At 39.0% G+C, this 58664-nt stretch overlaps 2 protein-coding genes across 2 annotated transcripts in view; both read left to right on the top strand.

The window, feature by feature from the left end:
* The window catches only part of LOC132145672 (AT-rich interactive domain-containing protein 1A-like), a 75813-nt gene extending 54699 nt beyond the window's left edge, over positions 1 to 21114 (top strand). Inside the window, exons 5-20 of the mRNA XM_059556854.1 lie at positions 1544 to 1784; positions 2256 to 2330; positions 3430 to 3594; positions 3697 to 4006; positions 4503 to 4642; positions 4777 to 4874; positions 5238 to 5447; positions 6881 to 7085; positions 15581 to 15713; positions 15807 to 15979; positions 16182 to 16323; positions 16517 to 16621; positions 16739 to 16838; positions 16930 to 17761; positions 17856 to 17986; positions 18268 to 21114. Of these exons, the coding sequence (XP_059412837.1) occupies positions 1544 to 1784; positions 2256 to 2330; positions 3430 to 3594; positions 3697 to 4006; positions 4503 to 4642; positions 4777 to 4874; positions 5238 to 5447; positions 6881 to 7085; positions 15581 to 15713; positions 15807 to 15979; positions 16182 to 16323; positions 16517 to 16621; positions 16739 to 16838; positions 16930 to 17761; positions 17856 to 17986; positions 18268 to 20169 (4962 nt within the window). The 3' untranslated portion in view covers positions 20170 to 21114. The remainder of the gene's footprint in view (positions 1 to 1543; positions 1785 to 2255; positions 2331 to 3429; positions 3595 to 3696; positions 4007 to 4502; positions 4643 to 4776; positions 4875 to 5237; positions 5448 to 6880; positions 7086 to 15580; positions 15714 to 15806; positions 15980 to 16181; positions 16324 to 16516; positions 16622 to 16738; positions 16839 to 16929; positions 17762 to 17855; positions 17987 to 18267) is intronic.
* An 8301-nt stretch (positions 21115 to 29415) lies between these two features.
* Positions 29416 to 42452, top strand: LOC132145673 (palmitoyltransferase ZDHHC18-B-like). Its single transcript, XM_059556855.1, has 9 exons — positions 29416 to 29816; positions 30647 to 30807; positions 34229 to 34384; positions 35565 to 35702; positions 36388 to 36439; positions 37129 to 37231; positions 37545 to 37657; positions 37784 to 37880; positions 41334 to 42452. Exons 1-9 carry the CDS (start codon positions 29602 to 29604, stop codon positions 41667 to 41669), a joined length of 1371 nt encoding a protein of 456 aa, XP_059412838.1. The 5' UTR covers positions 29416 to 29601; the 3' UTR covers positions 41670 to 42452.
* The last annotated feature ends 16212 nt before the right edge of the window (positions 42453 to 58664 follow it).

Consider the following 58664-nt stretch of genomic DNA (forward strand, 5'->3'; position numbering starts at 1 on the left):
AACCATCAATAATCAAAGACACGTGGTCACACAACATACCCATGTTTGCTTCATGAATATTGTTATATCTGTGTAGAAAGTAGGGCTGTCACTTTTAGTTCGAAAATCGATTGCACAATCGATCGGACCAACCAAAAAAGTTTCGAAAATGAAAATAGGGAATCGATTTTAACCAAATTTGTACACTATTCATTTTAAAATAATTAAACAATTAAAAAATATAGATGTAACAAAACTCACAAACAAGCAGAAACAGAAAATAAAGAATTCCAAAAGTGCAGTATGCCTTGCGAAAGCTAGACAGAAAATACCAGCAATTTTACGCGCCTATAAGACCCAGTGACGTCGAAAGCGACCTTTTATGCTGCGTTCACACCAAACGCGAATAGAGCGTCTGGCGCGAATGATTTCAATGTTAAGTCAATGTAAAGACGCGTTTACACACGTCTGGAGGTCTCGCGGCGCGGTCATCTAGTTACAGGAGATTCTGAGTTATGAAAAGGACCATTGCAAGCTGACAGCGACCGGCTTTTGTGGTGGAAAATTGTCAGTAATACCCCCACCTTGCGCAGCTGTACCTGAGTGTCCCTGGGACATCAGTGCGGTCGGAGCACGTCTTCTCAACAGCTGGACATATAGTGAATAAAAAACGCTCTGCTCTGGACCCCGAAAAATGTTGATCGACTTGTTTTCCTTTCCAATAAATTTGTAATTGCCATAGCCGATTGTCATTTCATGCTTTAAATTAGAACATTTTTATTAAAATTTTAGAAGAAAGGTCTTAGGTGATGTTTAGGTGATGGTCTCTTGAAGATTTCAGTTGAGATGCTAGATGTCTCGGTGGGGTTTTAGCAAGATGTGCTTTAACTGTAACTATTACAAGGTTTCTAAACCAGAAGCAAGATGCTTGTCCCAATAGAAGTACATGACGTGCTCATTCCTGGATATTATAATGTTGCTAGGGGGTTTATTTGTTGTTTTGAGAGGTTTCTGGCTAGCTGCTTGCTTGCTAAAGTTGAAAGAGCCTATTCTAAATTTTCTACAATATTTTGGTTTGTAGACATGTTGAGATTACTCCTTTAGTGTACGTTTGTTCAATAATTGCTCATTTTATCAGCCACATACTTTATTTATTTTTTAAATAGAGCACTTATGGGTAAAATATGAGATGCATAGAAAAAATAGTTTGAGAGATCACTTGCAAAATATTTGCCTTCCTTGTAGTAACTTTTTTCGTACACACTCAAGTATTGCAGTCCCAGAGAAACTTTTCTGAAATCGTAGAAATATAGATTGTTCCTCCCATCTCATATTTCCATCAGCAGCAAAATGTCTGAGAAGCGAGCGCAACAGTTCTAGAATATTTTATCTTCTCATCTCATGTGTCCCCTCAGAACTTCAGTAAAAACTAGGCGCACGTCTGTCAGTAAAGCGTGTGATTTGAGCGATCATTCAGGTCTGTAGTACAGTGTGGGACGAGCAGCAGTACTAGAGAGGCTTGGCACTGATAACAGGTTTCTGTCCGTCTGGTTGTCCTGTGCAGGATCTGTCGGGCTCCATCGATGACCTCCCCACAGGCGCAGAGGGTGCTCTCAGTCCGGGCGTCAGTACATCAGGAGTGTCCAGCAGTCAGGGCGAGCAGAGCAACCCGGCGCAGTCGCCCTTCTCACCCCACACCTCCCCTCACCTGCCGGGGATCCGCGGCCCGTCACCCTCACCTGTGGGCTCGCCCGCCAGTGGCCCGGCCTCACGCACGGGACCCCTCTCACCTGGAGCCATGCCTGGTGGGACTCGCATTTATGCAGTTTGTTTACTGTTACTTGCACTAACACTGCAGTTCAGTGTAGGTGTTTTCATAAGCGTCAGTTTGTTTGTTTTTTTTATTGTAATGCATCATCTGAAAGCTGATTAAATAAGCTTTCCATTAATGTTTGGTTTGTTAGGACAATATTTCCCTGAGATGCATCTGAATCTGAGGGTGAAAAAAAATCATAATATTGAAAAAATCACCTTTAAAGTTGTTCAAATGAAGTCTTTGGCAACACATATTAGAAATCAAGAAATTTACGAAATATCTTCATGGAACATGATCTTTACTTAATATCCTAATGATTTTTGGCGTAAAAGAAAAATCGATAATTTTGACCCATACAGTGTATTTTTGGCTATTGTTACAAATATACCTGAGCTACTTCTGACTGGTTTAGTGCTCTAGGGTCACATTAGTTTAACTGTCAAGTTTACCCCTCCTATAGGAACCCAGATGCCCCCCAGACCCTCCAGTGTCCAGTCGGATGGGATGTTACATTCCTCCATGGGTCAGGATAGAGGTGAGTCATGTGACTTATTGTTTTTTTTTAATGTTTATCTTTGCTGCATGATTAATTGAAGTAAAACTGAAGTCACAATATGGATTAGTGCTATTTTCTAATTGTGAAAGCTGTGTTTATTAAATGTTTGGTCTGAGTGAAGCACGGCACTGAGTTAAATTATGCGTGAGCAGCTCGTGATCCAGTCTTTGAAGGCGTTGTTAGGCATTACGTGAAGGGTTTCATTTTAAGCCTTTTTTTTCACACACACAAAAAAAAAATGTATTGAAGCAAGTTTGTTAAATGCTGTCCTTCTAAAAAATAGTTCCTGACAGCAACAGTCACTCACTCACACACATCTGCTTATCTCTCAGCATGAGAAAAACATCTGTTTTCAGTCTTTTAGCTTTAAAGCAGACCGATTCACGGCACGGCCCGAGTTTGCAAGCGTCATCACAGTGTAAACTGACAGACATACAGAATCATGCCTGAAACAGAAGACTAATAACTACAGTAATATTCCCTCCTCACTTCGGAAACTTGGGCTTCCACACAGACTCCTGGTGCACACACATCAACATATCTCCGCTTAAGAAGTGTTTATTAGACGGGGAAGGAGGGGGTCTCAAAATTAAAGATGAAAGATGCAGCATTACACCAACAGGGGTAACTCAGACTTCATTAAATAAATAAAAAAACTGTTAATTCTGCCGAAATATATTATAGTTATTGATTGTTTATGTTGCTAAAGGTGTTGCTCAGTGATGCACAGAAGCATTTGGTGAAGCGGTCATAGCACTGATCTATAATAGAGAACATGTATAGATCAGTGGGTTATAGGATTTTGTTAGGGGTGCACGATAAATATCTGCTGATATTTAATGCGCATCTTGTCAGTAAAGCCGGTTCTGTAGTCAGCAGTAAATCTCTACACGTCCGTGATTTCATGTGGAGCACATTCACTGACAAGCTGGTCAAAACATGGCCATCTTCATGTGTACTTTGGTGCGGCTCTGTGCTGTGCTCATGAGTCCAGCTTGGATAGGCAGCAGAACTCCTAGCATGAAAGCAGAACCTCGGGGGTGGTTTACTGTAGCGTGACTCTGTCTGCTCTCTACAGTCTACATGAGGAACCCCCAGATGCCTTACGGCTCTCCTCAACCCGGGTCAACTTTATCCCCACGGCAGTCATCTGGAAGCCAAATGCATAGTGGGATGGGTTCCTTCCCGCAGAACAACTCCATGGGCAACTTTGGTCCACAGGGTGGCCAGTACGGACCACAAGGTGAGAAGCTTAGATTTGACTGAACACTGATGCTTTTCAAGAACATCAAACACATTTTACACAAGCCTAGAGTGTGCATTAACCTTAAAATCTCTTGCACAGGTTACCCGAGGCCTCAGGGTTACGGAGGCATGCCGAACGCTAACTATCCAGGTGGTCCTGGCATGGGCGGGAACATGAACCCTATGGCAGGGCAGGGTGGAGGGGGGCCGTATGGAGGGATGCCTCCGGGACGCATGGGTCCAGGGCAGATGGGTACGAGGCCGTACGGCCCTGGCATGGGCCCCAACATGGGCGGCATGCCTCCTCAGGTGGCGTCAGGAATGTGTCCGCCGCCTGGGATGAACAGAAAGCCTCAGGATCCCGCTGCAGCGGCGGGGATGCACCATGTCCCATCCAACGCATTACACAGGTACAGGTGTGCCTGGACGGGGAACCCGTATTCAGAAAGACACAGGAAACAAGTAACGTTTGCTAAAGGCTAGACACGTATTGATTAATTTGTTTGGGCTATGATTCTGATTAACCTTAGGCTCAGAAACTATATAATTAAATAGAACTATATAATTAGGGCCTAAAATTAACACTTGCCACAAAGTTAAAATGGTTTTTAACAGTTGTTTTGATTTTAAGTGATTCTCACATTACCGGTCATTGACAGGCATGCTATAAAGTTAGTTTTAGGGCCTGTATTTAATGTTTAGCAAATGTGGAAATGAGGTAAATGCAATTTTATATTTCAACTCTGCTGGTAGAGTGGGACTTCTAGCAGTCCTGCGGAGCACAGCTGGATTCAGTCTGATCACACTGAGAGAGATGTAAATCAGATCAAGGCAGTGTGTTCAAAGCAAGTCATTCGTACCATTTAAGATTCAGTTTATCTTAATTCTCATTCATTTCTCTTCTAGACCGCCTGGATATCCCAACATCAACCAGGGAATGATGGGAGCCGGGTCGCCGTATGCCCCGCCAATGAACAGCATGCAGGGTATGATGAATCAAGCAGGACCGTACCCTATGGCCGGAAACATGTCCAACAACTCGGCCGGTAAGCAGTGTAACTCACTTGCTTTGCTTCCAGCATTGTAGTTTTTTTGCTAAGAGTTCAAACTGTAGACCTTTTTGAAGTGGATAAAATGCTTTTTGGCCCACAGTGACACAGTGTTTGCATTTGTCTCCTAGGCATGGCTCCCAGTCCAGAGTTTGGCATGGACAAGCACAACCAATCTCAGAAGTTGAATAACAAAGTGGATGGGACGCCTAAGACCGAATCGAAGAAGGTGAAGAGCTATTAATATTTGAATGGGTCGGGTCCGGGCTGTTGCAGACCGGAGGATGTGGGCGGTCAGCCCTGAGCCCTGTGAACGGCTCTTGACTGATCATCTGTATGGAGAGCTGTGATAGCTGGAGACTACAGGAGGAGAAACGCACATTCAGGGCTTTCTGGCTTTATACATCATCAATGAAAATGCTTTTCCGCTGAAATGCACATTGCACATATACAGTGCATTGATATACCCGCTAGTGTGTGCTTACCGTTTATAAAAATTGCATTGGGGAATTTTTCCCACATAACTAAACAACAGGAATCTAATACTTGGGTGCATTTTACCATTTTTTGCTCCTTTTTTTTGTCCCTGTAGAAGTCCAATTCCTCGACCACCACTAATGAGAAGATAACCCGTCTATATGAGCTGGGGCCAGAACCAGAGCGCAAGATGTGGGTGGATCGCTACCTTGCGTTTACGGAGGAGAAAGCCATGGGGATGAACAATCTCCCTGCGGTGGGCCGCAAGCCCCTGGACCTCTTCCGCCTCTACGTGTCCGTCAAAGAGATTGGCGGCCTCACTCAGGTGTGAAATGGAAGCTGACCCTTACAGAAAGGTTTTTTTTAGGAACTATTATATGTCATGAAAGGGTGTAAACAAGACTTTTAACTCAACACAATATGGAAAGCACAGACGGAATTGTGGAACACAGTCGTAAAAATGGAATTTACTGTATAAGCCGGAATGTCACGGAATTTGGGTATGGACTAGCGTCTGAAAATTACGCCCCCAAAAAGACCATTCATATATGAATCCTGCATGTTCTTCATATCTGCGAATGAATGGCGCAGGTTTCATTTACTATAAATACTGAAGTGTGCATGACGCTAGCTGTGTTTTTAGCATCTGCCGTCTCACTCAGTAAGTGTGTGCACATCATCATATATACACACAGAAACAAAACACTGCAACTGCAACCGGCCAAAATAAAAGACCGGCTCAATTTGAAGAAATTGTGACAGAAATATATTACTATCGTGTGAATCTTAATGTAATACTACTACTAATAAAATTATTATTAACTTTATTTTTAACGAATTATCACAATTTTTTCATGTTTTAATTTTATCAGTACACCTGTTGTGCAGTCCTTTGTTTGCACACAAAAAATAAATAAAAATTTCATTGCATTTCAAGAAAAATGTAAAGTTTTATGGCTTAATTTGAATAACAGAAAATTATAGATAAATAAAACGCATTTCATAGGGCCCTAAAATTCAATTTTTGTTAAACTTAATAAACTGCAGTAAAATTTTTGTTTATTTTAAAACTTTTTAAAAAGCTCTTTGGTTAATAAACTTTATTTTAACCATTAAATTGGAGTCCAGAAAAAAAATGGAAAAAGAGAATTTGGAAAAAAATACAATTGATTTCATTGGGCCTTAATTTAGAGGGTAACTTGATTCCTGTATAGTTTGACTAGATTGCAGATTAAAACAATTGCAGTAAAGCACCCAAATTTCGGCTACCGAAAATAGGATAAACTAAGGTTGGATTTGCCATATCTAATATAATTTTCAATCGATACTGAGATGGCTTTTTAAATCAAGAAAAATCTTTTAGTTGTTGTTTTCTGTCAATGTGTGTACGTCAATAAGCATTATTCATAGTGTACTTGACAGCCAGTAATCTGTGTATGCTATGTGCATTGTTACTTTAAGAGTAACAAAGTTAAAAAATGTTGTATTGTATATCTGAATAAGAAATTAAAACTAGAGCTGATCACTAGAATTATATTAGTATTAGATCTTATTTTTGCCATCCACACAGCCTTGCTTGTTATTATAATTGTAATAGGATTTGCACAATAAGAACAAGAACATAACAGTTTTATAGGGTCATTTATGATTTCTTGTTGACTTTTGTAGTCAGACTATATTAGTTTTAGCTGGATTTGTACAGTATGTGCTGGGTTTGAATCCACTCAGTCATTGTTTCGGTCTGTCTGCCGTTATCAGGTGAACAAGAATAAGAAGTGGAGGGAAATAGCCACTAACCTGAATGTGGGCACATCCAGTAGTGCTGCCAGCTCTCTGAAGAAACAGTACATCCAGTGTCTGTACGCCTTCGAGTGCAAGATCGAGCGAGGGGAAGACCCCCCGCCCGAAATCTTCAACAATGACCCTAAAAAGAACCAGGCCAAGGTCCAGCCTCCTTCACCAGGTCAGTGCAGACACCTCTTTTATATGAAACCAGTCCAACCTCATGTCCTTGCCGGGTTTGATGCAGAAAGACTTCTTTTCAGTGTTAGTGCTTCAGTCTTTATTGCACTTGGTAGCTCTGCCATTTTGTATTTGTGTATTTCCACACTCTGTCTTCACAGAAAAATGTTCTGACTAGTGCTTTCTTTCAGCATTTCTTATTCTGATGTACGTTTGGTGTGTTATGCAGAAATGAAGCAAGTTGCAATGAATTTTTAGGAAAGGTAAATGCGGTATTATTCTGAGCCAGTTTGCCAAATGCAGATACAATGTGTTCAAGATGTCCAGGAAACTGACATATAATCAGCCTTGAAAGACGTCAACTGCCTTGACATAAACCCTTTCCCATTGCTCCGATAACGCACCTTTAACAGCTAGATTAATGTGAATCTTTATAGTGTGCATGTCTTGTTTTAATGGAGTGTTTCTTTGATGTGGTTTAGTACAGCTGGTAATGATTGATGCTCATTCCTTGTGTCGTTTATAGTGATTTACGGTACTGCTAGCTACCACACTACTCTGTTCTGCTGGGATAGCATTGCTTATTTATTCCCTTCCGTGTTCAGAGTAGAGCTGGGAAATATTAATGAATTTTGCTGCCAATATACACAACAGTATTATTTAGGATTGGTCCCATAGATGATGCAATCGTCCATCGTCGATGGCTGATAGACTTCATGATGTTGAGCCAGCATCGTGATCCCCGCAATCTGCCGCACACCCAATAATGACGTGTATACGGAAACTCTCAAGGGAATAAATACGAGATGGGAAGAAAATATGTATTTGAATATTTTCCTTTGCAGTTATATCGTTAGGTAATTATACTACATTTATATTTCAGGCATCAGGGAGACTCTATTTTGCATGTCATTGAAATTGCTTTTGAGTGCACGATCGCTTTTTAGTTTCACTTTCAATTTCGAGATTCCTGATTGCACACACTGTTTATACTATCAAGCGGCAGTACTTACCACACATTTTACTGGAATATATTTTTGTCAGTGGTGATGAGGATCTGCAAATCATTCGCCATCATCCTCAGTCATCTCTCCTTACTCTGTTTATGTGGTATGTGAAATTTTATGTACTGTAATGTAACAGGCAACCGTTACACCTGCATCCAGTATTGACAGCATCACTAATAATGAGTTCTATAAACTGATCTATGAAGAGTCTGTTTTCCATGCCTTATAAGGATTCACGCTTTGGACACACCCCCTAACTACACCCCACAACAAACCCCGCCTCCACCGATGTCATCGTCCATCGCAATGTTTCACTGTAGACCTCGTCCAACGCCAATTTTATAGACATCAACCAACCCTATTATTAATAGCATCATTTTTAATGCACTTTTTATTTCAACTTTAGTTTCATCATCACTAAATTTGGTTTAACAGAGTTCAGAAAAAACAAACACTAGTTTGTAAGATAAACATTTCTGTGAGATTGTTCAGGAAGTTGACTAAAAACATTCATGCCATGGTTTGTTTGCGTGATCAATCAAAAATGTTCACAGAAGTCCAGAAGGCACTGAAACATAAATGACAGTTTTCATTAAAACTCAAAAAAGAGGGAACGTTTGGATGGTTATATTTGGGTAATTGGGTACTTGATCTCTGTGTGCTGTTCAGGGTGTCGACTTCCAACCAAAATAAAGTTCTTCGTCCACAGACAGCTTCCCTTTTCAGACAATTAAGTTTTACATATAGCTGTTTTACTGTTTTGGGTGTGGTAAAGAGTGCCCACAAAGCTCACATCTTTACCTGCTATAGTTTATCTACGTTGTGCACATGCAAAAAGAAGCAATATTTAGACGTCACAGTGTTTGTGTGATGTTTATTTGTTTTTGTTTTTTGCTGAACATTTGGTGCATCAGTTTTTTTTTTAATTAGTTTCTTGACGTTTTTGTTTTTCTAAGATCTATATAGGTGCATATAAATAAATGATTAAATATCCTTCTTCAATTTGTTCTTTTAGGGAAAGTTCATGACTTTTTAAACTACAACAACAGTCGTTTAAAATGGTTGAAAAGTGTGATTGTTTATCATCTTCAACTATGTTTATCATCAGAATGAACACACTACTGATAGACTTCAGATGCGTCCTTGAAGTTCCCAGTGCTTAAAGGCAGGGTAGGTAATACATGTATAAACAACTTTCTTCCAAATTTGTTTAAACTTTCTATATATATCAATGCATAATTAAAATGTAAGTACTCTGATAAAAATAGTATAAAAATAGTGACTCTAGACTGTTTAATCTGTATTAAACACAGCTCATTATTTCCATTTCGGGACGAAACATAGGATTGGCTTAGGCGACTGTCACTCTCTCGCAACCATGGCAACCACCCTTTTGCCACACATGACCTGCCCACTTGCGCGCGCACGTTTGATTTGAGGAAACAGCACGTTTGATTCAACAGGCACGGATCCTAGGAATACCAAAACAATGGCAGAGAAACAGCAAGCAAAATTCACAGTACCAGCCTATGCAGTTAGTGAAGCCAAACCAGGCAAAACAAGGAAGACTGTAACAGTACAAGAAAAGGCAATGAACAAAAAGTCTTTGGATAAACAAAGAAATAAAACGCGAGTTAAAATCGGCGTGGCTTTCCAGCGATGGCGAGAACTGAGGGAACTCAAGGGGCTGAAAAGTGACTCCTTGATGGCTTTATTTCTGCTGGACAGGTAAATCTTTCTTTTTGTATTTTGATCATACATATTTTTTTCATGAAGCATGTGTCATTAGCACACGTAGCTGCGTAATATAGCTAACATAACATTACTTAGCGAGCCATAGTAGAGGCTTTGGAAGGAGCCCAGAAGGGAGGGGGTGGACTAAATGGAAATAATGAGCTGTCTTTAAAACAGTCGTGAGAGGTCTACAGTCACTCGATTTTTATACTTTCTTTTTCAGAGTACTTACATTTTAATTATGTATTGATATATAAATAAAGTTTAAACAAATTTGGAAAAAAAGTTTTTTATAAATTTTTTTACCTACCCTGCCTTTAATGCTGTTTTTTTATTATTGTTTAATGCATCAATCAGAAGCAGCAATGCACCGGACAGGCATCCCGAGCGTGTTTACTGTAGCAAGCACAGCATTTGTCTGCAACAATGGCAGTGTGTCCGGCCTATTGTATGAAGCTGGCTAAAAGCCTGGGTGTTAAACACGCTTCAGCAGACCGATGGGTTATGCGCTCCATTCTGTTTCACTCCATCCAGCTTTTTCAGCCCAGAACCGCGTCCCATGTAAAAGACTCTGAGCCAGAGAGAGAGTTCAGTAGAGAGTGACTGAGATTACAAGAGAAATGGGGCGAGGAAGGGGATCCCCTGTGATGTAGAGCATGTCTGCTTGGCACTGGGTCAGGTGCTCCAGGCTGACTGCTTTTTTTCCCTGCTGCAGACGGCTTTCTCCTGGCCTTAGGATTCAGAGGCAACCCCCTGGAGGGTTGAACCAAGCCAGAAAAAAGATGAATGGGGGGAAAAAACGAAGGTGGTGGTGGCATGTAAAGTCACGCTGGGTTTTTCTTCCTCATCTTTTTTTTCTTTCCCAACCTCCCCTTTCTTTATCTACATTAGTGTGATGTACTTACTCAGAGGAGGGAGGCTGAGGTATTGTGTGTGTGTGTGTGTGTGTGTGTGTGTGTGTGTGTGTGTAAGGAGTGAAGTGTGAGATAAGGATATGTCTGACCTGCCGGTGACCCCAGTCTGTGTGCGAGCTAATGAATGGAAGCATGAGTCATCCACTAGCTGGCCGCAAGATGAGCTGCAACATGTGGCGCTCAAACATGCTGCTCTTCCACACACATTTGTGTCTCTCTCTCTGCTTCATTCCTTTCGCTCTGACATTTACACACACAGACACACACACACACACACACACACACACACACACACACACACACACACGTACGTTGCCTCATGTCTGCTGAAGTGAGGCATGTGGCCTTGGAGGGATGGGCATGAGCACTCAAGGACGTGAAGTAACTGTATATTTCGGATAGGAATGAGGCAAATAGTGCCTCCCTTGTTAATTTTATGAGTATTTCGGTCTGTTTATCAGACTGCGACTAAAACGGTTGCATATGCGACCAAAAATATGACTTATTGAATGCATTTTTTATGTTCAGCGAATTAAACTGAGATGATGCGCATCAGAGTTTTAGTGTAAAGATGGGTTTTAAAGCGTGCTGATCTCTGCAGCACTGCAGCGCTGACACACACTTGATAAACACAGCTCAGCTGAGCAGAGCGAGGGATGTCAGTGACGGAGACATGCGCTTGTAAAAGTGCACAGCATGAACAAACTACAACAGGTAAAGCTGTGAGCTGTGTGGATATTGGCAATATTGTGTACAATTCTCGTCTATAATCAGCTATTTATAAGAGAGCCTATATGTAATCGCTCATTCAGTGTTTCAAACTGTGGAAAACATGTAAAGATGGTAAACAATGCAAAGTAATATACATTTACCTCAGAATAACCATTCGGTTTCCATAAGCTCATCAATCAGCTAGGAAAAAAACTTTACAGAGGAGCATTTTGCTATATGTGCTATTGCATATTAATATTTTTCCTTAACCTGTTGTCTACATGATTCAATTCCTATAAAATCACATGTTACTAATGAAGAAAAACAGACTGAATGTGTGAAAGACACATGACAACATTTACAGGATGCATTGAGGAGGAGCCCAAACTACACTCAGTGGCCAACTGATGCTTGTTATGTCCATGATATTAGTACAGTTCTTTGAAACTTTATATTTCAAGTTGCAAAAGACATTTGGGGTGGTGATGGCGCAGTGGATAAGACAAATGCACTTGGTGTGAGAGACCCGGGTTCGAATCCACTTTGAGAAACCAATGTGTCCCTGAGCAAGACACTTAACCCCTAGTTGCTCCAGAGGTGTGTGACCTCTGACATATATAGTAATTGTAAGTCGCTTAAGTCGCTTTGGATAAAAAAGCGTCAGCTAAATGAATAAATGTAAATGTAAATTTAGTTTCAACTTTAAGTAAACCTTAGTTCCCAGGTCATCTAAAAGAAGGATTTAAATCCTGATAAAGTCAAGAAAAGATGAGACATAAACACATGACTATTATTTAAACATTCAAATGTTATGTTATATATATATATATATATATATATATATATATATAGAGAGAGAGAGAGAGAGAGAGAGATAAAATTAATAAATAAAAAGTTTATTCTGTGGGACCGAATAAAATTATTTTTATTAGTTTTTTTCATATAGGAGCCAGTGGCTCTTTACTCAATTTTTTGGTCTGGACCCTGTGCAGTTTGCTTAAAGGTGCAGTAAGTAATTTAAGAAAAACCCAAACAAACACACCCCTGCCTTCATTGCTCTGCCCCCAAATTCATCACATGCTATGCAATGCATGCATTGGCTAACTGTTCACCCTTCAGACACCTCTCTGAAGTATGGAATCTAATGAATCTAATGCTAATGTACAGCAGCATGTCTTGGTTCTGTGAAATGGTAGATCCAATGTTACATGTCAAGCAGAAATAAAGCAACCTCTGCATCCATTTTTGGGCCTTCCCACTCTCTAACATCCAGCGCTGGGAAGCTTTTCCAATATAAATGCGAGTTCTAGCTCATTCATAAATCTTCTTTATTAGGTTATATTTCTGAGATATTTTCCTGTTTGTTAATGCCTAGGCCATCTCTTTTTCTACAGTCTACAAACCTCCAGCTTGCTCTCTCTATCTCTCTCGCCCCATCATGGATGTTAAACACTCTATTGCTAATTGGCTACAAGAATGTTGTGGTGCTCGGCCTGATCGCTCCAATCCGCTTCGTTTTTTTTCACTATAATACGGTTATTACAGTATCTTTTCCAGCACGCACAGAACCGAGAGTTAGCAAGTATTCGCAATTGTTTGAGTGTTCATTTAAAGTTTCTCAGAAATCGTTTACTGCACCTTTCAGTCGGGTCATAAGGAAATACTGTTTTCAGGTCCAAGCCACTGCACATTTTAACTGAAAAGCCATTTATGAGCACTATTTATTCTATCACACTAAAGCAAGGCTTTTAAAAAACTCATGTGTGCACATCTGTCTCCGGCAGTGTTGGGGGAAATTACTTTAAAAAATAATCGATTACGCTACTGCATTATTCCTAAAAAAAGGGACTAATTGCGTTACTTTTTATATAAAGTAATGAGTTACGTTACTTTAGTGTTCATTTTTCTCATCTGGGCTGGGCTTGCTTTTTTGTTTTTAATATAAAATGTACCTTTGGCAAATGACGAATCCCTTTTCATTCACTCAGGCTGAAGGAAATAAACAACCTTTCGGCTGTGCTGCCATTCTGGATTGTATAAAGAATAAGATGCAGGAGAAGAAAGTTCAACTTTCTTCAGCAATAAAAAAATAAAATCATGAAACGCTAATGTTGTGTTTATCTTAAGTCATTTTTGTGTATTACTAGGTCAGCAGCAAACACATTAGTTAATAAAATGTGATTAAGTACATAAAGGATATTCTTGAGAGCTGTCAGTCAGTACACTTATTTGAAAATGTCAAACTCAAATATAAATATAAAAGTAATGCATTACTTTACTAGTTACTTTATTAAACGTAATCTGATTGCGCAACTTACACTACTCCCAACACTGGTCTCCGGGCTCATGGCATCCCGGACACAATATTTTAACGTTTCACACGAGATGAATCACTGGGCATCTGGGCATCTGAGGTAACAGTGTGGAGATTAAGGTCAGTATTACAGCTAGGGCTGGAACGATTCCTCGAGTAACTCGATTACAAAAAATGATCGAGGCAAATTCCTCTGCCTCAAAGCCTCTTTTCATTTATTTTAAATCTCACGACTTGGTTCTTTCGCAATGATTTTTTCGTGTGACCATTGCAAAAGAACCGTCGTGAGATTTAAAATCAATTAAAAGAGGCTTCGAGCCGTGTGTCCATTGCAAGATAGAGCTGGCATTCCACAACTAGGGCCCTATGATTTCCGCGATGCAGAAAACGCGGAGGGAATCGTGGAATCCAGTCATAAAAAGCGCGTCTTCCTTTATTAACACACACTGAAACGCAAGTGACGCTTCGGTGATTTCAGCGTCTTTCCTCTCACTAAATAAGACGTGAACACATGAACAACATCTCCAGAACTGCTCTGACAGTCACTTCATGAGCATTTGACCGTTGTCACATCACATACACAGAACTGTAAAGGTACGTCAACCCGTCAAAATAAAAGTCCGGTTTAGTTTAAAACAAGTATTTGCCAGAGATGTATTACTATTGTTCAGCATAATGTACATAGCCTACTACTACTAAAAAAATCATATTGATTTGAAAAATCAAATCAATATTTTTTTAAGGTTTAATCTCACAACATTTCTTCCATGTTTTATTTTTAATAGTAAATCCCCTTTGTTTACCAAAAAGTTAGGTTTGCTTAATTGTCAATAATTAAAAGATAAATTAAATGAATGTTTTTTGTGTTTAATGTTTAATGTTTATCTCAGAAAATGCTTTATTTAAAACCCCAACTGAATGGCACTTAAATGCAGTTAATTCATCTGTCAACTTTATTGTCATTGTTCACAGTACAATTACAGACAGAGAAACAATGGGTAATAATCAAATGTATATTTTTGATGTATGCATTGCATTCTATGCATTTAAAAAATAAAAATATTTTTTCTAAAAAATGAAACTTAGTTGTTCATTTTAAGAGACCCAGGAGTCTTATTTTCTCTTCCATAATTAATATTGCACTTTAAGAATTTTTGGTAGAATACTCAATTACTAAAATATTCGATAGCTACAGCCCTAATTAAAGCAAACCGTGAGTGTATATTAGCAAAGTGTGTTCCTTGCTTTTGGCATCTGACAGAGTGTTTGGAGAAACGGTGACATCAAATGAAGATGATTGCCTCATCTCTTCTTCTTCAACACATGACTAAGCACTTATCTGCGTGGTAAGTGTTAGCTGCTGGTTGAGTGCTAGTAATGGAGACTCTCTCATGCTGGGATATGGAGCTTTAAACCGAAGGATGATAGTCTCTGAGCACTTAGCTGGCAGAGCACCTCTCCCTGTGTCACCAGTGGGGAAAAGTCCTCAAATGAGATTAAGCTGCATGAAAAGCAGCGTGATTTCAGGCAAGGAAAGGTTGCCAAATGAGCCGAGCTCAGCGCATTTCCTCGAAAGCGTGTCGCTGCGTGTTGGCATGCTGTCTGTCCACAATGACAGTAAAAAGTGCTGTGAAAGCGACAATCGCAGGCAGTGGGAATGTATTTGATGTTTAAATTCTAGTCATGTTGACAAGGATTTGGGTTTTCTGGTTTATGGTTCTTATTAAAGCACAGTGTTTACAACACACAATATGATGTCGACTGAACCTCCTTTAGGATTTGCTGACTGACAGATCCAATCTTTTTTTTCTCCCAGCTGGATCAGGATCGTTACAGGGTCCTCAGACGCCTCAGTCGACCAGCAGCTCTATGGCCGAAGGGGGAGACCTGAAGCCCCCTACACCTGCCTCAACACCGCACACTCAGATGCCGCCCATGCCTGGTGCTAGGTACATCTCAATGCTGTCTCTCAGTTTTGGGATATGATATTCAGAATGACTTTCAAGGGCCAGAGTACATCTGATATTATCTGTCTCACACAGGAGCAGTGTGAATTTGCAGGACCCTTTTGCTGATGGTGGGGATCCAGCTTTTTCCAGACGAAACTCTGTGACCCCCAATTCAGGTTATCAGCCTGGTATGGGTGGACCAGATATGATGGGCCGCATGGGCCCTTATGAGCCCAATAAGGACCCGTTCGGTGGTATGAGAAAAGGTGACTGTTCTGGTCATATCCTTACAGTGGAGTTTTAAGAATGCCTTTTATTAATTTATCTAGTAGAGCTACTATAATATTGGGCCAACTCTGATGATGAACATTTTGAACGTGGTAATTAACTCATAAAATTATACGTTGTATGTAATATTTTAGTATACAAAAGAGGACACTCAGTTTGACTCTCTGCTTACATTTTCAGCAGGGGAGCAGTTCATGAGCCCAGGTCAAGGCCCAAACAGTGGAATAGCTGAACAATATAACCGTGGCCCCCCAGGACCAATGGGAAATATGCAGATGGGTCAAAGACAACAGTACCCATATGGTCCAGGTTATGAGAGAAGGTGAGTGCATTCATTCCAAGTATTTGCATCAAGTGTAGCCAGTGAGTTTATTGTAGAAATCCATTAATACAGAAATCAGATTGAGTGTTAATGTTGCACGTTATAGTAGCTTTGCAGTGGTTTTTCCACATTTCAACACACAACCCAACCAAGGAGTTGTGTCTTCAGTTGCTGTTTCTTTATTTCCTCACAGACCAGATTCAAGTATGGGCCCAGATGGCAGTATGGCTCCACAGCCTAACATGATGCCTTCAGATGCAGGGATGTACTCACCCAACCGGCCCCCACAGCAACAGAGGTTAGCATTTAATAAACATTTTCTTCACTCATTTTTTATTTATTTTTTGCTATTTGCTTTTGAGCATCCATGGGTTTTTGGGCCTTTCTTAAACTACAAGTATGTTTTGGTTTGCAGGCTTGATTCTTACAGTAATCAATACCCTGGCCAAGGTGCTCCCCCTAGTGGACCATGCCCAAACCAACAGTCAGGAATTTACTCGCAACAACAACAACCGGTCAGTGAAATACAATCTTTTTAAAATTATAATATAGTTATTAGATGTGACATTGCCTAAAATAATAAAAAATTATATTTCTCAAATACAGAATTACACACAGAAGAGACCAGTTGATGGTGTTTACGGTCCTCCTGCAAAGCGTCATGAAGGAGACATGTACCCTTTCAGTGGTCAGCAGCCGGGACCCCAGGCCCCAGGTGGACCTCAGTCCCAACCTGATATGTATAACCAGTATAACGCCTATCCAGGTGCAGAAAGACGCCCTCCGGGCCCACAGAGCCAGTTTCCTTTCGGTTTTGGGAGAGATCGAGGACCTAACGTGGGTGGTCCAAACTCCCAGCCCTCCATGCCACCACAGATGATGGGTAGCTCCATGAGTGGCTCCATCCCTTCAGTCCCTGATGGACCGCAAGGTCCCATGTGGCCTGGGCGTAATGAGATGAACTACCCAAACTATCACAATCGCCAGGGGCCCCCTGGTGTCCCATCCCAAAGTCAAGGCTACCATGGCATGAATCGTTCTGAAGACATGATGTCTTCAGATCAGCGCATGAACCACGAGGGACCTTGGGCTGGCCATGTTAACCAGCGGCAGCACCCGTACGGGCCTGGGGCCTCTGGGTCGCCAATGTCCAGACCTCCTCAGTCCCTTCAGTCCTCCCAGAACCACATTCCACAAGTGTCTAGCCCTGCACCCATGCCAAGACCAATGGAGAACAGGACCTCACCCAGTAAGTCTCTATACATGCACGCAGGGATGAAGATCCAGAAGGCTGGACCTCCAGTTCCTGCATCACACATTGCCCAGGCGCCAGTGCAGCCCCCTCTGATTCGGAGAGATGTGGCATTCCCACCAGGTTCAACAGAGGCCACGCAGCCCATTCTGAAACCACGTCGTCGGCTTACCATGAAGGATATTGGTAAGAGGCTCATTGCATTGTTCCCATGAGTACTTGTGTCCCAATCCATTTTTGTTTTGGGGGTGGTCTAAAAATGGCTTTTGTTTGGTTTCAGGAACACCAGAGGCCTGGCGAGTCATGATGTCCCTCAAATCAGGCTTGTTAGCTGAGAGCACTTGGGCTTTGGATACCATTAACATTCTTTTGTATGACGACAACAGCATTTCTAACTTTAATCTGAACCAGGTGAGTAGTTTGTATAGACCAGAGTCACCAAACTTGATCCTGGAGGACTGGTGTCCTGCAGTGTTGAGCTTCAACTTGCTTCAAACACACCTGACTAGAAGTTTCAAGTATACCTAGTGAGACCTTGATTAGCTGCTTCAGGTGTGTTTAATTAGCTAAACTCTACAGGACAGCGGCCCTCCAGGACCGAGTATTGTGATCGCTGGTATAGGCCATAGGACTAGCGATGGGCCAGGTTAGTCAACTAGTGTGATTAATTTATCTTTATCTTCTAATTTCAGCTTCCTGGCTTCCTTGAGCTCATTGTTGAGTATTTCCGAAGGTGCCTAATCGAGATATTTGGCATATTGAGAGAGTATGAGGTTGGCAACCCTGGGCAACGTACACTAATTGACCCAGAGGCCATTGACCCCGAGATGTCTGATGAGGAAGGGCCAGAGGCAGAGCAGATGGAAGAGGAGGATGAGGATTACGATGAAGATATAGAGAGCAACACTGTGCAGACGTCACAGGTTCAGGTCAAGCAAGAGAAAGAGGAGACTACGCTGGTCCAAAAATCTAATGACAAGAATGATGTAGAAGAGAGGGAAGGCGAGGATAATTCTTGCAAAGATTTCCGATCATCCACCCCATTGCAGGACACCAGTGCCTCCCAGGAGAAGCCAAAGCAGGCTAGTAAATTTGACAAGCTTCCCATCAAGATATTGAGGAAAAAAGACCTGTTTGTGATTGGGCGCACTAGTAAATTGGGTCGGCGACAAGCCTTTGATAGCGGTCTTATTCATTGGAGTGTAGGTGGTGGTGACACCACAGAACACATACAAACCCATTTTGAGAGCAGGATGGAGCTCTTGAAGCATCGGAAACGGGTGCCAGTGAATGTCAAGCCACGCAAGAAGGTGTCTCAAGTAGTGGAGCCTGTTACGGAGGATGCTGAGAAGCCTCAGATAAACGAAGAGCATCAGCAAGTACAACCTCCACCATCCCCAGACCAACCATTGTCCGAAGGTAGAAGCACTACAACAGCAAGCACGTCGACGAGTATAATGGCCACAATTGATGACGTACTCTCGGCTCGGCAAGGCTCTGTGACGGAGGAAGCGGTCCGAGGAAACCAAAACGGCGACAAGGAGAATACCTTTCTATTTGGCATCGACCTAGCGCTACAGAGTCGCAATATCAAGATCTTGGAGGACGAGCCACACAGCAAAGACGAGACCCCGCTCTGTATGTTCTCGGATTGGCAGGACTCTCTCGCCCGCCGCTGCATCTGTGTTTGCAACATCATTCGCAGCCTTTCCTTCATTCCTGGCAATGATCTGGAGATGTCTAAGCATCCAGGACTTTTGCTGTTGCTTGGCCGGCTGGTGCTGTTGCACCACTGGCATCCTGAACGCAAGCAGGCCCCGGTTACCTACGAGAAAGAGGAAGAGGAAGACGAAGGTGTCAGCTGTGAGCGAGATGAGTGGTGGTGGGACTGTCTTGAAGTTCTGCGGGAAAACTGCTTGGTCACATTAGCGAACATCTCAGGCCAGCTGGATCTGTCCATCTACCCTGAAAGTATTTGCCTGCCGCTGCTGGATGGCCTGCTCCACTGGGCCGTGTGCCCTTCAGCGGAAGCTGTTGATCCTTTCCCCACGTTGGGGCTCAACGGGACTCTGTCTCCCCAGAGACTTGTCCTGGAGACCCTCAGCAAGCTTAGTATCCAGGATAACAATGTTGACCTCATTTTGGCTACACCGCCTTTCAGCCGCCTTGAGAAGCTCTACGGCTTTCTCGTGCGAATGGTTGGGGACCGCAAAGTGCCCGTCTGTCGGGAGATGGCGGTGGTGCTGCTAGCCAACCTGGCGCAAGGCGACAGCGTCACGGCCCGGGCTATTGCTGTGCAAAAAGGCAGTGTAGGAAACCTTCTTGGCTTCTTGGAGGACAGTCTTGCAGCCACCCAGTTCCAACAGAGTCAGGGCTCTTTGATGCACTTTCAGGGTGCGCACTTCGAGCCCACTAGTGTGGACATGATGCGGCGGGCAGCCCGTGCCCTGCACGCTCTTGCCAAAGTGGAAGAGAACCACTCAGAGTTCAGGCTGTACGAGTCACGGCTACTGGACATATCAGTGTCCCCGCTCATGAACTCTTTGGTGTCCCATGTAATCTGTGACGTACTTTTTCTGATCGGCAAGTCATGACAGCCGTGGGGGCGATCATGTTTTTCCCCACTCGTTGTTTTTAATGTGTGTGTGTCTGCGTGAGTGGAGAAAATTTAACAGCGAAACCGATGGACTGTATGTTGATTTTTTTTTTTTTAATTTATGCAAAATCACCTCAGATTCCACTGTTTGTCTACCCTTGCTTCGCTCTCAAGGACGGATATATGTCGCGACGGATTTAACACATGGATAAGAATTTGAGATTCTCGCCTGCAAGAGTGCGCTGCCCTTTGGACTATTTTGTAAGGAAAAATAATGACAAAAAGACAAAAAAAACAACAAAACTGTAACCAAAGTTGCTGTCACTTTTACAGTGAGTTTGGGGAAAACCTGTGCCTGTATTCACCTTCCAGGTGAGGACGGGCACGGAGGCGACCATTATCTGGTTCTTGAGGCTAAACGGACTCTCAGACTCTGGTGTGTGGTATTAATTGCTGTAACTTGGATTATATATATACTTAGCCCTAAAGGAACCAGGTCATTGGCTGTGAACAGACATGTAAATGGGAGGCCTGTGCAGTAGATTGTAGGACTTTTTTTCTGTACTGTACACCTTAAAACTGTAAACATACTGTAACAATACTGTTTCACACTGAGATAACGCTGGCTTGGCAGCGAAAAAACTGTAGTTTTTAAAAAATGATGATTTTAGTTCATGTTGAGAGAGGAAAAAATGGCTTTCCCCCCAAAGTAACGTGAACCTACAACACCCCGACCTCTTCTTTGTCCCTCGATTGTATGACTTGACCCTTAAAGAAATCACCTCTTAGGACTGGTCTTGAGCTCTAGATGCAGTCCAGGCTGCAGTGTATATAATGATGTTGTAAATTACACTTTGCTCTTTTTCTTTCTCTCTCATCTTATGGCGCTCTTCACCGTTTTTAATCTTTGACGAATTAAAGGTTTCACTCTACAGATCTCTCATTGCGCATTGCCATGTGTTTATTTACCACCTTCCTCACCTTACATCTCTGACTGTAGGGATGCAATCTTCTGCCCTTGCGATCCCATGCACATAACATTTCAGTTCCTTTCGTTGAATCTCTAGAGGCATATATCAAACCAGACAAGTCCATTACTCCAACTGATTTCATCATCATTCATCAGAACAGATACAGTAAACGAGTTTGGTTTCCCCTCTTTCCCAGCGGTTTCCTTAGTTGATTCCAGTGCTATGGATTCATATTTGTATTTCAGATGATGTAGCTAAAAACTTGTTGTAAATTCCTTTTTCCCCCTTTTTTGGCTTAATGAAATCATTTATTCCGTATGAAATCTTTATACTATATGTTCCACGTGTTAAGAATAAATGTACATTAAATCTTGGTAAAACGCGTGTGATTGATTCATTTGTAATGACTTTTATAATCATGCATTTGGAGGTCCATGAATTTAAAACACGTCAAGCTCTACAGACTGCATTTGTTGCATCGATAATTACCATAAAAAACATTTAGATTAATCTCTCTTTAAAAGGTAGTAGTAAAGCACTTATAATCAGTGGCAAATTTTCATATGCCACTGATTTTCAAGTGTAGCCGCAAGACTTCAATGCAAGACATGTTCAGATGTTGTGATGCAGTCCGTCAAAAACCATCTGTGCATAGTTGCGGTCCAATTATTCTTAAAGTTAATATCCAAATTTTAAGGGTGATTTTATACCTGGCGTTTTTGCCCCATTAGCTTGGTTCGTTTGGGCATATATGATCACGACAATCGCATGCGGATCCGTGCCAAATTAATCGGTCCGGGATCGCCTGAACGCGGTGGTCTTGGCTCGATTGAAATCGAACTCTGGAAAAGGTTCGGTTGTAGTGAGAAAGCAATCCGATCCAATGGATCAAGCTATATCACAATGTATGATGCTGGGTAATTATCTGTGAGAAGCTGTAGACGATGTCTGTGGGTGAGCACGTCTTTGTCATTCGAAATCAAAGCATTTCTTTTCTTTTTATAAAGCATTCTTATAGCTCTTTGTAGTAGGTGCATTTCATGTTTTCCCGACAAATCCTAGACTCCTGCTCAAAATCATAAATTAATATAACGACAGCTACAAAAAACCCCAACAATAAGCCATCGAACTGTTTAGTTCCATCCTGATGGATGACCGCCATAAGCGGAATTCCGAAAATGAACTGTGGAACTTTGACCAATGAGAGGAAAGCTTACTCGCACGTGACGTCTAGAAACTTTGCAGTGTGAAACCCAGAATAAAAAGCAATAATTTCAATCCCGGTTTCAGAACAAAGCAATCGATCTTCAGGCACCCAAGATTCCTAACAGGACCAAATCCTTATGTATTACATTAGTGACACAACTAATATTCGTTAATCTATTCTAGGACAGTGATATCAGCACAGAAGTGATCTGCACAACCAAAACGTTGTCAAAGTTCAGGTAGGTGCTTCAATACGAACTCGAGTCTCCCATTTCGTTTGGTAATTTTTCAGTGCATGTCCCGTTTGCTTGCATTGTCACTACTTCACTGTAACCTGCAAAAATCTGTTCACTTCTGTAATAATCAGCATTATCCACAATTTCATAACTGATAGGACTAGACTAGACTGAAGGCCTGACTCTACAGGCATTTGCTTCTTTGCTGCAGTATGGAAATTTAGTTTTTAGGATTAACCGTATCGAGAAACACCAAGGCTGCTTGATGAAATGTAGAAGAACACTGTAGGCTCAAAGAGATGGTAAAATTGCAGCTGTAATTACTTACGCTTACTTCATTAGGCGGGAAAGTCAAGAGGTGTTTCTCAATGTCAAGGATCCTTCCTTGGCAGGACGTGTCCTTCCAAGTCACTTCCTTCAGAGGCTAGGCGAGACTCCTCTTAAGCATTCGGAGAACACATAAATGGAACAGGCTAGCAAGTGCACGTAATTGCGTCATTACGTCAGTGAAAAGGTCCGTTTGAATAATGCTGTATCGTTAAATTACTTTGGACAACTTAACTAGTTATTTATAAAAGAAATGCCGATGACGCAACCAATTGTTAAATGACAGGTCCGGTTCAGTTAACCATTTGTATTTGTATAATTTACAATATCAATATGGTAGTAATTTGTACTGGCATTTAAACGTTAAACTTTACTTATATTTACTACAGTTATAACAAATGTTTGTTAACGTAAATAAAAACCGTTAATGCTCCGACACATATGCATCCTTTCCTGTGTATGGGATATTCTTCAAACGAAGGACTGTCCTTGGTTGAAATTCCGAGGATCCTTGACATTGGAACAGTCCTTCGACGGATGTCGATGACGTAGCATCCTCGAAATACTGGCTTCCGAGGATCCTTCCTTGACATTGAGAAACACCTAAGGTCAAGGCCAGCGCATTGCATTGTGGGATTAGCGGCACATTCCATGCATACATAAAAACTGCTTTCTTGTTCACAGTGTAAATGTTTCATACTGCAAACCGAGTGATTAGAAAGCAGTGCATTGTTATAGATGTATCCCTCCCAATGCATTTCACTTTTACAATTGTGTTATAAGCATATTCCAAATTCTCAATGATTATTAATTCTTTAAGGGGTAGTATTTTATACATCATGCTTGCATGTTTTGCGCTTTTGAATCATAATGAGCACGCAGACACGTGGCTGCATTAATGTCATTATATCAGAGCAAACCCTTTTAATAACGGAAGCAGGCAGTATAATGTTTGATCCCACAGCTCCATCTAGCGGTTATGCGCAGATAACAGCACTTTGTATACGGTGAAAACCTACCATCATACAAGGCTGATTGTTTTATCCAATACATAGACATAATTAATAAACAGGACAGGAATTGCTCTCTAAACCCACTTGAAAAAATAATATAGTAAGTATTGCTTTAGTAACTATAAGGCAACTTTAACCCATATATGATCGATTGTGACTCCCTCAAACACTCATAAGGATTTACTGCATAATAATAATAAAGTAATAAGTAAATAAGAATGCTAAAATAAGTTCTAGGCTTGTAGAAAGTTATATATGAAGAGTCAGATGCAAAAGCCTCTAAGTGCTATCCAACATTTTCTTCTAAAATGATTATTTTCTCATGCTTCTATATTAATGTTCAGTTATTTTACTTTATTGTGAAAGAAAAGAAACATACTATTCATTGCCATTAAAGTGAAATTACAGAACCTACACATGGGAGCCTGATAAAAATGCTCATTTTTAGAAGATTTCAAACGGTACTTAGAGGTTTTTTTTGCATCTGAACTCTTCATATGAAGTAATCAATTTACACTATTTGAAAATAATATTTTATTTTAACGTGCACACTCTCTCTTATTCATGACTAATAGTCGAAAATGCAAACGTCTATTGTCACATTTATGTTTTACATAAATCATTAGCCTGTCGCATATTTTCCTTTCAAAACGGCGAAATTTAATAAAAGGTTGAGTAGTTTGCATCACTAGATAATCCATTACTGTTGGTCGCTAAACATTTCTATCGTTAAAATGGTTTTCTAATACAGTAGACTGCTACTCACATCTTTCCACAAACTCTAGTTGTGTTCTGACAGTAGTAAGACCCGCTTTCTTTGATTTGATTGGTCATGTCGATCATTGACGAGCACTGTTGCACCACTGAGGCAGACCAGAGCACTGCACGGGCCTCACTTTCTCCCTCCCAAAACAGCTAATACTACTGTTTCAGCTTTTTCAATAATTCAGTTTTGTATGTAATGGCAAAGTGATTATATTTCGCTTAGTTTTGAATTTAATTTAGAAAAACGTTTGCACTTTTTTTTTTTGTTGTTGTTTGTTAAATACAAGTTTTTTTGTCTTGTTTTTTTTTTTTTTTTTTTTTTTTTTTTTGTACGACCAAGCGACCAGCGCCAGACAGTGAACCTATGTTTGATCAATTTAGCCTTCTCAAATTATCACGACTTGCCTAAAATGAAATCTATAGATACTGTATAAAACAGTTCTAGCATGTTTAAATGTTAAACCTAGATAAATGTGCTCTATATCCAATAGTTTGTGCGGAAAAAGCTAGCTAAGGCGTGCTCTGCAGGACATGGAGATGCCAGCACAATCACTTGCAATTTTTTCTGTGGATACGCCATCATCTTTGCTCATAAAGGTAAGAGTAATGCATCATTTGTAACTGTAAAGGGTTACTTTTATTTGTGTGCACTCACTATCAACAAAACGTTGTGCTTTTATAAAATAAAGAAAATAATCATGGTGCACTTTCTGCCGTCTTGTATTTAACAGGAGTGCTTCACAAAAATGAACTGAAACTCCGCGAATGCACGTCTCACAGGCATGATAAATATACCTATAGAAAGCTTGTGAAATGAAACATATCAAAAACAAAAACTTTCATTATAATCATAATCCGTAAATATGCACTTTTCTCTAAAGGCGTGTCTAATGAGATGGTGAGCCAGGATCAGCAACTTCATCCTTGAAACACTAGTTTCCCCCTTCACATTTATGGTATTTACTTTTGCCGGTACTTTGCGTGTATTTGAGCACAGAACTGTTCAGCTGCGCTGCTGTGGGACTCTAAACAGTCATGGTAGCACGGTCATGTGTTGTTTCCACCAGTGCGGCAATTGTTTCATCACTAATTGACGGATGTCTAACATATAAAAATATTGCGTCTGAACTATGATGTGAAAATGCAGGGCTCTAGACCAGCCTAAAAGTTAAACTTTTAAATATTTTTGTCTTCCTAATAACAAACAGCTTTACTCATTCTTATACAAAAATTTCATCGATTAATCGAGTAATCGGATAAAATGTGTTTTTGCTTAATTGAAGTGCAATATTAATTATGCAAGAGAAAATAAGACTCCTGGGTCTCTTAAAAAAAGAAAAACTAAGTTTCCTTTTTTAGAAAAACAAATATTTTTATTTTTATTAATTAAAATGTAATTATTAAAGGTTCGGAAGACTACCTTGCTACACGATATACTGTAGGCAAAATTATATGGACCAGTGATGAAGGTGGGATAATGGTCCTGGGATGTTTTCCCTTGCCCCGCTGCAAATATCTAGGTACACACATTGCCACCAACCCCTGCCATCCCACCCCTATAGGCACATAGAGTAAAATGAAATTCTGAAAAACTATCACTTCTTCTTGCTTTACTACTCCTTCCTCTTCTTCCTGAAAACAATTTCACCTGATGATTTGAGTAGCTCTTTTTGTAAAGTTCTAGGATGATTGGGGTAATTTTGTAGGGTAGGCCGAGTGCCTCTGCATAGAAAATAATAAACAAAGTACAAGCATATATAAATGCAATAGAACAAAAATACATGTGAAATAAAGCAGTGCTTTTGGTTTCTCAGGTAAATTAACTGTATTAAGTTACAGACATTGAATAATCAAATGTAAAATAACACTGCCTTCACTGTATACATTAAATATGGTCCATAAAATTAATACAGTTTACCTTTAGCTACAAAATGTTTTTTCTTTCTTTTTTTGTTTTTTGAACAGCTGCAGGTATATTGATTGGGTTGCTGTCCCTTAGTGTTTTAATTCTACAATATATGGTGTAAAAACGTCTGAGTGCTGCCCTCTTCAGGTTGAACGGTGGCTACTGCAGTTGATTTTTTTCCTATTGGATGTTGCGGTGGCAAGTGACCTAAGCGGTGGCAGGTGACGTAAGCAGTTTCCAGCTCATTAACGCCCCTTGGTACGAGCTACCACGCCCTTGGCAGTATAAAACCATCTTGTTCCGTCAAAATCACTGTAGTGAGTCAGGAGTTGGAATTGCGAGTATTGGTAACGACCAGGATAGACTAATCTATTTAGCATAGCAATTATATAGTTATTTAGATCTTCAAGTTAGTGTAGATTTATCTGTATTTAGTACAGTGGTCAGGATGGTACGTATGTGTGTTGCTGGTTGCTACAGCACTGCTGGACTGCATAGTTTACCAGCAGACTTTAAAAGTAAGCGTCAGTGGTTGCATGCATTTGGCCTGGAAGACTGCTAGTTCCCGCCTAGAGCTCGAGTGTGCAAACTGCGTTTTACAAGGGATTGCTTCTCCAATGCAATGGAGGTGGAAACGGGCTTCTCCACACAGCTCGCGCTGAAAAGCGACGCGATGCGGGAGTTAAGACCGCAGTTTGAGCCAGCGGCTCGATTTGAAATGAACAGACACCTCGACACCCTCCACTTCAGGTAAAAGTGGGGGAGAAAAGTCCTCTACTTCAGATGAACGCTCTGTTGCAAAGCTACTTGCGTCATTACAGTCACTCTCCATTTTAGCGTCTCTGACAGCAGCTGTCAATCAATCCGTCACTGCGGGTCTCAGGATCACGCCGCACTCGCTCAGCCCCGCCCTAGGTTCATCCCCTTTATCTCCGCTGTGCTCTGCCCACTTTTCAGCATTTTTCAAATATTGTCAGTGGGTGGAGTCAGGCTCTGAGCAGGGGTTTAGTTACACTTTAAACTGAAATCGAAGTAAAACATTTTTTTTGGAAAAACCACATCCTGGCGTCATCTTCATTTGCTGCTGAATTGTTAAGACACATATAGAAACATAAGGAGAGCAAGAGATTGATTCTCAATTTCAGTTTCTTTTTAATTAATACTATAGTAGTTCAGTTCCCTTTACATCTTTAAGTAGCCGTTAATTTATCAATTGAATGGGTGACTTATCCTCATTAATCATGCAAACATTTGCCCCCCCCCCCCCCCGAGATAATTGGCAGGAGCCGCCACTGGTGGCCAGCCTAAGGCACACCTGTGCAATAATCACGCTGTATAATCATCATCTTGATATGCCACACCTGTGAGGTGGATTGATCATCTCTGCAAAGAAGAAGTGCTTACTAACACAGATTTAGACAGAATTGTGAACAATATTTGAGAGAAATGGGCCTTTTGTGTACATCATGAAAAATGAGGGCAAAAACAAAAGTGTTGCGTTTATAATTTTATATATATAATTTCTTTATATCTTCCTTCTGGTTCTTATTTTAGTCCTTCATTTTATTTAGTCACAAACATGAAGTATGTGTTTTTTCTTTTGAACTAATCTAATTATAGTTTATCATTTTAACCTCAGAAATGCAACAGGATGCAAAAGACTTTGCAACACTTCCAGAAGAACGAACAGAATGACTCAACACAGCCGTCATTTACTAACAGTTAACACAGAACTACATTTTTATTCTCTTACTAATAATATTTATATATATATTTTTACTTTTATATAAATAACGTATTCTTAGTTATGTTGCATTGAAATAATGGTTTTGGAATATAAATGGATGAAATAGGGTTGTTTGAGTATGAACACTACTATGTGAACTGTATGAATGGGATCACAGAGGCATTTATACTCCGCTAAATTCAAGCTGCATCAGAATGTATTGATTGTACCTTTAGAATATATTGATTGATTCAACTGGATGAGTACTTTTAAGTCGTGTCCGGCCCCACATTATGCCTCTTAATGCTTAGCTGCATTTCTTGAAACAAATAAAACAATACCATTTTGAAATATTATTCGAATTTAAAATAACTGCTTTCCATGTGAATATATTTTACAATTGTAATTTATTCCTGTGATGCACAGCTGTATTTTCAGCATCATTACTCCAGTCTTCAGTGTCACATGATCTTCAGAAATCAGCATAATATGATGATTTGCTTCTCAAGAAACGTCTCTGATTATCATATCAGTGTGAATTTTATTTTTGAAGTTTGTTTGTCTAGTGAAATCTTTTTCAAGATGAATAAAAATGATAAATTAATAGTATTTACTTAAAATATAACTATGATGATAACCTTTTCTCTAAAGGGTTAAATTGATGTATTAAAAGTGATTCAGAGACATTTCAATAATAATCCATTTAGTGTTGAGAAAAGGAAAAGATGAAAACAATAAAGAAAAAAAAACGAACTCAAGAGCTAATCATACAAGATGTTTAACACTAAAGTCCAAAGACAGACAGACAGACGGATGGATGGATGGATGGATGGATAGACAGACAGATAGATAGATGTCAGAATGACTAAACACCATTGATGGTTAATCCATGAGAAGCTTTCAACAGATTATGCCATGAGAGATATTGGACAGCTGCTGTCATGTGAAGAGCATCTGAGGACTGTTGCGTCACATCCTGTGTGCGAGCATCATCTGCGCGCAGATCATCATTCATTGCGCTCTTCATGTAAACACTGATGCCCGCTCTGCGTCCGTCATTTAGCAACGAGCGACAGCGTCCGCGACGCGTTTTTATTTCACCAAGGGACCACAGCGAAGCCGCCGCTTTACTGAAGCTTGCAGCGAGGACGCGTCTGTGACGTCGCGTTACGTCGCGCGCCGATCGGACTGCGATCTGTTCTCTAATAAAGCATGACGCCATCGCGCGACATCTCTCCGCGCAGCAGCTGATGTTTGACGGACGCTGATCGCAGGGAAGGATGAAAAACCGAGAATATCAGCAGATAGATCCGCAGGCGCTCGCGACGCCTCCGCCCGATCACACGTCCAGACGAGTCCGGAGGAAATGGGAGGTGTTTCCCGGGAAAAACCGCTTCTGCTGCGACGGACGCATCATCGCGGCGCGTCAAAGCGGCGTGCTGCCGCTCACACTGACGCTCATCCTGCTCACCAGCGGACTCTTCTTCATATTCGAGTAAGTGTGCTGCTTCTCTGGAGAACACGAGACCAGCTGCACGAGCACTGTCTGAAACACGAGGAACCACTAACATTAGACGAGTCACAGACTGTGCAGCTCAGGGTTTAAACAACAACAATAATAAAACACATGTCTGCTGTTTACACACCTGCTTGGACTTATTTGTTAATTAAAGCTAGATACTGTTAAAGATCTCTTGATCTGGAAAGAGTACATTACACAAATTGTAAGTGTAATCTAATGCATTATACTTTTTGGGTAATGAAAGCACGCTACTTTTCGATCCCTTTTAAATTACCTTTGATTGAAATTTTAAAAGGTGAAAAAGAAGAATAAAGGAAGATGAGTGCATGATGAATAATGTATTGCTATTTTGTGAAGTGTGAGCAATGTCATCTCAATACAAGTTATGTAATCTAATCTAACACGAAATCTGATTTTTTGTTCACAGAATAACGAAAAGGAAATAATGAAATAGAAATGAAAGGGTTTTCATTTTTAAGTCAAGCGTAAACTACATAATGAAGATAATATTGAACTGCAACAACAAGATAAACATAGGTTTCTATGTTCTCTAGGTTCCCTGTTCTGCTTCACACAGTGACTGTAGTCTCTCTCAGGACATCATTTGTGTTGAGGTCACTTTTAGGGACTTAATTAACAATGTATGGTTACTTAAACGTGGCTCATTTAATTTTGGCGTTGATCACTGTATTGTAAATATCTTCCCTGTGGATGCAGCACATTAAGTAGAAACTGCGTTGGATTCTAACGTTCAGATCTGTATATTACGGTGTTTTGCTGACGGAGGTGTTGTGTGGTTCCAGCTGCCCGTACCTGGTGAAGAACCTCACCAGCTGCATCCCGGCCGTCGGAGGGGTCCTGTTTGTGTTTGTGATGGTCTCTCTCCTCCAGACCAGCTTCACGGATCCGGGGATTCTGCCCCGGGCCACACCAGAGGAGGCCGCAGATGTCGAGAAGCAGATCGGTGAGGAGCACTCGTCTCAGGATTACTACAGCACTGCTATCACTTATCATCTACAGAAATACATCCGATTGATTTGCGTTTTTAGTCTAGGTTTGACTAAATGTGATGTGTGATGTTGCTGCTGCTGCTTCATTCGTCTCTCTGGATATGTAAGGTCAAGTCTAGGGCAATGCATTATGGGATGGAGGGCTCAGCGTAGTGTGTTCTGTTGCTGCTACATTTTGGCAAACGAATTAAGGTCCTCCATATTCATGCATACAGATATAGAAAGAGAATCATGTTATTCCAAATTTTCAATTTTAAAACCAAAAAAAAAAAAAAAAAATTGTAAATCGACAAATTGTAAGTTGACTGTTTCAACAAAGTTTTAAGGCAGCACAAACGCTTTGTTAATTTGTTTTGTTTTTACAGTGTATGAACAGAAATAATGTTGGCTGACAAATAAATGAAAATATAATATTGAATTGTTATTTATATGATGCGTTTGTTAACATGCACTAGATGGACGTCTTTGTCGTTTGTTACATATTTAGCATAAGACCTTATAAAAATTTGCCGTTCATGTTAACAAAAAGTATTTTAGAATCTGTAGACTTTTTAAAATTCCTTTCCATTGCAGTGTGTATTGCATTTCATATGTAAACTGACTTATTATTAGTTATCTGACCTGTGTCTGTGTAAAGAATGGGGCAAAGTATCCGTTTGGATTAAGAGTTTTACATGAGAGTGTCACATGATTGCGGTGCAGACTCATCCATTATTTTTGATGTCCTCCAAACAGGAATATAATCTGCCAGTCAGAGAGCTGCAGTTATTAGTTTTAACAACAATTAAAATAATCATCATCGTAGAATTTCTGATCCGCTCAAGTGGTTCAGACTGATGTGTTTGTGAGGAACTGGGAAATGGAGAAGTGCATGATGTGTCTCTTTTTCTGTGACAGCATTTATAGCCGTCTGGCTGACTTGCCCTCCTCTGACCGTCACTGCAGGCTGCTTCTGGAATAAAGAATTAATTTGCGTGTAGTTGTCATGTTTTATATCGGTGATGAATGTTGCAAGTTTGCTATTCGCAGTATATCTGTTGGAAGTCGAAATTTAAAATCAGAATTTATATCCAAGTGGCAGATATTAAGTCAAGTTTGTTTTTGAGAGCATTTGATACGGTGGCCCAGTTATGTACAATAGGTATGCACGATTAATCGCGATTGTCATGCACAGTTAGTCAGTAAAGCCGGTTCTGCGATTAGTAGTAAATCTCTATCACCTGCTTTCAGATTGAGCAGCATTTACTACACAGAGCCGTTGTTCACTGACAAGCTGTGCAAAACAAGCGCAAAATATGATCGTGGTTTGGCGCAGCTTGTCATTGAACAACGACTCTGTAGTGAATGCTGCTCCACATGAAATCACACACATGTAGATATTTACTTCTGATTACAGAACCGGCTTTACTGACAAGATGCACATTAAATATCAGCAGATATTTATCGTGCAGCCCTATTAATAGCATGTTTTTACTCCAAACTCCCTTCATAACATCAGTCGTGTGTTTGAAATAAATCCTTCTGTGAGATGATGTGGCTTCTTAAACAGAATAATTAAGGCACACAATATTTATTTGTATTCTAAGCAGTGATAAAGGCTATGTCGGTTCGCATTTCATTATAGATATACAGCTTCTGTCTGATTGCGACTTTATTGCCATTGTGATTTAATTTTGATTTAATTGTGCAGCTTTAATGCACAACACAATGCAATTAAAAAAGCAAACATAAGCTCACAACAAAATTAAGCCACAAATGCTCCCAACCACTAGGGGGCAGTTGGTCTGCAGAAACGGACAATTGTGTGCATGTCACAAGTATTCGCGGTCGCGGCCACGCGGTCTGAAGTACTTTGATTAGTTTTAATACTGCTTGCTCCGGACGTTATTTCAGTTCACCATGTATCGTACTTTTTGTGGGGCTATGCTTGAACGCTGCCCAGAGCTAAACTGTCCAAATCAAAAATATATTGATTTATTATCTGCTCGATTCATGAATCAATCAATAAATGAAGATTACCAGGATATCAAAACATTTCGTAAAAACACTTTGTTCATTTAAAAACCGATCACACATATTAAGATCAATCACTTAAATTGATACATCCTTGAGATGCCTCAAGAAATCCTCAGTGTTTCACTGCCAACACTGCTCCCTAGTGGTTGGGAGCATTTCTGTTGTGTTGTGGCTTAATTTGAGGATCAATTACTGTGTACGTCAGCTGATATGTTTGGCTGGATTGGAATAAAGCTTGTTGATTGGCATTGAAAAAGCAAGTTGAAAAAAAAATAATTTTAGTGCACAGACAGAAAATCACATATTAGAGGCTGTTCACACAAATAACATGTTTTTGCAATTTAGTGGAATTAGACGTTTTTAAAAAGTTATCTTTTAAACCTCTTTCTGTTTAATGTCCCGTGCTTTTAGAGCACCGTGTGTGAGACACTGCAAATGAGGCAACGCATATATTCACATACAAATACTATGCAAAATTTGTAATCACATTTTTCCAATCCACCTTCATGCATCTGACATTATAAAAGCAAAAACTCAATGTGTGTGAACCGCCTCTAAGAGGTCATTAATTTGCTTCTTTTTGCTAAATGGGCATCATCTTTTGCAGTGTTCTTAAATGAAAAGAAGCAACTTGATTATCTATAGATCTTCATTGTGTGTGTGTGTGTGTGTTTTGAGACACAGTGGAGTGTAATTAAAAAAGCAGTGTCCAGAGTAGTTTTTCTTTTTTTTATAACTTTGCCATGGTTTTAGACCACTTTGTGCCATTTGCAAGACTGCAGAAGATGCAACATGTTTACATAGAAGCACAATGGAAAAATCAGCAGTCGAATGCAAAACCTTATTTCATGTGAACAGTCTGTAAATCTCTGAACTATTTGTGTGCTTTACTGTTTGTAGAGGCGATCACTTTTACTTACATCTGTTGCCATTGTTATAATCGACGTTAGAATACATTTAGTATAGGTGTGTGTGTCTCTGCTTTGATGAACTGGAACACAGCTGTTTTCATCATGATAGCGAAATATTACAAGAAGTGAGTTTAAAATTAGTTTAGTCGGTATGAAACCTCATAAAGTGGTGTGCATTTATTTAACAGGTTCTTTTACTCTGTGTGACTTAGCCACAAATCCAACATTAGACGCATCGTTTTTGTCCTGAGACAAAGTTTTTGATTGCCTCCTTGCCTAATGCTTTTAATGTAGCATATTATTAATGTTTGTTTTTTCATGTGAAGTGGTCTCCCTTGTGCCAGTGGTTTTGTTTTTCTAGTGTTCATCTAATTTCAAAAGACAGGAAGAGTTTCAGTTGTTTAGAGCAAACTCTAAAGAGCCTTTAATGTGTTTTTCTCTCTGGCAGACAACCCGACGGGCTCGTCCTCGTCTTACCGGCCCCCGCCGCGCACGAAGGAGGTCGTCATCAACCAGCAGGTGGTTAAACTCAAGTACTGCTTCACCTGCAAGATCTTCCGTCCGCCGCGCACCTCCCACTGCAGCCTGTGTGACAACTGTGTGGGTGAGATGAGCCTCCAGAAGTCTACAGCAGTGCTCGCATGCTTTTAATAATAATTATTAGTGGCGATAGCTAATGCATGTTTCATTATCACTATTGCTCATACTAGAGGTTATAAGTAAACATTTTAAATTCATGCATCTGCATCTAAAGCTGCTTACACTGCACTCCAGGTATGCATTATCAGTTCACATCAGTTCACCAGTCTAAGTGCATTAACGTTGTTTGATGTGCCGGAGATATCACTGGGTCAGACGTAACTGGAGCAACATCGCAGTGTGTGTGTCCAGTGATGTCTGCTGGAGCTGCAGTATTACTTGAAATAAAAACCGGAAATGCGATATGGATTAGTGGGACGATCAAACTGCAAAAGCTGAAGTTTAATTCAATATATGTGCTGCGAGGGAAGAGCTGAACTGCGTCTAACAGCGTTTTCAGCGTCTCACAGTAAATGCTGCTCCGCATAAACTCAGCTCTACATCTGCTCTGAGTTTGAGTCTCTGTAATGCACATTTGTGAAAGCAACATGATCTAGAGGAGCTTATCAGCTACTAGTTAATAGTGAATGTGTTCCCTAATCTAAAGTGTTACCAAAACCACATGCTTTGAGTGTCTGAAAATGAAAAAAAGGTTCAGAACCGTGTGGTTTTACAGCCTTATTGAGGAAAAGCAGTAGAGTCCCATGAAGCATTGCAAACGACACAATCAAATTTAAATCGTTTGGTTTCAGTAAATGCATGTAGCATTGATTAACGAGACTGGAGCTCACAGTAGCTCTGTCTTTAACTGCTTGTAATTTAGTTAAAAATCAATTCCTCTATGAAGAAAATAATTGTTTTTACTTTACAGTTGCTCCTGATTTTGTACAGGCAAACACTGCTCAGAAGATTTAACCATGTGAATATACTATACTCCTAACATTCAATATGAATTGCCAGTGTGTTTATTATGTGCAGTTTTCACACTCTTCTGCTTGTGAATTCATGTAGGATGTTATCCTTCTCAGATTTAGCGGTGTTATTTATAGCGTTAGGTTTATGAAGCGGTCTGCATTTTTTTAATTTTTTTTTTATATCTGAAGTTCTCACTTGTTCCTAAGCCAGCAGCCTGTTTAATTCTTGCTGTATTAAATCACGAGCCGTGTGACGGCCTGCTGTCGTGTGTGTGTGTGTGTGTTTGACAGAGCGATTTGATCATCACTGCCCCTGGGTCGGCAACTGTGTGGGAAAACGAAACTATCGCTTCTTCTACGCCTTCATCGTCTCGCTGTCTTTCCTCACGACCTTCATCTTCGCTTGTGCAACCACACACCTGGCTCTGAGTATGTGTCATTTCATTTTCCTTGACAACACTTCCTGTTTCTGTGAGCTCAAACAAATATATACATCGCTGATTGGTGTGTTCGTTCAGTGAGGCCATGTCTCTCTCTAGTTAAGTAACCAGAGTAGCTATTGCCTTTCTAAAAAGTGACTTTAGAAGTGTTTATAAAGTCACAAAAGATTTCTGTTCCAAATAAATGCTGTTCTTTTGAACTTTGGTCATCAAAGTATCCTAAAAAATCCTAATAAATCATGCTTTTCCTTAAAATGCTAATAATAAAATGTATTTCTTGAGCAGTAAATCAGCAGATGAATTTATAATAGAGACATTTACTTCATGAGGTGCATCATGGGATGCGTTTGAACAGCACTGAAGGAGTTGTTGGTTTTTAAATGTAGCAGTATAATGTTATGAACGCTGTTCCATTGTTCCGAATTGGAACAATTTAAACAAAACTAATTTCCGTTTTTTAAGCATAAGCTATTTAATTTAGTAAGATGTGTCCAGATAATAGACTGGTAGTGTTCACATCATAGAGTTGGTTTGTTTGCACTATGCTGTGCTTATAAAGGCAAGCACAGATGCCAGATGAGAGAGGCCGCTGAGAGGCCATGTCAATCTCTTATTGGACCTCAATGACTTAAGATCTGATAAAAGCTTTTAGTGACTAATGCTTTCTTTTATAGGGTCACGAGGAGGAAATGGGTTGGTTATTGCTCTCCAAGAGAGTCCTGCCAGATATCCTTTCATTCGTTGTGTGATTTCAGATGTTTAACTTACAAAGAGTCTGTTATTGCCGTAAAGGAATGCGCTGGGTTAAATACAAGTGAAGTTCAATGAACAAGAAATGACAGAGAATAATGTCAACTTGTGCCTCAGTTTATAAAAACAAATTAAAATTAGGTTTGTAGTAATGTGCTTACAATGTAAATCTATGGGGCAAGTCATACTGGAAAAAACAAAACCATGTTCCAGCCACCCAAAATGTCACGTTTCTGCTTTGAACACTTCTGTATGGAGTACCGCACATGATATGTTGGGGGAAATAGACATTATTTTTTTTTTTCGTTTTAGATAGATTGTTTCCATGATTTATTAATAAGTTCTTTCATTTTAGTTAAATCATGACCATATTGTACTGATTTATTCCCTTTAGTTTAGTTAAAGTGTTGCAATGATTTAACTAAAACAAGGGGAATGAATTCCTAATCCATGGCCATAATATCAGTTTTTTTCCTCTGTGTTTCATATTCAGGCCTCAACAATTTGGTGCACTTTCATTATAAGTGCAATGTTTGTACAAACCAAGCGACCAGTCAAAATGATTCTGATGATAGAGTTATATTTAGCCCAGAATATTCCTGCACTGTGTGCTATTAATATTCATTATTGGTGCAAATTCTGAAGTTTTCCTTTACTTTCTTCACTGCTCTTGAGCTAGTGGTTTGCTTCTTTTCAGTTTGGTCCATTTTGGGCCTCTCAGGCTTCCATACATACCTGGTAGCTGCAAATCTTACTACCAATGAGGATGTAAGTGTTTTCCTTTCATAACTTAAGAGGTGTAAAAGTTGTTTTTACCTCTAATACACTCAACTATTTAGACTAATTTTAAGATCATTTATAAGTTGTGAACCTGCGACCTAACCATTAGGCCACAGCTGCCCCCATAGTGGTAAATAAATACAGAATGCTCTCCAAATACTCACAACATAACCAAATACAGAAACATGCTGCAAATACTCACAGTGAAACCAAATAGAAAATGCATACAAATATTTATTATTATTATTTTTTTATTATGTAGGCCTAGATATTTCATGGATTGTATGTGTATTTATTACAGATTAAAGGCTCCTGGTCAGGGAAAAGTGGAAGTGAGGATGTTGGAAATCCTTACAGTTACAACAGCATTATCAAAAACTGCTGTTCTGTGCTCTGTGGACCCATGCCGCCCAGGTGAGACGCCTGTAGATGAGTGTATATGGTCTCCAGTGTGCCAGTAAAAACAATATCCACAATATGTAGCCTCTGTTTATCACTGTGGCTTTGTTGTAATTCCTTTGCCTCCTCTCGTCGTGTCAGTTTGATTGACAGGCGAGGCTTTGTGCCCTCCGATGACTCCGTCCAGACCAGTCCTGTGGAAATCCAACTCCCAGCTGCTAAAAACGACAGAAACATGGTAGGACGAGCAGTCACCTCAGGCCGACCTCCTCCTCCTCCACCCCCGGTCGTAACCCTACAGCAACCTGCCATCTCCATTCAGAGCCACTCGACAGCCTGACTTCCTGTGTCTGATCCAAAGCCAGCATTTGTTCCTCTTGCTGCGTTGTTTGATGCGTTTTGGCATGGGTCGCACCCTTCATTTAGATGTCAGTGTTCAGCTTGCTGGGCTTCAGCCAAGCACGGCAGTCTCAGATTTGTTTGGTGTTGAGGAGAGCTGTTACAGCTGGTTAAAGTCACTTATATAAATGAGATTTGTGTTGTTTACACTGAGTTTGGAAGGGAAGTAATTGTTTACGTACTCATTCTCTATGGATTGGCTCCCTTGTAGGTAGTGGGTTAGAGTGTATATGGTTTATAGAGCAATGGGTGTAGCCGTTACATTGCACAATTGTGCAGCATCTTATTACAAAAAAAGGAAATGAAACTTTTGGCTTCCTGTGACACTAGGTAGAATTCACAGTTTGTGAGCAGGAAAGACGCTGTAGTTTCAGGTGATGGTGTTTCTTTTTTTAAGCTCTTCGATGGTTCAAAGACTTGAGATTATGATGCACAGTGGTGCTCTTGAAAAACATCTGAATATAAGCAAACACCTCTCACAAATGTTGTTTATTTTTCATTAATTTATTTAAAGTTGTTTGTTTTTAGTATGATCTGAGCATGTAAAAACAACTCAAGCTGTTTGTTTGTTTGTATAATTTGGGTTGTTTGGTTCAAAGAAACAAGCAACTTGTTTGTTTTTAGTTTTTGAATTTTCTTGTGGCTGTTTATAAATGTGAATGTGCCTTGATCTTTCTGGTTTCAAGATGTTGAACTCTCACCAAAACAAAAGTGCCTCTCATCAGTGAACAAACAAAGCAATAGCTAAAAGCTCTAGTGTTTATGTACATTTCTTTGGTTGTAACTTTGCGGAAAAGTCCATGTCATCCTGTTCTGTGAAGTCCAAAATAAATAGCTATGGTAAATATGACTTCTATTAAACTATGGATAAATATCTGTTTGAGTTACAGAAAAAAAAATGCAGGAAAAGTATTAAGGTGCTAATGCATCTCTGCACAGTAGTGTAGGGATCCAGTACTTGATGTGTGTTTGTGTCTGTGTGCATGTGCATATATTGTGAACTGGTTTGCATGTGACATGGAAATGTCCCTATGGGGTTTTATGTATTATAAATGCATGGGTTCAAATCCCTGATCTTTTTTAAAATTAGGAACATTCCTGACATTTTGTACTTTTTGAACATATTCCTGCTTGTAAATATTAGAAATGCATTTTAATGTTAAATAAATATTTTTCAAACTAAACCACAGAATTCTTGTCCTGCATGCATATTTGTTATGTAGGTATCGAGTTGTTTGTTTACTCACAGTTGTGTGTGTTTTCCTGGCATGCTCTGATGCATTAGTGCACATCAGTGTTTTCACACTTATCGGTCTTTGCACATTAACCCTTGTCCTCTATATGTGTGTGTGTGTGTGTGTGTGCATGTGTATTTAGGAGAAAGATTGCCTGGATTTTGCTCTGTCTTTTGCCGGCTGATGGTTCAGTGGGCAGAAGTAGGGGATTGTGGGGAGGTTGGTAAGACTCAGGCCGGTGTTTGGGGCACACTGATATATTCCTGTAGGTGGTGTCACATTGGCTCCACATGCTTTCGGTCTGCATGCTGCTGCTAGAGCTAATGATGCTGATGCTCGACGGCTGATGTTTTACAGCATCAGCACACGATCAGCACTGCTCCTCCTCCTCCCATTCTGACCACTTACCACTATTTCATGTTTTGTTTGTGTAAAAATGTTTTGACTTTCATTTAGTCAGTCTGGTACTACTACACAAGCTGTAGTATCATGCCATGGACCAGAATCTTAAAGGGAAATTCATCCAAACATTAAAGTCATTTTTATGCCCTCATGTTGTTCCAAATCCTTCTGTGGATAACAAAAGCAGATGTTAAGCAGAATGTCCAAGCTCTTCGTTTTCCATACAATGGATGCATGTTCAAGCTTTTACAGTCCTTGTTCCTGTAAAATTATCATAAAAAAATTCAGTAAGTCAGAATGATCTATCAGTATGATATATATTTTGACGCCATGCCATAGCTTTGTGGGAGGAACAAGAAACAAACATTATTTACATTATTCAGTCTTATTCACATTTATTTTATTTGTATTTTTATTTTTTGAAGTGCTTCAGATCATATTGATTCTTTATTTATTACAATATGGATCTTTAATGACACATTGTCATATGGGAACAGTCAGTAAATACAATAATGTGAATCATATTCTGGTTATTTCAAAGCTTGGAATGCTTATATTCGTATATATATATATATATATAAATAATTAAAAAATTCTGCATGATAAACACAATATTTGGGAAACAAGTTAAATCATCACTTATCTTTCCACAGGAAGTCTTTTGAGTCGGTTGGGTTGTACGTGTTCTGGCAACTGATATGATGTCCAGTGTTGCCAGATTGGCTAAATGAATTTAAGCACACAATCTCTTTAAAACCTGCACACTTCAGAAAATCCCACTTCATTACATTCAGCTCTTTCACTTTTTACTATAGCTACAACTTAAATTTATGAACTTTTACATAATGATCACTTGAATGCACAGCAACACATTTTTAAATCTGATTCCTTATTGTGTTAAAAACCCATCACTCATGAATCATCACATCTGCCTTCTATAGACAAATTTGTTACTTTCCTATAAAATGTAAACATTAAAATCTACCCAACTGTTTTCAAACTAGCCCATTTTTTTTAACCCACCCAAGCCAATTTTGACCCACACAATCAAACTCAAAACTGCCAAATCTGGCAACATTGATGATGTCAGCAACAGGGGTGTGGCTTCTTATGGTGTTCCACCAATGAGGAGGGGCCAAGTTTGAATGCTTTTTTGCAGCACAGCTACTGCTAAACATCTCCTTTAATGTATGGGAGATAATAAAAATGTAATTTTTAAACAACATGAGGATGAATACATAACCATATAATTGAAAATGTTCAGTGAAATACCCTTTAAGATAGTATTTGGTCTAATCTGTTCTGATTTGACTCCTTATCTGCAAGTCTCATGATCCTGCTGCTGTAAATTTCCATTTTTCTCTCCTAGCAGAATTTATATGAGTACTTCAATATGACTCAGTTGGTCATATTTAGTTCTGTGTTGCAGAAGATGAATCATCTGCATGAGTCATCAGTGATCTGGTTGGCTGAAGCTTTACTGCTCAGCTACTGTATATAAGCTTTTCCTTTTAAACCACCTCAAAATATTTTACTTCCACTCTTTCTAACAACGAATCTACTTCTTTTTTTGTCTTTGTCACACCCATTCCCTTATCCCTGGTTCTTCATTACCATCATAACCCTCCATCCATCTTTCCTGTCATCCTCCACAGTGCACACAGGGAACCAAAGGTCTGCTGGAGACAGCCTCTCGATCTCCTCTCCTCACAAGCTCCTGTCCGCAGGCCAAACCTCAAGCCATGCCGGCCGTCTTGGAGACTCTTCCAGAGATCGTCCCGTCACCTGAACCCCACCCTCCCAAAACCACTGGAGGACACCAGTCGACCAACACCCCTCACAAACATCACTCCCACCACAGATCCAAGGCAAAACAGACCACTCATCACACGCACATGACCTCCAACTCCTCTCCAAGACCTTATCACAGCCACAGTTCAAGACGGAAAGACTCCAAGAACAGAGACCCAAAATTCAGTTCTCTGCGCTGACCAATCGGACCTGCAACGTCCTGTGATGGTGCATGGTAATGCATTTCTTGGATCATTTGAATTTGTCTTCATGAGACTTTGGCTTTGGTTGTGACTTCAAACAAACAGGTATGATAGTACCAGAAAGATCTCCAAGTTTATGAAAATGCCGGCTGTATTATTCTTCTGTTGAGGAATACCATAAACTCTGAAACCTGGAGAACAAATATGAAGTATGGACTTCTGTTAACAGATTGATGGCTGGAACACTGGAAAAGTGTCTCCATATAAACAAGCACAAAGGTCTCAAGAGTGAAAAGCAGAGCAATTGCCTTTAAGACAATTGCCAATCTTAACAGTGCAATCGAAAATGTGCTTCATCAGAACATCACTAATGGAACAAGAACACTGTCGTCCTTGATGTGGACATGAACTCTGGGATGCTTTTCTCTGGCCCTTTTAGGTCTCATTGGGGAGGCATTGGTAAGGCTTCAATAAAAAACAGAACCAAACATCTTTATGCAAAAAATAAGAGCATACCTGGAGAATATAGCTCACAATCATTCGTCATCCGTCATATGGGCTTCACGATGAATTGTATTATAATCACCATCATGGTTTTCTGTGATATTTGCCCACTGATAATTTGTCCTGAAAACCTTTCAGTTTAATTTGTCATTTGCGTTTTTGTACATTGGTATAAAGACTAAATTTATTGTTGCGGTTGCCAGATGTCAAGAGTTTAAATCCCCCCCAATCATAGCTCCTTTCATGAATAGATACATTTTCTGACCAGTGGTTTACTTAGTCTCCAGCTAAGCAATGAGCTTTTTTATTTTTTTATTTTATTCATTTGTATTACAGATTTGCACAAATCTTTTGCAACATAAATGTTGATAAAAAACTATTTCCGTTAAGTGACTAAAACACAACTTTTTCCTCTCACGATAAGTCATGCCAATGGATGTTGATAGGTTTATGTATATCATCCCCACTGTACTAGCCATTATTTTTAGAAGGAGACAGAGGCGTTATCTTTAGCGAAGCATCGTAGATCCGAGCCTCTTCTGGGATGCGTCTGAAACATGCTGTGGCACGACTGGTATAAACACGAGCACTGACTTAAGCGGCCATGATCAGCTTCAATGGCTGTGTTAGACATAACATGCCACAGACGTGTGCAGTGTAATTAAGAGTTATTCAAGCATTAATGGCAAAGAAAGCCCTTTATACTTGAGTGGCCACATATGAGGTGCTTCTTGGAAGTTATAGTACTGTACATCAAAGAATGATCATGTGACTTTTACGTACGCCCATGAGACCTGTAAATATGAAAAACTTTCCATTGGAGTTTTGCGAAATATTACTTTTTGAATTTCCTGAAAAACCGTCTCATGAGAGCATATGAACTTTTTGTGATACATGGGAGTCTGACGTGTTTCCATTGAGCTTATTTTCAATTTTCAATTTCAGTTTGTGCAATTTAAAGGGTAATGGAAATGCAGCTACTAGCGACAAATCTAGCAACTTTTTGGACAGACTTTAGCTACTTTCCGAAACTACTTTCAATTGTAAATAATGGGCAACACTAATCTTCCCAACTAGGCGACCATTCACACACGCTTTCTCTACATTACGGAAAAAGCACTTTTGCGCTGAAAACCTCTCTGAGATATTCTGCTCAAATTAAAGTTGTGTATTCTTTTACCCGGTTGTTTGTGCTGTTTGCAGCAACTAAATCTCTAGATTTGGGCTTAAATGAAAGTGAAATCAGTCTGATGAGATGTAAAAGAAGAGAAAAAGACAAAAGTTGTGATAATAAATTTTGAGCTAAATAATCTCAATCAACCATTTCACCATCATGATGCAGCCCTGATCCATCATGTTGAACAAGAATCTTCTCACCAGTAATTCATTATTTTCCCAAAGGACTTGAGCATGATTTTGTAACATATTGTGTTTGAACATGGTAATAAGTGTGCACAAGTACCTGCTAATGTGAATGAGATGAAGTCACCGTGTTGAAGATCTAGTTGAAAAGTTAACTGCTTTCTCTCTAAACCTGGTCAGGTCTGTTGTTCTTCACGTTGCATTCCTACCCACTGTTGTCTATCAGTAATTAGTAAAGGAACAGTCTTAATGCACTAAGTCTCAATGCAGCAATACTTTAATGTTTTAGTTCTTCATCGTTGCACTCATGTGCGGCTGTATGCGTGGACACTTTGTGTTCGAATGGGAATGTGGGTGTTGTATTGTTATCCAGGTTTTGACTTGATATGCAAACTGAATGTTATTTATGAATGCTGATATTGATCCTCTGTTTCTCAAGACCTCTGCAACATTTGCACAAATAAATACCAAGTACTAACAGGCCAGTCTGGAGTTTGTCATGCATTCTGGAGCCTTATAAATGTCAGACGTGGTGCACATATGTTTTCTAGCGTGCTTCTGAATGCTAGAATATGTGTGAGGAAATATGTGTTATTATTACCATGTGAGAGGAAATACTGTATCACTTGGCAATTCTGATATTCAGGATTTTGTGAGTTAAAAGTGTACTAGAGCTATGACCAGAACAGAATGTAAGCCTGCTGCATACTAACCCTTGTGAAAAAGAAGTACACTTTTGCATACTTTTAAAAATAAATATTCTACACTAAATACAGACCAAAATGTATTATAGTTTACATTTATATTAACCCTCTAGTGCTCCTTACTTTTAATATTTATGCAACAATTATGATCATTTTTGTCCCATTGAAAATAATACAATTTAAACAAATAATAATAATTTTTTTGAATCTGGTGGGACTAAAATAAGAAGAACATCTGCAATGATATGGTTTAGCCACTAGATTCCTATATAGCTCCATATAAAAGGCTTATAATTTCTCTAATTGTTTTTAAATGAAGTTGTGGGTTTGGATATATATTTAAACATTCTCAAAGAAAGGTTTTGATTTTATGGTTTGAAATGTTGATTTGAAGCGTCAGTTTTTTTATTATTATTACTATCGTCAGACCTGGACACAGAGAAAGCATTGTGTTACACAAAACATTACAATTCTATAAAAATAGAATAAAAATAAAAAGGAATGTTTTATCAGAGCTTAATCCTTCTGGGTCTGATATGATTTCAACCTCTTATTCTCGGTTTGATTGTATGGTTATAGCCATACCAATACATTTAAGTGTGAATTGAATGCCCTCAAATTTTTTTTTGTGTGTGTGTTCACATACCAAATGCTATAAAAGTTACATTCTTACAAAAGTTATGTTTCAATACCGTTGTGATGAAGCTGTGATTAAAAGGAAAAATCAAGACAGAATTTCTTTCTGTCTAAAGTGACCGAAGAGCACCAGAGGGTTAAATGCGATTAGCTGAACTTTAGATGTTTTTTGACACACATAAAGGACTTTAGTACATCATGTCATTTCATAATTCTGTTGTCTTTGAAATATTGTGTATTGCAAAATGCATTGACAAGCATATAAACTAAACTAAACTTGAATATACTTTAATGTCTATGAGAACATCATGAATTTAAATATATTTGTAATTACACATTTGTAAAGATGAAATTGCAATTTAGGACATTTAAAAGTAATTAACATTAATATTAACAATACATATAATATTAAATAACTACAGTTCAAATTATAATCAAGTACTTCACATCTGCTTTAGTGTGCTTGTTAACACATCAAGGTAAGTGCACTTATTGAATACGTGACAGAAGATTTGTGAAATGTGATATAAATCAAAATTTCTAGTTGTATTTATGTGTTCTAGTTATATAGTTATAATATAAATAAAATAAATGATCAGCGCTCTCTCTCTCTCTCTCTCTCTATATATATATAGCAACATTTCTCTAATATTTGCCAGTGACAGATCCTTTTTAGGAGTGCTCTTTCTGAACATGAACCCGACTCGTATTTCGAGCCACTAGATGACGCTTGTATCTAGTAAATCCAGGCCGAGGATTTGGATTTGGTTCATGACGCTTGAGTGCCAAGAAAACAGTTTGATCCATGCAAGTTCCCTGGACACTGTTCTGTTGGAATGCACACTGAAATGTTTATTTATAGTTAGGGTTAGTTTGCTCTGTTTGCTTATCTCAGTGAGGACATATTTAATGTTATTTATATCATTAAATCCCTGCATATCATAAGAAAATAAATGAAAAACTCCCCACTAATAGTTCCTAAAATCATTCAAATGTTTTATTAGCTTCTTCTGGAACTGATCTGAGATGTTTTCATGTTTTTCCAGTGTGCCCACAGATCTGATATACTGCGTTTGGAAAAGTGGTTTTACGTAGGCTATAACTGCATGGTGATATGCCTCTCCAGAATTGATTCTGTCTACAGTTGACAGATTTACACACAAAAGACCCTCTTCATCTGACAGAATAGTGAATGCAATGCTATAAACGTTTCAGTGTGATACATAAACTAGGAGCTATTACTGTACATCTGTGATTTTAACACTTCTGACTCATTATTTGATCTTTCCTCCTGACGTTAAGATAATTCTACACAAAATTGGATTCATAACTGTAATGAGGTCATGTGATGATGTAACAGTGTCATTTCAATCAATGTTGCATTCAGTTTGAAATAAGCAGCATTTATAAGCATGTCGATTCTGAAGAGCCACTTCATGATAATCACACAGCGAGCGATGCAACACTGTAAACACTTTTTGTTTTTTCAATTATATCATCTGTGACGTGAAACTGTAGAGCAGGAAAACCAAAATCAGTACCCACTGGAAAGCAGCAATAGCTGTCAAGACAACAAGTGCTTATTAGTGCATGCAGATTATTCAGTGTGATTTGAGCTGGTCCACTGCTTTAGGCACTTATGTTTGCCAGCCACAATTTGTTCACTTCATTTGACTGAAGTCAAATTAAATCAAAGACGGAAATGCATTAAGCGAACTGCAACTATTTTTTGAAGAAACAACACCAAGCAGTCGGTGTTTAATTGGGCTCTATAAAAGATTATAAGAAAGTTCTCTCTCTGGCTGTGATCAGAATAAAACACTAGCATAATGCACACTACACAGAATAAGATAAAAAATATTTTCAACCATAGATGGCACAGAATCTCATCTCAGCACTTTTGATGAACAGATATGCTTTTTATAATGTTGTCATTTCATCTGAATATCAACATTTGTGAGAATTGGTCAATTGAAGCTGTTTAGAGTGTCTCTGGAAAATAGTGATCTATGACCACTGTATTATGTCAAAGTTTCAGATATCAACGTTTGTGTCTATTTTTGATAATAAAGGATTTATGGACATGCACATGCTTAGGATGTGTGGAATAAAAATTGCCATTTTTATTTCTAAGTAAAAAGATAAAATTAGACCCTTCTGGGAGACCTTCATTAATTGAACATTTTATGCAATGACAGCTAAATTATCAGATAACTCAATGGCTGATGCATCATCATCATTACCCTGCACATGCTGAACTTATATCTTGTATAATTTAAAAGTAAATACACATTGCTCTCAATCAGTATCCTCCCCAATCTTATAGCTACTCCTGCATGATATTAAAATTATATTTCAATTTAAGCAGGCTGAAATTAATTTCAAGTAGGCTGCACACAGCAGTGGAGTTATGTTTTAAAACAAACATTGTCTTAGTAGTTCTGTACACACGTATATTGTAATAAACTAAGACTTGTTTTAGGTCTTGTACGACAACAAGGACTTGTGTTACAGATTGGTTACGATAATATGTGTGTAATCCTTGTTAAGTAATCTGATTACTTTTTTCAAGTAACGAGTAAAGCAATGGATGACTTTTTCATTTACAAGAAAATATCGTTTTACATATTCAAGTTACTTTCTCACACACAAAAAAAAGTTTCCCCATGTATTGACTGACAGCTCTTGTGTTGCCATGTTGAGAGAAACCAGGAGTATGTGCAGAGCTGTGCAATGTGAACATGATGATACTGTAGATCTAGACGTAATGTGAACATGCATTTACTCATCTCACCCACACAAGAACAGATTCAGTATTCCTCAAAATGAATAAAACAGTGGACTGCAAACTTAGGTAATTACACAAACCTGTGATTATTAAATATTTACTTAAAGGTACAGGTTGAAGGACCTGCCACTAGAGGGCGCACTATCAAAACAATAACAATCGCGTGGTTTGATGAAACTAAGAAAGAGCATGGAATGATGGTATTTGTTGTCTTCTACCCAACCGCTGACAGCCAGCAATCAGACGGAAAGATAAATCATGGATTTAACGGATGAGGTAAAGTTTTATAAATGTTGTGTTTGATGTCATAATTTTCAAATGAGAGTTTTTTTGCGCGAGTAGATTACATACAAAGTCAATGCAAAGATGTGATCAGACTATGGATCAGATGCATCCTTGCGCGGGTCTAGAGACGCGATGCCCCGCGTTTGGCGTGTTTGCCCCATAATACTAATCTTGTTGATCGTTATAATAGCATACGTTTTCTGTAAAGATGCTAATCAAAACAACTCACCTGTCGAGTAAAACATCTCTTTGTAGTTGAAGTTTGTCGCGAAGCTCTCTCCATCTAGAAAAATGCAAAACCAATATTGATTCTCGCTCTTTCTCTCCTCTTGTCCCAAACTCTTGTTGGGTCGTTTGGTTGGCCTGTACTCTTACATTTACAGGAGCTGTCCTTGTCGACAGAATCAGCGGCAAATGGTAAACAGTAATTATGTTCCATAAATAAGTAACACAATGCACCATAAAACGTGCAAGAAGAAGTAAATAAGGAACTGCTTGAAGCAAGCTAGTGGCTTGCTGGACACTAGACACTACTTCCGCATTCGTCCACGACACTGTTGTCATGTGGTTTCTACGTCTGTAAAGGCGGTAACAAAAGGTAACTAACGTCTTGACCGGCGGCTACACTTCCCCGTATCACTGTTTAGAATGGGAATATTCTCATGGTTTACAAGTAGTTGAAAACATTAGAGATATTGTTAGTAATCAGCTGGACAAAATATATAACACTAGCCTAGTGGTTTTTGGATATTTTACTGCAAATATCTTAAAAATTGTACCTTTAAGCATAAAAAATTGTGTATTATTTTGTTACGTAATTGAGAAGAAAGTGTTGAACTCTCTTCAACTGCATCTTTTTCTCCGTGGAATGCAGAATGGAGGCACAGTTTAACGGTTTGTTTGAGCTTTTTAATTTTTCAGCCTGAGGCTTATTCATTTCACTTTTGGTTACTTTTGCCAAATATTGAACTTTTTATATTAAAAACAAACAAGCAGGCCCAGACCAGATGAAAAAAAAAAAGAAGATAACTGCGATAACTGATTTTTTCTCAGATTTGCGAGTTCATATCTTGCAATTCTGATTTTATAACACGCAATTACGAGTTATAAAGACAAAATTGGAAGTTATAAAGTCAGAATTGTGAGATATGAAGTCACAACCTTTTTTCTTACAATTATGAATTTGTACATCTCACAATTCTGACTTCATACCTCTTTAATTTAGTGGTTTCCATATAAACGGGCTTCCACGGGCTTCCATATAAACAAAAGTAATCTAAAAGTAATCCAAAAGTAGTCAGAATGCATCAAGTAATCTAGATTACATAACTGTAATCAGTAACAGACTACAGTTTGTAAGTAATCTACCCAGCACTGCTAACAAGGACCTGCAATAAGATCTCAACCTTCTCTCCACTCCACATGCCATAAATTCTCCTGCCGTCTGTCAGATCAGATGAGGGACAATGGAAGAGGAGAAAAGCAACTCTGAAGCATTTATGAGCTCTTTAGAAAAATAAATGTGTGTTTGGAGAGCAGCCAGGCGGGGAGTTGCGCTTGTGTGGCTGGCTGGTATGAGATGAGAGGGATAACCCAAGTCTGGGGCACATGAGAGGCACCTTTGTCTGGGCGACAGAGCTCCAGGTCACAGCTTTTCAACACAGTTTACTCTACGCTCCTCGACAAAGCTCATGTTACTCTAATCATGCCTGAGCATGCTCCAAAAAAATCAATCAAAAAAAATGTGTGCTTTTGATGTGAGATAAAGTGTCTTTGAGGTGCACGTGTGTGTCCGAGACAGTGAGGTGGAGGCGGTGTGTTCAGCGTGTCAGTCGTAAGCACACATCAGGTAGGAAAGGTTCTGCTTGTTTATGGGGTGGGTCCTGGCCCCAGAGGGTCACATGCATCACATGTATCTGGGGTGTGTTTGGAGATCTCTCTGGGGCAGGACAGTGTGTGAACTGCCCTTCCTGTCTGGCTGCTGTGAAAGCAGAGACACAAACTGTGTGAAAGTGTGTGTCACAGCCATCTTAGTATTCGGCATTCCCACGCTCACTGAAAACATTGAAAATCTGTGAATTTTGGAAATGTGATTATTGTGTGGAAATTAAACTCTGTTTTAAAACACTTCTGTCTGTCTGTGATTCATTATAGTTGGAAAATGTTACTAACTAACTACCATGCTTGTGATAAACAAAGTAAAGTGGTCAATTTTTTTTATTGTTTTTATTATTATAATTTTTTTTTTTTTTTTTATGACAGATGACAATATCTCGGTGCAGGGGTTTCCTAATATTTGTCAGCAGAACCCTTTAGATGTTAAATATTTACTTGAAGTCTGCTGTTGACTAATGGTTAAATGACACGCAATTGTGAATTTTTAATATCTCGCAATTCTGACTTCATACCTGTTTAATTTAGTGGTGGGAACGGGCTTCCATATAAACAAGTCAGGTCAAAAGTGACTTGTAAACAGGTAAACAGACCAAATATATAATCTTTTTTTGCAGTTAATGTTTTATTTTAATTATATTTATTTAAATATTGTTTATATGGGCTACTGGGCTGCACAACTTGCCCAAAAAGGAAAAGTTTATTATTACTATTACTATTATTAGAAGTATTTTTAGTTTTAAAGGGGTGGTTGATTGTGATTACATTTTTTTAACGTTAGTTAGTGTGTAATGTTGCTGTTTGAGCATAAACAATATCTGCAAAGTTACAATGCAGAAAGTTCAATGCAAAGAGAGATTTGTCTTTCAAATTCATGGTAGTTTAATGCCTACATGGCTGCTAGGGACTTTATTTATTTATTTTTTATGTATAAACAATTAACTTCAACAATTAAATACAGCATTGGATGACATTATGAATACAGAAATCATATAGGAAGACAAATAAAAAAAATTAAATAAGAATAAATAGATAAAAAAAAAGAGACACAGAGGTAGTAAATGAAAATTATGTAATATTCAGCAGATCAGAGTTTCACAAATCTGACACTTTTTTTTGGTGTTAATGTTTTTTGTGTGTTACAGTTAGGTACAGTAGTTAATGTCACAAAGAAACTGATGTAATTCTGGGCATGTTAAAGAAAATGGTAATTTTAAATATAATATTTTCCCAATAAAATAAATACATTTCCTATATATTCTGTGCTATGTTTACAATGAGAAAAATAACAAAATATATCAAATATAGTTAAATCAATGTCCACATTGGATTTTGAAGAAACATTTTTTTGTCAGGTCGTACCAAAATTCCTTAACAAGGGGGCATTTAAAAAAAATGTAAGGATTTCTACATAGAGCTACTTCCCGGGTTGGTGACATCACAAACCCAGAAATTTACATAAACCTGGGGGCATGCAACAAAGGAGACGAGGCCATGCTGCACTGCTTTAGAGAAGAGCAGTTGTTGCCATGCCATTAAAACTAGGGGTGCACAAAAAAATCTCTTCATATATGAATCACAATTCTGTCTTCTAACGATTCTAATGGATTCACAAGTTTCAAAATCAATCTTCTAAAGCAGCGGCTCTTAGGCTACGTTTACACTAGTGCATTTTTGTTTTAAAACACATAACGTTTGTTAAGGTTACGCCAGTCGTTTACACTACTCCAGTGTTTACGACCCTTGAAAACGGAGAACTTCGAAAACGCTGTAGACCCCATTTTAGTTTGAAAACTCCAGGATTTACCAGTTGTTGTGGAGGCGAGCGATTCTCGCTAGCAAACGCTTCTTACTGTTACAAAAATGCTACAGCGCAATCATGTACTCTACTGTGTTAAAGCTTTAATTGGGATAAAACCGTATATTAGAAGCTAACAAAACCTTTACAAATAACGGAGTAACTAAAAGTACTAAGAGACAATAAAGTAACATACCATTCTGAAATGTCCTGTAAGAGTCGTGCTTGCACAGGTTCTGCACGATCCTCTTCACTAATATTTTCTGCGTCTCATTCAGACGTAAATTGTTTAGCAATATTGAAGACGTCATTATTTACAATACAACCAGAGCGCATGCCACTGAGGCGAGGGGCCTGACGCTTCTAGGCTGTTTAGCGAATCACAAGACACTGGGCCAATCAGAGCCCATCGTGTTTTTCTGAGGGAGGAGCTTCATAGAACTAGGAAATCATCAGAGCATTCATCTGAGAAGGGACAGAGCAGCGTAGAATAAAGTTGAATAACTAAGCATTAACACATGTCAGACTGCACCCCATAAACACACACACACACACACACAGACACACGCACACGCACTATTTACTTCTTTTTCACATCCATACCATTGAACTTTTTTTCATTTCAAATCCTCAAGCTTTTATTTTGTCTGAATAATTCTATAAACTTCTGTTCACAGTCTAGAAATATGAAAACACTGCGTGAATGTGCAAATAAATCGAACCAAGCACATTCCCAAAAGAATTTCCTTAATGCCCGTTAAACACACAGCGCATGCAGAGCTAGAGTTTGTGAAAAGCAGCATTAACTGTGAACCGAGCCACACAGAGATGCTTTAAAACCTGCAGCACAGCAGACTGCACTTCATTATCCTGCGGCCTTTGATTTAATAATCACAGTAAGCTAAAAAAAAGATTGCGCAATATACTTTTAAAATAAACAGATTTATATATTAAATAGAAAGGCTAATACTATAATATACTATATATTATAAAAATATTTAACTAAAAATAAAATGTTAATACTATATAATATTTTCAAATGCTTTTTGTAACTGGCGTTGCTTATTACTGAGAAAAGTAACTCAGATAGTTCATTCTAAATTGAAAAGTAATGTGTTACTTTACTAGTTACTTAAAAAAGTAATCTGATTACGTAACTTGCGTTACTTGTAATGCATTACCCCCAACACTGAAATAGACACTCCGTCATTCTAGTTAGACATTAATTCTATTTATCAAAACTTTATAACAGTATAGTGTAAAAAGATGGGATAGCATCAATCTTACCAGGACAACATCTCCCTAGATCAGCCACAAAGCATTTTTCACTGGAATATTTGCTGCAGAGCTGCTCAAGCTCCATTCAGTTGAATGGAAACTGCAATAGCATTTTTAAAAACTCGTTCCACAGATGCTCAATTTGAGTGATCTGTACTTAAACAGGACCGTTCCAGGTCACTAATGTGATGTTTTTACGGGTCACTGTCCTGTTGGAAAACGAATCATCTTCCAGGTCCCAGTGCTCCTGTGGAATTCTGCACATTTTTATTGGATTTTTCTACACTTAGCTTCATCCATTCTTCCTTCTTGATGAGTTTCCCAGTTCCTGTCACAGAGAGGACTACCAAAGCCTGGCGCTGTCACCGCCAACACACACTGTGCCATTTCTGGTTCTGCAACCTTCAGAGTTGCTGTAGGCCTCTTGAAAGCCACTCTTCTACAGCTCTTCATGTCTGGAAGATCAGTCAACTCCAAGCAAATTCACAGTTGTTCCACATTTTTCATCTTTTTATGACAGATTTCACCTGCTTCACCTATCTATGACCTTGACTGGTATAAGCCAAGAATCTTATCTTGGAGCAGCGCTGTATTTTCTTTGTTGGAACTGCTGCAGATATGCTCCCAGATGCACGTCTGTTTACTCTGACATCATGTGAAACTCTTCAACAACACTGAGGTGAGAAGACATCCATCACGACTGCATGATGTTTGACCAATGTCTTCATATGATGGACTGGAATTGTTTCAGTCTAACCTAATATTCATGCAAAGAATTCCCCTGATCGTCCCTACGTGTCTCCAGCTTCAGTTCACTTAAAGACACTTGGTTTATGAGTGAAACAACAGAAGCTCAAGGTGCAGGATTTGAAGTTAAAAGTATACGAGAGACAGGCGTTTCTGGAGTTTAAAAGGTTAGAGCTCAGAAGTTAACGAAACAGTGTGAGTACGTGAAGAAAGAGCTCGTTGCATGAGTTACGAGTTAGTTCCAGAAGCTTAAAGGGAAAAATTCAGGACACACAGGAGGTATGAACGCCAAGCATTTATCGAGTTTGCTAGAGAAAACGAAATCCCTTTGAGAGGTGCTGTGCTGATAAAATATATCTTAGAGGAAGCTTAAATGTTCACCCAGTGAGCTATAATATGACTTCAGGAGACTTGGAATACAGCATATGAGTCATATGACCACTTTTATTGGGCTGATTTGGTGTTTTCCATCATATTTAGAGATGGACATCAGACAAAGTACTCAAACAAAGACCACATAATCGGTCTACATGATCTGTGTTTGCCTCATTCTGACTCTTTTGCTGACCAGAAAAGCTGTGATTAAAGGGTTTGTTGATGGAGGTGCTGGAAAGACAGATCTGACAGCACACTTTCAAAAAACTTCTATGCCACTTCTAGATGGTGCATTTTCAATATGCTTGCAGTTCTTGCTGCATTATTGTGTGTGTTTTTTAATTATTAGTCTTTATATAGATCATCAGATTGAGGATGGTCAATTGTGTTGTGTTTTACTCAGCATACAGCATGAGCAAAACTTCCAAAATGTCAATTTGGTGTACAAAAGTGGTGTCAGAATTTAAAATTATGTCTCGAGCCTCAGTTGCTGCCTATAAGACTGGAAGTCACAATGTATAGTTGCTGTCCAGTCATCAATCCAAGTGCAAGGTTCCAACCAAATTGCGAAAAGTGTAACAGCATAGAAAAACCAAAAATGAGGCCCCACTGCAGAATCCGTTAGAGTCAGATGCAACACAGTGCAATGCATCAGTAGGCTCCAGTATCCATGTGACTCTACACAAGACAAGCAGGTTTGGAAAATGCATGGTAATCTGTCTTATATGCCAAGTGTAGTATTCTTAGTTAATTAGAGAATTCTGAGAAAGTTATCTTTCTTCATGGTCAATAAAACCATTTAATTAAGTTAATTTAATGATAGATTTTGCTTTGTCATTAGTGGTAGTTACTTATGACTGCTAATTAATTCAGAATGAGGTTAAATTGCAGAATCTCCTCAGGGTTTCTTTGATTGTGCACATTATGAAGGTTATTTGAGTTAACTGGGTTGAACGCACAGGCATGGGTGTATCACTATGAACATACCTGGCTTATCTCAAACTGCCAAATACCAGTCTGGAAGGCAATAGTAACATACCTTGGCAAGCAAGTGGTACAGATCGATGGTGTACTCATGGACATTTTTCAATGTCAGATAAACTCAAAACAAATCTTTTTACGTCGCAATGTAAAATAAAGCACAGTATTTAACTTTGTTACAGTTACAGCATTGTGATATGTTCAATAGATCATGATTTTATTAAATCTCTCACAGTCCCAACTGAACTGCAAGCTCTATAGGTCTTGGATGCTGTGTGATGTCTAGATGCTACAGTATAGTTTCCATCCGGGATAAAGTTTAATGGTTTGTCTATTTCATATTCATGTGATTGTTTCTCCATAAGCACTCGTGACTTGACTGACAATCTCCTATTTCTCAAATCACAGACTAGATTGATGGATTAATTTGTGTCTGTGAGTATATGCTGACTTTAAATGCACATTTACTTTTAACACAGCCCACAGTGACAGCTCTGCTAATTTCGTCACTGGAGTCACTTTCTGATGTTTTCTGAAGGCAGGCTAATACTTCATACCTCAGTCAAGGTCTCTGTAACCAGTTAAAAGGAATAGTATCCATTCACTCAATGCTTCTCTCCCTCTTTTAAAATGAGATAAGTACTTTCCGGTTTTCCTGTCATTTCTCTATTCCTCATCCTTGTAAATATTCAGTTGCCGGCTCCCAGATAGCATGCGAATGGAAACTGTGATGGTAGGCCTGGTCGGCACGTGTGTGCGTCTCTTCTCAGAACTGCAAACCCAAGAAAGGGAGGCAGGAAAAGAGATTATGCTTTTCCTCTGGGCTCTCATGCACACCCTGTGATTTTCGTACCTCGGGCTTCAGAGCTTCTGTTGTGATGGAATTCCAGCAGATGCTTGTGGTGGTGTGTGACGGGACTGACAAAAACCATCCAGCGCAATCCTCATGTCTCTGTTCCTCATGTTTAGATGCTACTACTTTACTTTCTTGCTTACTGCTGTGCATTATTTTCTTTTGGACATCTCTGCATCTAATATGTTTTTCTTTGCATAACATAAAAGTATCATAAAGCAACTGCTCTGACTTGATGAAGTTGTACAGTGTGAAGTACAGGACACATAGACTAAGACACAGGCCTTTCACTGATCGTGTGATCTATATTGAAAATATATAGTACTTATGGAGAAACAGTCACATGAATGAGACAAACTATTAAACTTTATCACGGATGGAAACTAGACTGTATTATCTATACACCATACAGCATCAAATACCTTTTATATTGCACACAATATATAGAAGAACAGGCAGAAATTTTTACACAATTTCCCAAAATTCATAAGTTTTATCAGTGTGCTAGAAAATGGCCATACTTTCAAGGAAGGAGTTTATACAATGATTTCTCTGAGGAAGAATTACAGTATTTTTCAGATTATAAATGACTTTTTTTTAAAGCATATAAAACATGCTGCCACTTATCTGCCTTACTTTTCAATTTAGAAGTAAGCTAATTTCAGTGAATGTGCGAGATATATATGAAAGTGCAGTATATGTGTTCTATGATAATCACTTAAAATAATATGATTAAAAAATACCAGTTTGTAAATCAAGCAGCATGATGTAGTGTTTTTGAACAGAAACAAAAGCCTTGCACATTTAAGTTAAAATTGGCAACGAGTAGTCTTCTGTAAAACTAATTTGAAAATAATGCATTTAATGTCAAGGATGCAAACCATACACAAAATGCACACACTTGGATTTGTGCCACAGTACATGAGTCAAAATCTATGTATTTCCCAAATGGCGGTAATTTATGTTTTGCTTGAAAAAAAATATTTTAGACCTGGCATTTATAATAAATGCTGTTTAAAATGTATGCCACTAAAATGAATATATGTTTTACTGTTAAATTGTTCTGTCCCATTCTGTTCTGAATACTGTTGAATGTAAAGGATTTGTTTTGTGGATTTAGGGGCACTAAAATACATGTGTTTATGTTTGCATGTTTTCATTTCATTTACTGGCATTTTAATAAAATGTGACTTATATACACTGATGCAGGTTATCTGATTTTATTATTTATTTTTCTTAATGCAATACTGACCTGCTACAGAAATGAGAACAATATTGCCCTGATATGAGCATCATGTAAGGGAAATCAAGTAAAATTCACAGTCACCTGGTCATTATCACAAAACAAACCCTGACAGTGATCAGGACCCCGACATGGAGCTGATAGGTCTTTAATTTGCAATTTTAACAGGCTGTGCATTATCCCACTTATAATAAAGAATAAACTTGCTATTGTAGATGGGATATATTAATTTGATTATTTAATTTAATTTAATTTAATTTAATTTAACAGACGCTTTTATCCAAAGCGACTTACATTGCATTCAGGTTAACAATTTTTCCTAACATGTCTTCCCTGGGATACGAACCCACAACCTTGCGCTTGCTATCGCAACGAAACACATTATAGATTATATAATGGTAAAGCTTACATTAAAGGTGCCATGTGTAAAAATTGAGGTAAAAATATCCCAAAAATGACCTACACGCATCAAAAGAATGAGAAGAAATAAGGGCGATGATGTCATTAAAAAAAATGTCAAGTTATAGTGCTGCAGAGATATCAACCTTAATTAGCATTAGCATTACTAGCCACGGCCCGACAGGTGTCGTAATACCAGTTTCGGCCATGGGAGGCGGTATGCGGGCAACATAACCACCAGCCAACCTGCAATACACGAATAACTCGCACGGCTTGTGGGCGTACTTGAACCTGATGTCAATCGTGTGGAAAGTACAGCCCACTACTTCATTTCAGTTCAGGGAAGAGAGCGGAAGGATGACTTAAGCCCTTGGCAAGAGACCACCACCCGCTACAGGGAAACAACCGCGTTCGGAATCACAAATCAAATCCAATAATAAAAGGAGCCAAACCAGAGTAAACATCGGCACTGCTTTCCATCGCTGGAGACAACTGATGGACTTGAAAGAAATGAGGTTCGACTCAGAACTTGCAACATTTCTTTTGGATTGGTAAGTAAGATGCTGTTAGTATTTCGCTAGAAGTTTGTTTTATATGTTTGCGTATTTTTTTCGGGAAGTTATAACATAGAAATGTATCGAAGGCTGTTCGATAAACGTGCTAATGTTAGCGATGGCTAACTGTAGCTGCGTTTGATTATTAGCTAGCTATAACTTACCCACAGATCCGATCCGGTTTTCACCTGTTATCTACCAAAGCCCGTCTCTACCAAGCTGATGCTAAAATGTAACATTACCTAAGAAGCTAATGCTGTAAACATAAAGAGAGTCCTATCAGCCCTATTGACCTCTTAACGTTGATAAAAAAAAACACTGATTGATCGATATTATGTATGAGGAATACATTTTGGTCATTTGTAGCCTACTGTATCTTTCAACAGTGTTCGTGTTTTTTTTTACTATAGTAGAGATGATCGGTTCACGTGTGCTAGGGATCTGCCGTGTAACATTTACAAGTGTATTGCTTGAATTGCGTAATAAAATTGACAGAATCTGATATTTTTTTATATCATAACTAACCTGCTCTGTCTAGTCTGTTGGTCTCCGTGTCCTCTTTGCTTCGTGGTTTTTCTGTGCTTGAGAAAAT

Source organism: Carassius carassius, chromosome 8, assembly GCF_963082965.1.
Source record: "Carassius carassius chromosome 8, fCarCar2.1, whole genome shotgun sequence".
In the NCBI taxonomy this organism is placed as follows: Eukaryota; Metazoa; Chordata; class Actinopteri; order Cypriniformes; family Cyprinidae; genus Carassius; species Carassius carassius.

What these genes read in the sequence shown, in the direction of transcription:
- LOC132145673 (XM_059556855.1), top strand. Translation starts at nt 29,602, where the DNA reads ATGAAAAACCGAGAATATCAGCAGATAGATCCGCAGGCGCTCGCGACG. An exon ending in CCTGTGTGACAACTGTGTGG is followed by an intron (nt 34,385 to 35,564) that starts GTGAGATGAGCC and finishes TGTGTTTGACAG; the next exon opens with AGCGATTTGATCATCACTGC. An exon ending in ATCTTACTACCAATGAGGAT is followed by an intron (nt 37,232 to 37,544) that starts GTAAGTGTTTTC and finishes TATTTATTACAG; the next exon opens with ATTAAAGGCTCCTGGTCAGG.